The 71926-nt window shown below is 40.6% G+C and overlaps 5 protein-coding genes across 7 annotated transcripts in view; 2 read left to right on the top strand and 3 right to left on the bottom strand.

Annotated features, from left to right (window-relative positions):
• The window catches only part of LOC128745232 (protein CWC15 homolog), a 958-nt gene extending 601 nt beyond the window's left edge, over positions 1-357 (top strand). The window contains exon 2 of the mRNA XM_053842263.1: positions 1-357. This exon is cut by the window's left edge and continues 314 nt beyond it. Within this exon, the coding sequence (XP_053698238.1) occupies positions 1-248 (248 nt within the window). The 3' untranslated portion in view covers positions 249-357.
• Positions 358-427: 70 nt separating this feature from the next.
• LOC128732489 (cytochrome c oxidase copper chaperone) lies at positions 428-1161 on the bottom strand. Its single transcript, XM_053825747.1, has 3 exons — positions 1063-1161; positions 772-955; positions 428-704 (listed from the first exon to the last, which is right to left on the bottom strand). The coding sequence occupies exons 2-3, from the start codon at positions 921-923 to the stop codon at positions 620-622; spliced, it is 237 nt and encodes a 78-aa protein (XP_053681722.1). The 5' UTR covers positions 924-955; positions 1063-1161; the 3' UTR covers positions 428-619.
• A 3192-nt stretch (positions 1162-4353) lies between these two features.
• On the top strand, positions 4354-6523 carry LOC128741245 (brahma-associated protein of 60 kDa). Of its 2 annotated transcripts, none has more exons than XM_053836912.1 (4): positions 4354-4451; positions 4510-4666; positions 4733-4932; positions 4990-6523. In XM_053836912.1, the coding sequence occupies exons 2-4, from the start codon at positions 4526-4528 to the stop codon at positions 6185-6187; spliced, it is 1539 nt and encodes a 512-aa protein (XP_053692887.1). In that variant the 5' UTR covers positions 4354-4451; positions 4510-4525; the 3' UTR covers positions 6188-6523. The 2 variants fall into 2 exon arrangements, with proteins under 2 accessions (XP_053692887.1, XP_053692896.1); XM_053836921.1 differs by having other exon boundaries at positions 4356-4451; positions 4514-4666.
• A 14945-nt stretch (positions 6524-21468) lies between these two features.
• On the bottom strand, positions 21469-47185 carry LOC128733103 (interferon-related developmental regulator 2). Of its 2 annotated transcripts, XM_053826717.1 has the most exons (3): positions 23881-23990; positions 23564-23776; positions 21469-23383 (listed from the first exon to the last, which is right to left on the bottom strand). In XM_053826717.1, the coding sequence occupies exons 2-3, from the start codon at positions 23604-23606 to the stop codon at positions 22095-22097; spliced, it is 1332 nt and encodes a 443-aa protein (XP_053682692.1). In that variant the 5' UTR covers positions 23607-23776; positions 23881-23990; the 3' UTR covers positions 21469-22094. The 2 variants fall into 2 exon arrangements, with proteins under 2 accessions (XP_053682692.1, XP_053682693.1); XM_053826718.1 differs by lacking the exons at positions 23564-23776; positions 23881-23990 and adding an exon at positions 46305-47185.
• Positions 47186-60295: 13110 nt separating this feature from the next.
• Positions 60296-61508, bottom strand: LOC128744475 (adenylate cyclase, terminal-differentiation specific). The gene is made up of 2 exons (XM_053841524.1): positions 61072-61508; positions 60296-61000 (listed from the first exon to the last, which is right to left on the bottom strand). The coding sequence occupies exons 1-2, from the start codon at positions 61354-61356 to the stop codon at positions 60377-60379; spliced, it is 909 nt and encodes a 302-aa protein (XP_053697499.1). The 5' UTR covers positions 61357-61508; the 3' UTR covers positions 60296-60376.
• Positions 61509-71926: the final 10418 nt, after the last annotated feature.

Genomic DNA, 71926 nt, shown 5'->3' on the forward strand with positions numbered 1-71926 from the left:
CGAAAAAGGAGCTGGAAAAGCGACAGGAAGAGGAACGCATTCGGATGGAGAACATCCTGTCCGGTAATCCGTTGCTGAACTATGCTTCGACGGCGAAGGCCGAACTGAAGGTCAAACGACGCTGGGATGACGATGTGGTGTTTAAAAATTGCGCCCGCTCCGAGCCGGAAAAGAAGGGCAGTCAGTTCATTAACGATTCGTTGCGGTCCGAGTTCCACAAGAAGTTTATGGATAAGTATATTAAGTAGGGTAAAGTTTTATTATTATGTTCTGTAATGTACCTATATAATCTACTGTAACGTGCTTGTAATCGTGTTCATCTTAGAACCGAAAAGAAGTCCAATAAATTTAATGATTTCGGAGAGTAACAATGGCTGTGTAATTTTTATTCTGTAATCATTTTTATTTAATGAAGTACAGAAACCGTACTAATCAAAATATATCAAATAGATGAAATTAAATAATGCGTAAGTACTAGTTAGTTGCTATATTTACAATGCATGGGGTGGGCATTATGAAGCAGTAATCTAAGAATTTAGCACTCGGGGCGAGATTTGATGCCAAAACTAGGCTTAGCCAATCAGTCTTACCAATCGAATGGCCATAGTGCGCGCCAGTTTTAGATGTTGAATCCCATGTCCCGCATGCATTGTTTATGTTTTTCGATCAGCTCGCCACAGTTCTCCTCTCCCCTTTCCATAATGCTGAGTAATGGGAAGAAAGTAAACCATTATATAACCATTTTTTAGGCATTTGTATGCTGTAACTTACCAGGAATCACGAGCACGTTTTGTTTCGGGACAGGCACAGCAAGCTTTGCATTTGGGTTTTTCCGTTTTGCCCGACGGGTCTGCTAGCTTTGAATCGGTGGTGGCTGCTGCCGGTAAAGCTGCGACAGGACTTGCACTTACGTTGTTACCCATCGTGTCTTATTATTTGCAATACTGTGTGCGACCTTGAAAACGCAGAAGCTTTTTATTCGAGATTGTTCGCACAATTAGCACTTTAATGACTAGACACAGGTTAAGTAAGAAAATAATTACGAGTTATTTCACCACTTACAGTATTATGTATATAGTATTAAACCGAACCGACACAAAACTACCGAGTACCAGCAAGAAATTCTGCTGAAAAGATCCCGTGCGTGCGCTCTGCGCTTTTGTGTGCGATGAAGAATAAGAATGAAGAGACGAAGGATAAGGAAAGAAACTAAAGTATTGCGCTCTTCACACTCAATTGGACTGCACAGTTATAAAGTGCAACCTTCAAAACTGTGATGAAAAGTGTGCTACTGATAATATCGCTAGTAGTCTTATATCGATAATATCATCAAACTTTATCATCAGGGAAGAATATCGAAAATTGGAGGGTTTAAAGTGAAACCTTCTTCTTGGCTTGTTATTATTTTAACATTTTTGTTCTATTTCTTACGTATTTTTGATTATACTATCATCACAGAGAACAGACATCCAAGCGAAATGTCCCCACTTGGATAAAACTTATGTCAAATTAGTTGGGACACTATAGTGATGGTGTCGCTAAAGGCGCAAGAAATTCTACACTAAACTCACAACAGCTAGCTTCTGGCGCTAGCATAACGCATATAGTCCATATATACTAGCGCCAGAGGAGCCAAAGGTTGTCAGTGTGCAAATCAAATGAATCATTTAGTTGGGAAACTATAGTGGTGGTGTCGCTAGCATATTAGGTGATCTTAATTTGAAATTTTATCCAAGAATTCCCGAAAAATTTGTTCCTGAATGGATGTCTGTTCTCTGTGCTATCATATTATCGTTAGTAATTATTAACGATAAAAAACTTTATCAATAATCGTTATAGATTTTAATCGGCATTTCCCATCATTACAACTCTCCCATCTGAGCTGACATTTGATTTAGCAGTGGCGCCAATACCAGTTGTAGGAAAAGCAAATAGTATTTAATTTTCCATTTATTTTATATATGCTGCATATTTGTTCAAGTTATGAATTATGTGCGGAATTATGTATTTAGTAACTATTTTTATATTATTCTTAGCGTCGATAACAACTCTACGTAAGCATTAGAATTCAAATAGGAATCAACCAAGATTCATGGGGTTTTCAAACGAAATTTTGGCAACTTTTCTCACCTACAAAATGTGTGACTGAACAAGTGTGTTCAAAATCCAACTTTCAATGCAAAGGGCAATAAAAAGAGAATCGATTTTCGATTTGGTGAATGTCAGAACTTTCGGCAGGGTTGAAAATATCTCTACAGCTACAGTGATGCCAGATTAGCAATAGAGTCAAATTTACGGAGTTTACGCTGTTAATTTTAGAACGCGACCACGGCGACCACAGTTTTATTAGCATATTGAGCTTGCTGACGTTTATCGTACGCACACATCGACGCGCGATTTATTGCTGCTGTTGTTAGATTTTACATTGATTTTACACGTTTGTTTTTGTTTTCCCCCAGTTATACCCCAGTAAATTGAGTGAAAAACGATATGTTTTTGTAGCTTTTGCACGGGGCTTAGCAAGCTCTATATTCACCCTTATTCTGCGAGGTGAGTGACGTGACTATTTGGAGTCGCCGCGAAACAGGTGATAATTGTCACCTAGGTGACTCGCTTTGTCACCTAGGTGACACGGTTTGTCACTTAGGTGACAGGGGTTTCCCAGATAACACAAAATCGTAATAGAAAGTTCACATTAAATCTTTTTCATGTTAATTTCATATTGGAGTTGTATAATGATTAGAGTATGTCAAATCGAAGTGAACAATAAGTTGTTTTGCAGTCGTGCGTATCTTCATAGACAATTCATGACTGTGAATTATAAAGCAGGATAGACAATTGCAATATTTGATTATATCTATATCATATATTTAGGAGTATTTAGTTACGTGTTATAAAAACTGCGCAAAATAGAATTACAAATAGTTGTCAAAATTTTCGCACGGATATCGTCTCCACATTGGTACATATATGTTCTTATATGGAGTGAAATATAACTTTTTTGTTCAGATATGATTTCGTATACCTAAGTTGCAATCGAGATATACAAACCAAATGGTTTACTGGGTACGCTTTTGTCTACTAATGTATATTGGTTGGTTTTAGTATTTATATTCAAAATAATCCATATGCCTTTTCTATAAAAGGATTAGGTAGATTTCTCTACAGGGAGTTATGTGATTTTCAGTCATCATAATGGAAAAAAAAACTAGGGAAAAAACCTGGCAAAAAATTATAGGCTGTATCTAGGGCTGTATGAATATTTAAATGTGTTTGTTTTATATCTGACATAAGATTTACAGGAAAAGCAAAGCAAACCGTTTTATTCATATGGCATAATAATATCTAACTGACATATTAACATTAACATATACGCAAACTGCGTTGAATTCACGTAAATAAGGTTTATTTCAAGGTTTATTTCTAATTCCCGTCGTAGTAAGGAAAGCCATTTCAATTTTCATCTTTTCTTGGATGTATATAACGAATAATCCAAAAGTTCTTATGCTGATTGTATCCAAACACACTTACCTTCCGATCCGTGGACTTTGAATAGTCTGAGTCAACTGACTATATTTCTTAAATTTGTCGCACCGTTTTGAAATCCGTCCATCATAATTTTTCATCGTCCGAACTAAAAATCACAGCAATGTTTACGAAATTAGCGCGCATGTATTTGTGTAGGACGGCATGATAAATGTTATTCTGCAAAAAATTCTGCTGGTCGTGCAAGTTTTCCCAGCTGCAGAACAACGACAATGCGTTGCGTGAGCTATTTTCATTTTATGAATGACGGAAATTGAAACGATTGACAGAGTTGACATTTTCTTCTTCGTCGCACGAAAAAATTTAGGAAATTTGGCTGCTAGGAATTCTTTAATGAAAAAAAGCATTTAAATAGATCTCAGCTCACTTTGATTGATCGCGTATGATAGTCAACAAACTAAAATATTAGCGAATAACTAATTTTGCATTGTGTTGCATTTTGGATATCATAGATATTGTCAATTGCAAGGAAAATTGTACCATCCAAAGTGCGATATCGCTCATAAAAGTGCTATTTTGCATTAAATCATTTCGGTATCTTCGGCGCACTTATTGCTTGGAAGATAACGAAAAAGTGCGCCGAAGATACCGAAATGATTTAATACAAAATAGCACTTTTATGAGCGATATCGCACTTTGGATAGTACAATTTTCCTTGCAATTGACAATATTTAAATTTCACAAATTTCTGACCTACAGATATAGCGTTGGCAACACTTCACGGTAGGCATATATAAGCCTAAAACCGACCCTGCTCTTCTGGTCATTGGTGTTTGTGTGTGAAAACAAAATGCCGAAGACTGTCAAATTTTCTCGCTGAGTGTTGGAAGTTGCTGTGGCTTGGTTTTACTCTTTACTGTTTATTGAAAATTTCCAGTAAAATTCGTGAAAAAGTTATCAGTCAGGTACGATTATTTGTTTCATTTGTGGTAGACGAGCGTTTGAAGGTATAATACTCACTAGGTAGCTATCAGAAACGATGTCGCAGCGCTTTCCTCCGGCTGGTCCAGGCGGTGCTCCTGGCGCACCCGGACCACAGCGCTATCCCCCTTCGCCGGCAGGACAGCCAACCCAGCCTCCACCGGGAATGCGTCCGTACGGACCGGCCAATAACTTTCCGGTAAGTTTTGCTGTTTTACTTGTAAATCGCGGCACTCAAACACTTATCACTCTGGTTTTGATGTAGCCTCGCGGATATACTCCTCCACCCCAAATGCCTGGTGGGCCACCGCCACAAAATCCACCACCGATGCACCAACGTCCGATGCAACCAACATTCGGCCAGGGTAGCAACATGCGTGGTTCGCCGATGCCAAGCGGATCATCGAGCGGAAGCAAGCGTCCGGCTGACAATCGAAGCGCCATCAGTCAGCCGCCCGCGAAAACGTAAAATCATTTTCATTTTCTAGCGACTGTTTTGTAATCAAAATGAAATATTTTCAGTGAATATCCCGCCAAGAAGAAGAAGAAGCTAGCGGACAAGATTCTGCCTCAGAAGGTGCGCGATTTGGTTCCGGAATCGCAAGCGTATATGGACCTGTTGGCATTCGAGAGAAAGCTGGATGCCACCATCATGCGCAAACGTTTGGACATTCAGGAAGCTCTGAAGCGTCCGATGAAGCAAAAACGCAAGCTGCGTATTTTTATTTCCAACACATTCTACCCGAGCAAGGAGACCGAAGGCGCTGATCCGGGGTCGGAAAGTTCGGTAGCTTCCTGGGAGCTTCGGGTCGAGGGTCGCCTGCTGGAAGACAACAAATCCGACCCGAACAAGATTAAACGTAAATTTTCCAGCTTTTTTAAATCGCTGGTCATTGAGCTGGACAAGGAACTGTACGGACCGGATAATCATCTGGTCGAATGGCACCGTACCCATTCCACGCAGGAAACCGACGGTTTCCAGGTGAAGCGTCCCGGGGATCGCAATGTGCGCTGCACAATTCTTTTACTGTTGGACTATCAACCGTTGCAGTTTAAATTGGATCCACGTTTGGCCCGTTTGCTCGGTGTTCACACCCAAACCAGACCGGTCATAATATCCGCCCTTTGGCAATATATTAAAACGCACAAACTACAGGATGCCCATGAACGGGAATATATTACTTGTGACAAGTATCTCGAGCAGATTTTCGGCTGTCAGCGCATGAAGTTTGCTGAAATTCCGCAGCGTTTGAATCCTCTGCTGCACCCACCGGATCCAATTGTTATCAACCATGTGATTACCGTTGAAAGTGGCATGGAAAGCAAGCAAACTGCTTGCTATGATATTGATGTCGAGGTGGACGACACACTTAAGAATCAAATGAATAACTTCTTGCTGAGCACGGCTTCCCAGCAGGAGATTCAAACGTTGGACAGCAAAATCCATGACACCGTCGAAACTATCAATCAGTTGAAAACGAACCGGGAATTTTTCCTTAGCTTCGCTAAGGACCCGCAAACATTTATCCACAAGTGGATCGTCTCGCAGACGCGTGATCTCAAAACGATGACCGACATCGTCGGAAATCCGGAGGAAGAGCGTCGGGCCGAGTTTTACTACCAGCCGTGGACACAGGAGGCCGTCTCGCGCTACTTCTTCACCAAGGTCAACCAAAAGCGTGCCGAGCTGGAGCAGGCTCTCGGAATCAGAAACTCCTAGAATCGGCCGGACGGGACCCAGGAGGAACCGAGCGAACTGCAAGGTTAGGGCCCCGAACTGGGTCGGGTATGATATTTGTTCTTTTTTCCCGTCGTGCATCAGAGCAGTGCAGCGAGCGCAGTTTCTTTTAAGGTAAGGCATTTCACTGGTGTTTTGACAAGATTTGAGACGATGGCGCGAGCTGCGTTTTCACCTTTAGACGTTCATTTACGACGGTAACAACCTAGATTGTAGAATTCCGAATCTTTTCGATCGATGTGGTGAGAGGTAATTAAATATTGCATAACGTAAACTATACCTATACAATAAAGTTTGCTCTAGACGTTAGAATATCAACACTGCGGAACAAATTTATTGATATCCATAATGGCATAATGAACACGTGTTAACCCTTCTGTCTGCCGACAGATCGGCCCGGTCTGGTAGCTAATAAGCAACAGCGATTGAATGATGCGTCGTCTGACATAACTCATTACTCATTACTCATTAATACTGTCACAGCCACAATAAAGGATTCCTGGAAATAATTTAAATTATTTCTTAACATAGAAATATTTCAAACTATTTTCTTGTCAGTATTGACATTTGTAAAATATCCCAGATATATCACAAAAATCAAATCGGCCAGGCCAACTGTGAGGTATTGCCGCAAAGACGATTCTGTGAAATGAATCTTGTGTGAATAATTTATTCATACATAAATACATTTCTGAATCAACAGGGGACGAAGAAACGGGGACGTCTCGTACCAACCGTTTCTGTTCAATTGTTATTATTTAGTTTTAATGCTCGTTGGGAGTATTTAACTAGTAAAGATTAAATAATACTCCGGACCCTCGGGGATGAACCTATGGCATTTCGACCATAAGCCAGGCTGCAATAGGCCAAGGTTATAGCGCCTTATTTCGCTCTCTGAAAATAGATAGGACACTCCAGCTACCGTAGTGTTAGAATAGAACAAGATATAAAAATAGCAAAATTGTTCAATAAACCAGCGTAAACGAAAAAATGATGAGAGCGCATTCATACTAAAGCTTAATTAATAAATTATGCATATAACAGATTATTAATATGCCGATATAATAATTTAATAATTGTTCAAAATTGATACAAAACCAAATTAGCGAAAGAAAAAAATAAAATAAATTAATTTAACACCAATTTTCAATAAGTCAGATTAAAGAATTGTAAAATCCACTATTCTACGTTTAGCATAGAGAAAATCATAGCTAAGATAAATAGTTAAAATACGAAACGATCTCACCGGCATGCATTTGCCAAATGTTCTCTTGCCCGTTCCATCAGCACAGTGAGGTTTGTGAATTTGCTGCCATCCTCTTGTCAGGTTGGAAGGAACATGAGTTATATAGTAGGGAAGAATCTTCGACTCCGTGGTTGTCGGCGTTCGTCGCCGCCAGGAGCTCCTGGTTCGGCAGAGTTTGATTTTCCTTAAGTCGTAATTTTCGCTTTAATCCGTCAATTAGTACTAACAATTCGGTTAATTGAACAATTTTTTCGGAAAACCGCACGAAAAAATTGCAAGCGAAAACTTATCACACGCGCTGCTTTCAGAACGTGACGATTTCCGCAACATTGTAAACTCTTTAGCAACTTCTTCAAGATCCAAACAAAGTTCCGCGTCCGAACCTCACGTCCAAAAGGCAAGCCGATCACTTACTCACTCAAAACTTATCCATTTAACACTAATCACATTGCGGTGCATGGTTAAATAAGTATTTATTTAAACAATTCCGGAGTGAAAAATTCTTGACGCGAAAAATTATATTTCGACCATTCGCGGTCACAGTTTGCTGCGATCCCTTGTACTTGACTAATCGAATGATGCGTCGTCTGACATAAGCAGCAAAAATGAGTTCTCGGTAAACAATCTGGGCGGGGCCATTCGTTTCAAAAACGTCCTTGGATGTTACATAACATTACTTTTAGAACTTTGCTGCATACAACGGATCAGCGACTGTCAGTACCGTGCTTCTGTATCATATTGTCGACAAACGAACATGTCCAAGTTCAAGAGTTTGCAAATTTAAAACGAAACTTCACAAGATCATGACACTGTCAAATGAGTGGAACTTCAGTATCAAATTTTATTTCGTGGAAGGGAGCATAATTTACCTATTTGATTACAACATCAAGGACCATCCTGTGGGATACGCGCCATTAGAAATATTTATACCAAAGAAGCTCAATCGAAGAAGCCCGATGATAACTATAGTAACAGTGTTTGTTGATCAAAAGTCAACATGCATATATAGCAAGTAGGATAGCAGGTTCGACATATTTCCTCCACCGACATTCAGAGAAGCAAGTCGCGTAACGTGAAGCTTCAGAGTCAGTCAGACCCACATATCCGATAGTTTATGTTATCATAATATACTAGGACGTCAATGTCCGCTGCCTGAACGACGTCAGGTTTTTCCACTACTAATGGTCACTTGTCATTAGTTTTACCGAAAAAGGTTTGTATCAACAGTCCAAATAGCGTTGTATAGAGTACACCACCATGATTCTGGGATTGCCTCTTCTGGACAGTTCTCCCGATGTCCTGCTCTTTTGCAGATGTTCGCTCATCTCCTCAAGATATGCCTGATTAACGTCCATCTACGCTCCCGAAACTGTTTTATTTAGCACTGGTGGCGTTGTCTGGAGCTGTTGGAGATATATTTATATACTTAGCATATTTGTATACTTGTTACAGTTCTTCCATCTACATCCATGATTCTTGTTCGTGAAGGTCTATCGGAAAAATTAGTGTTCTGGAGAGCGCCTGTTTTGAGTGAATTGCCAAACTACAAGACTTCAAATAGCTACGTAATCCATAGAAAGCCCGATTCGTAGCTGAAGAAATTCATCGTTTTATCTTATAGAGGACTATATCATTGTCTCACGAGCATACCAAGGTACATGGATTCCTCCATCACTTCGTATTGTTTCCCATCCATACCAACTCAATTTGGACTCTCATGTTCCCTGCCAGCAAGCATGTATTTTGTTTTCGTAGTGTTAATGGTGAGTTCCATTCTCGTTAGTTTCAATTTAGCAGACCTGTGGTTGCTTCCGATGACCTCGTAATCGTAGTTCTAGGTTCGTTTCCACGTATTGTAGAATAGAGAGTGCACCCATTTGTCTCAATGGTCTCAATCCAATCAGCGTCTCGAAATCGGCTTTCGATTTTAACTCATCCGGCCAGGTTCTTTCCAGTACAACACTTGCTCACTAATTACCTCTTCAACCTCCTCCTGTGTTGGTTACTGCACAGCTTGAACATTGCTCATGATTTTGACCCTATGAAATTGTTCCTTCCAGCTGGCCACAACCAACAAGTGACTGTGACCTGTAAGTAGGTTGCCAACATTGTACATCACAGGCATGAAAAATTGCTGCTTCTAAGCTAGCGAATTGCTCCTCTACGCCAACCAGCACGTTACACGTTTTCTTCTTTTGAAATTGCGATTAGAAAAGTACGCTAGATCCTTCTGTCTCGTAAATAGTCTGTAAATGCATTTAGGGTATTCAATTTAAACTTTTTTTCAACAGAGGAAAAACAAACGACAAAATCAAAATTATGCTACAGGTGCTGTGTGTATACTTTCTGCTACTGACACACTCTCAAGCATACACTCTCGTAGCATAGTTCTGCACAGCCCGCTCACGAAACCATCAGCGCGTGAGCTGTCGACAGCCTGCGAGCGTGCGTAGAATTTATGAGTGCAGATTTTGCTTTACTTCATCTTAAGGCCTCGCTTTACACGTGAGTAAGAGTGCGGAATCCTCGCAGGGCATGAAAATATAAGAAAGCGAGTCCAAGAGAGATGGCCTTGCCAGTGTTTTGACGTAGGACTACGTCTTTGTTTACTATACTGGGACTGGGTAGCACTTTGTAAAAACGAAAAATAGAAGTGTAACGTTTGAATGAAATATTTCAAACGCTAATAGCTACTATACTACTGAACGAAACATAACAGTTAATATGTCGTTGGATAGATAAAATGTCCAGCAATTTTATAGTAACATACCGCCATCCGGGGTGAGATTGTGCCACGGGGGTAAGATTGTGCCAAAAACCAAAAATGTTTATTTGTGAAAATTTATTATATCTAGAAACTTGTGACCCAAATTCAAAATTATGATGAACATAACATATTTATTCATAGCTTATAATGAAACCCAGATAATATTAGCAAACTATTTAGCCTAAACAGGGTTTCAAAGTTCGCGATCAAAAATACTCGGAAATAACGCTTGCAAAAAATGTCCCGCATAAACCGACCCAAACAAGAAATCGCATCAACTTGATATTTTGAAGGTATATAAACTAATCATTTACAATGTATTGAAAGGTTATTATTCGTTGGATAAGTTTTGATTACGAAAATAATATTTTTCGAAACTTTGTACTTTTCGAGCTTCACGGGGGTGAGATGTGCCAAGCCATAATGATCGATTCAATTTGTGGATTTCACATACACAACAAAAATACGTCAGTATACACCAGTATACTCACATTCTTTACTCTTGTGCACAATATTTTGACAGATTAGATTGCATCATCCATTTTGGACCAAACAGCATCATAGGTCTGCTAAATAATTTAAACTAATTTTACTTTTTCTCTGGAAATCTCAGATACTTTGAATAAACACTCTAAAATAAGACGAATATATTATACCGTGTATAAACTGCCAGTTTTAAGGAGGGGGGAGGGGCGTGGGATAGGCCACATGTTCTGCGGCCGCGGGTTCTCGAACGAAGTAATGATTACTTTTGTTAAATGATCAAATAAGTGTGCCCCCTTAGGATACACCCCTTCATATATCTCCCCCTTGTTAACCCTAGAAACGCTACTGGCTATATAAAGGCTGTCCATTGACTACGAACTCATTTTTAGTTATTTCAGACCTCCCCGGGTTATTTTCGTTCAAACTTTTTGTATGATGTGTCGTTTTTGGCCGACCCACTGCCCGTAATAGTCCACTTAGTTCATGGACGGCCCCATATGAACTACTTTATACTGATATTTATGTGTATTGATTATAAACATGCTAATGTTCACTGTTTAGGTTTTTTGCCTAAGTTTATGTTTTTGGCACAATGTCACCCCCTAGAAGGGGTGAGATTGTGCCAAAGTTCATGCACTTCTAGTAAAACTAGGTTTCATTGTAACTAAACCATCTCTACGGTAGTTGTTAATTGAACAATTTAGTATATATTGACAGGTTTAAAATCAACTTAGTTCCTAAATTGTGTGTATACTGAGCTAAAGAGCAAAAACATATGCTTTTTTGGCACAATCTTGCCCCGGATGACGGTATTAATAATAATTTTTTATACGCTAAATAGTGAAAATGTGTGTAAAGTTTTAAGGCCGAATTTTCCCATACATTTCCCTTGTGATCGCCTAGCTTCACAGGCACGGACTGTTGAAATACAGACCCAACATTAGTTTTGTAAACTTAGCAACCTTTGATTTATACGTTTACTATAAATACGACTAGCTCTGGTGTGAGTCTAACTCTTTGTTAATAAACCGTCACTGCGTTAACAACTCGTGTTTCTCTACAGGTTATGGGCTCCCACGCAACGGGTAACCATAGTAATCGCGAATCGTGTTAGAAAATTTTCACTCATCGAATTTACTAGAAGTCACAAGTAATTTTTTCGTTGGAAGAACCGAAGAATTCAAGAATCGTGAAAATGGAAGAGGACCGTACTCAACGCGTGTACCTGTTTGACGGAAGGAATTTTTCAAATTGGAGTTTCCGGATGGAGGCATACCTGGAAGAGGTTGGTTTGCTCCATTGCATCCAGACGTCGTTGGAAGAGGAAGATTTTTACCGGGAAAACGGGGCTGATGCTGAGGAAGTGGTGGCAGAGAAGGAGCGAAAGCAGATACGGCGGAAGCAAGAGGACGCCAAGTGCAAGTCAATCCTGATCCACAAAATTGCAGACTCCCAGCTAGAATATATTCGCGGTAAACGATCTCCCTAGGACATTTGGAACACGCTTAAACACACATTTGAACGGAAGGGTGTGTCAGGAATTTTCTTTCTACTGAAACAGCTGACCGGAATGAAGTATAACGACACGTCGCCGATGGAGGAACATATCCTTATTTTCGAAAAGGTAGTACGTGAACTAAAATCCGCCGAGATGAAGTTTGCTGAGGCCGTAGTAGTATTCTTTCTGCTGCAAACGATGCCTGAGTCGTACAATCAGTTGATAACAGTTTTGGAAACGTTACCAGTAGAGCAATGTTCGATGGAATTTGTCAGGACGAGATTGCTGAATGAAGACGTGAAGCGACAACACAGCACCGAAAAGCTGGAACCTGGAATAGCATTTGCTGGTAAGGGCAGGAAATTTACGTTCAAGTGCCACGCTTGCGGAAAAATAGGCCACAAGCGGGCAAACTGTCCAGACATCAGACAGGAAAGACCATCGGAAAATCTAGGAAAGCAGAGGAAACAACGAGCCAATTTATCGGAAACGAACGATGATGTAGCTTTTATCACTTCGGAAGGGGAACCGAAAGACGATTTTCGCTGGATTTTGGATAGCGGAGCATCGGAACACATGGTAGGTGACAAAGAATACTTAGGGAACGTTCGGAAATTGGAAACGCCGATATTGATAAACGTCGCGAAGTCTGGAGTTTCGTTAACAAGTAATTTTGCTGGTGAAGTGAAGATGGTGTCGACGGTTGGAAACAGGAAATTAAACTGCACTGTTTACAATGTTCTGTACGTGCCTGGTTTGTTTAGCAACTTATTTTCCGTAAAGCGAGCTACGGAACGAGGAATGGAAGTCGTCTTCAGTGAAAATGATGCGCGTATTTTGAGAGGACAGGAAGTGGTCTGCCGAGCTAAGCGACAGGGTAGACTCTACGAGCTGGATGTGACCGTCAACCGAACCAATTTAGCCATGGTTTCGGAAGCGGAGAATGAAATGTCTCTGTGGCATCGTCGGTACGGGCACATCGGGAATACTGGCCTGCTGAAACTTATTCGTCACAACATGGTCGAGGGAATCGACATTGGAGGAAATGCTGCACCGGATTCAAAGGTATGTGAATCATGTATGATGGGGAAGCAAACACGTTTGCCGTTCGAGGAGAGTAATCGACCTCGTTCTGCTCGTCCTCTTGAACTAATCCATACGGATGTATGCGGTCCGTTCAACCCCGCCTCCTGGAATGGAAGAAAAATATTTGTCAGTTTCATTGACGATTTCACACATTTTACCGCTATCTATACGCTGAAGGCAAAAAGTGACGTACTGGAAGCATTTCAAAAATATGCTGCAATGGCCACCGCTCATTTTGGAACAAAAATTGCAAGGTTAAGGAGTGACAACAGTGGAGAGTATATTAATGCGGAATTCATCGCATATTGTGAGAATGCAGGTATTAGAATGGAACCAACTGTGCCTTATACGCCACAGCAGAATGGCGTTGCTGAAAGGATGAATAGGACTATAATGGAACGGTCGAGAGCTATGCTAGATGATGCGGGATTCAAACGGTCGATGTGGTGTGAAGCAGTAGTGGCAGCTGTTTATACAATCAATCGTAGTCCAACATCTGCACTCCCGGAAATGAAAACACCTTACGAAATGTGGTCACAAACCAAATGTGTCGAAATTGCGAATTTTCGGAAGCAAGGCGTTCAGTCACGTTCCAAAGGAAAAACGATCTAAGCTTGAAGCCAAAAGCCAAGTCTGCTATTTGGTTGGTTATGGTGTTAACGGATATCGACTGTGGAATCCAACTCAGCGAAAAATCGTAATTGCTCGAGACGTAATTGTTGAGGAAACCAAACCAAAGATTACACAATGTAAGGAAATCTACACGGATGATCATTTAGTAGCAGATCAACTGCTGATGAATGGTGATGAGGTGAATCAAATTACCGGAAATGCGCAGCAACGGTTGGAGGAAGCTGGTACTGATACTGCTGAAGAGGTGGATAGTGATACGGATCGAAGTGCCGTGGAAGAAACTGTTCCTGTTCGACGTAGTCAGCGAGTCCGTGGGCCTCCCTCTCGTCTGGCTGATTATGACATGTGTGTTGCTTTTGCCCTAAATGCGGAAAACTTCGTGGAAGCGTTACCGAAAAGCATTGAAGAGTTGCAGGAACGCGATGACTGGCTGATGTGGAAAGCTGCAATAGACGAAGAAATGTGTGCATTGGAGAAAAACAAAACATGGAATCTTGTAGATCTTCCGGAAAAAAAAGTAGTGCCGTGTAAGTGGGTTTTCAAAATCAAAGCAGGAGATCCACTTCCTAGATACAAAGCACGACTGGTAGCAAAAGGGTGTTCCCAGCGTTATGGTTTCGACTATCAAGAAACTTACGCTCCCGTTGTGCGTGTAACTACTGTTCGAACGTTGCTGTCAGTAGCGTTACAGCAAGGTCTTCATCTACATCAAATGGATGTCTGTACTGCGTTTCTCAACGGAGAGCTTACGGAAACGGTGTATATGCAGCAGCCTCCAGGATTTGAGAGGGGTAATAAAGTGTGCAAGTTAAACAAATCACTGTATGGCCTTAAACAAGCACCTCGCAGTTGGAACGAACGGTTCAACAGTTTCCTATTAAGTCTTGGGTTCGAGCGGTCGCAGTATGATACTTGCCTGTACGTGAAACAGTCGAAATGTGTACGTATTTATTTAGTGCTCTATGTTGACGATATTGTTCTGGCGTCAAATTCACTAGAGGAAATTTAGCGCGTCAAACTTCAATTACAACTGGAATTCGAAATGAAGGATATGCAAAAGCTCCAGTATTTTCTTGGTTTAAAAATTGAACTGGATAGAAGCAAAGGTACGTTGTCGTTGAATCAAACCAAATATATATCCGATCTGCTCAAACGTTTTGGGATGGAGAATTGCAAGTCAGCAGCTACCCCGATGGAAGTAAATTTGAAATTGAAGAAGCTTGAGGAAAACGAATCGCCAACATATCATCCTTATCGTGAACTTGTTGGGTGTCTGACGTACTTGATGCTGTCAACTCGGCCGGACATCAGTAGTGCGGTGAATATTCTCAGTCGTTTTCAAGGTGGTGCGTCGGATCTTCATTGGACTCATCTCAAACGTGTGTTACGCTATCTGCAAGGAACCAGAAACTACTCTCTGACTTATCAGCAAAGGGATGCCGTTTCACCACTTGCTGGATTTGCTGATGCTGACTGGGGAAGCGACGTGAACGATCGACGGTCGACATCCGGTTGTTTGTTCCAGGTCTTCGGAAATACGGTTTCGTGGACGACAAGGAAGCAGACCAGTGTATCGTTGAGTTCTACAGAGGCTGAATACATATCCATTAGTCAAGCAGCATGCGAGGCAATCTGGTTGAGGAATTTGCTATCCGAATTTAATGTCGTTTTAGAATCTCCCACGGTTATCTTCGAAGACAATCAATCGTGTATTTATATTGCAACCGAACCACGAGATCAAAAACGAATGAAGCATTTGGATATACGTTACAACTATATTCGCGAGTGTATCCAGAATGGTTCTATATCGATAGAGTTTGTTCCTACTCAGAAACAGCTTGCTGATGTGTTTACAAAAGCGCTTCCCGCAAATATCTTTAACAAACACCGTGTAGCGCTAGGTCTGAGAGGGGGTGTTGAAATACAGACCCAACATTAGTTTTGTAAACTTAGCAACCTTTGATTTATACGTTTACTATAAATACGACTAGCTCTGGTGTGAGTCTAACTCTTTGTTAATAAACCGTCACTGCGTTAACAACTCGTGTTTCTCTACACGGACGACAATTAGATACACCAAAGGATTTGGATCCAAATGATAACCTTTGAGACCACTTTGTAAGCCACACCCCGTTTCCAATCCAATTGGCAACATCGATGGCTATTGACGGCAACACCGACCCCGAAGACAAGCGAAATCAGCGGGCAATGGCCAACGTGAATCCCACACGATGCACTTTACGTTACATTTTGCATTATCCCCATCGCAGACATGCGAAATTGTTCGAGAGCTTGCTCAATCAGTGTCGGACAATCATTTAAGCAGCAGCAGCCGATATGGTTTCCTCCACCACCTACACTAGCTTACAAGTAGCAGCGGCAGTGCCAGTGATTATAAAATGGTACACTTGGTTGGCCGCCTGCTCATTTATCGCACGATCGCACTGACGGACGGTCAGTATTTTATTTATCATCGACGGCTATCGGACACTGAAGGCAAATGGAAACGGATCGACTGACGGGCAGCAAGCAAATTCAGCAGCAGGCCGTTGTGGTCTTAAACAGTTCTTATAAGAACTATAGTAATTGAAGAATGGAAAGATTTTTCTACATTTTCTAAAATGGTTAACGTTCCATTTTGCGTTATACCATGGTAACATGGGAAATGCTTGCTCAATCAGCGTCGGATAATCATTCGAGCAGCAGCAGCAGCAGCAGTTGATCTGGTTTCCCCCACCACCTACACTAGCTTACAAGCAGCAGCGGCAGTGCCAGTGATTATAATAAAATGGTACTCTTGGTTCGCCGTCTGCTCATTCATCGCACAATCGCACTGACGGACGGTCAGTATTTTGATAAAACTAATCCATTTCTACTTTACAGTGATTTGGTATTTCCTATCACTCCTGTATTAGCGGGCAACCATCATCCTAGAGTCTAAAGGACCGAATAGCGACATCCATCTATATATTGGCAACAGTAATTATAGTACTGATTTTTAAGAAGTGCTATCAGCTCAAACATAGTTCTTTTCAGGGCCACCAAACAATTTCAAACGGTTTTTTTTCAAAACCACCATTGATTCAATGAAGAATGAACTCAGAATATTTCGCTCTTCTTTTACAAATAAACACTCAAACAATGATACTCACAGATACTCAAATATGCATATGCCAGAAATGCAGTTTATATTAGTCTTTGATTTAATGATCAGACATAAAGTTATACTTCATCGATCAAAACATGTTATCAATATAATGAGTATTATATGACACAGTCCTACGTCAACCTTTCGTACAACCCTTAGGGCTGTATACCTTGTAGTTTTCGTCAGAAAAGCACACCTTATAACACATAACTATGAAAATAATACTCTGCCGACCATTCGTGATGAATGCAATTTGCCTGGACCAAGTTTCTCTGAGCACGAATGAAAAATCCACGAGTCATATGCGATGACCAATACCAAATGCGGCGTAGCCTGGGCAATGTGGTCAATCTGACAATAGCGAAGTGAGGAGGTGCGACGAGAATACTGGCGCGTTAAGCATAGTATGGCGGTAGAGGAAATGTTTCGACAAACACGAGCGTCTGTTCACCAAGGGGGTGCGGCTCAAACAGCGTCTGTTCTCCATGTTAGGGGAGGCTGATTATCATACTCGTCCTCGTGCCAGTGGGGACTCTAAACAGTGCAATGCACGATGGTCCTCCAGCGAGACAGGGGGTTAGGGGCATGCCCAACAAGCCGCCCTGGAAAATGAAAAGTTATCAATAACGAAGAAGAAAATAGGGGTCGGAACAATCGGCGTCGACCTACGCGACGAAATAAGGACTACGATTGAAAACTCGGTACATGGAATTGCAAATCGCCCGGCTTCCCGGGTTGCGATAGGATAATCTATGATGAACTACATCCCCGAAACTTTTAAGTCGTAGCACTGCAGGAACCTTGCTGGACAGGAAAGAAGGTATGGAAAAGCGGGCATCGAGCGGCTACTTTCTACCAGAGCTGTGGCACCACCAACGAGCTGGGAACTGGCTTTATAGTACTGGGAGAGATGCGCCAGCGTGTGATTGGTTGGCAAACGATCAACGCAAGGATGTGCAAGTTGAGGATTAAGGGCCGTTTCTTCAATTAAAGTATCATCAATGTGCACTGCCCTCACGAAAGGAGACCCGATGACGAGAGGGAGGCGTTCTATGTGCAGCTGGAGCAGGTGTATGATGGCTGTCCGCGACAGGACGTGAAAATCGTCAGCGGTGACATGAACGGGCAGGTAGGACGGGAAGCTATATACAGACCGATAATCGGGCCAAACAGCCTGCATGTTGCAACGAACGACAACGGCCAACGATGCGTAAATTTTGCAGCTTCCCGCGGTATGGTAGTCCGAAGTACCTTCCCCCGCAAAGATATCCACAAGGTCACCTGGAGATCACCAGACCAACGAATAGAAAACCAAATTGACCATATTCTAATCGACGGTAAATTCTTCTCTGATGTTATAAACGTTCGCACCTACCGCAGTGCGAATAGAGATTCGGACAATTTCCTAGTTGCAGTCTGCATGCGCTCAAAATTGTCGACGGTGTATAACACGCGTCGAAGTCGTACGTCGCGACCCAACATCGACCAGCTTCGAGACACCGGAGTTGCCCAGCAATACGCGCGGTAGCTGGAAGTAGCGCTACTAACTGAAGAGCAACTTGGCGCAGCAATTCTTGAAAATGGTTGAAAAGGCATTAAGACCGCCATCGGTAGTACTGCTCTAGCGGCACTAGGTACAATGAATCCGAACCGAAAAAACGATTGGTTCGACGGCGAATGCGAGCAATTAGAGCAGGAGAAGAATGCAGCACGTGCGAGAATGCTGCAACACCGTACGAGAGCGAATATGGAGCGATATAAACAAGCACGGAACAGGCAAAACTCGGTCTTCCGGAGGAAAAAGCGCCAACAGGAAGAACGAGATCGCGAGGCGTTGGAAGAACTGTACCGTGCTAACGATAAACGGAAGTTCTACGAGAAGTTAAACCGTTCGCGCAAAGGCTATGTGCCGCAAGCCGATATGTGTCGGGACTCAGACGGTAATCTTCTCACGAACAAACGTGAGATGATCGAGAGGTGGAAGCAGTATTATGGCGAGCACCTTAACAGCGATGTAGCTGAACATGAAGGTGGCAATAGATGATATGGCAATAGATCTTGGAGTACGTGCAGAAGACGGCAGAATACCGACCTCCAGGAGGTAGCAGAAGAGATTGGTCGGCTGAAGAACAATAAAGCGCCTGGAGCTGATCAGCTACCTGGCGAGCTGCTGAAATTTGGTGGTGACGCATTGGCTAGAGCACTGCACTGGGAAGAGCGGGGATAGACACGAGTGGCACGATATTCACGAAGCTTCTTGGTTTCGCTGATGACGTTGGCATCATTACACCTACCTTTGAGAGGATGGCGGAGACCTACATCGGACTGAAAGCTGAAGCCAAACGGATTGGACTTGTTATTAATGTATCGAAAACAAAATACATGAAAAGAAGAGGTTCTAGAGAAGTGAGTGCTGACCTTCCTCCCCGGATTCATTTAGATGGTGATGAAAACGAGGTGGTAGAAGAGTTCGTGTATCTGAGCTCACTGGTTACCGCAGACAACGACACCAGCAGAGAAATACAAAGACGCATCATGGCAGGAAATCGTGCCTCCGTAGGACGCTGCGATCGAACAAAATTCGCCACCGCACGAAGTTAACAATCTACAAGGCGCTGATTAGACCGGTAGTCCTTTACGGCCCTTAGTGTTTTCGAACGGAAGGTGTTGCGCACCATCTACGGCGGAGTGCAGATGGAGGAGGCGAACGAACCATGAATTGCATCAGCTGCTTAGGGAACCACCCATCGCTCACACCGCAAAAATCGGTCGCTTGCGATGGGCTGGCCACGTCGTAAGGATGTCGGACGATAGCTCGGTTAAAAAAATGCTCTATAACGGTATAACGGACTGGAACAAGACGGCGGGGCGCGCAGCGAATAAGATGGATCGATCAAGTGGAAGGCGACCTGTGGACCCTACGCAGACTACGTGGCCGGCGAATTGCGGCCATGGACCGAGTGGAATGGAGACGACTTCTTCGTACAGCAGAGGAAACCACGGCCTGGAGCTGATTAAGTAAGTAAGACGATAAAGCGAAATGTTACCGTTCTGTGGTGCTGACTTGCAAAAACCCCTGCAATCCCACAGTCGGTGGACCAACGTAGCTCGAAAGAGCCCTTCTGTCCTGTTAGTATACGATCTTGGTTGCTACTAGGGTTGGTTTCCCGATCACCACCGATGTTGCTCGTATCTCGGCTGGTACCACGAGGCGGTAGGAAGAGGAGTTCCTGGATAAGAGGCTATGGACCACTGTAGGATATATTTTATGCCCAGTGTGCGAGGCACCGATGGCATGCATTACCCACCCGTTTACCAACCATAATTATCAATGCGTTGGAAAACTTCTGATCGATTGTTACAAACCTATATCTAAAATTCACTTAACCTTGAACTTTTCGTTCCATGTTCATTTCTCGTTCTTCTAAATTGCACCCCAATATAGCAAACAAGAACGTAGTTCTACGTTAATTTAAACAGGAACAGCAAAAGCCAGAAGCGAGACGCAAACAAAATTATAGGGGACAAAATACGCTGACTATGTCAAACCAATCCAACGACATTTGTTACCTTCGTAATAATTAAACACTGACGAGGAAAGTAAAATAGTGTCCACGACCTTCGCGTGGGTGGGCCGGCAGGAGATAGTTGAGAAACTTCTCGTGGACTGGAACGCTTAGGCTGCGCAGCATGAGCCGTACCTTAGCTGGATCATCCAAACTACGACCGTCCTTCCTGAAGAGATCTTCATACTTTGAAAAGCAGCGATCGAATGTAATGCCGTTTTCTGGGTCATAGTGAAACTCCTTGATGGTAGATGAAAGGAACTCAATAATTTGTTCTGGAGCGCTTCATTGCGGTGCTTGTGGCTGTCCTCCTGTGACTTTTTCCAGAAGGGTCAGTAGACGGTTGTTCTGTAGAGACATCTGCCGGATAACCTTACCTTGCCAGCAAAGACTCTTGAATATTATCGCCTCCACCATCGGAATTTCGTTGAACGCTGCTATCGGAATTTCCATCACGGCTCATCTTGACGAAAATTCTTCAAGTGAAATACTCGTCGCCAAATTGTTACTTTCGTAATAATTAAACACTGACGAGGAAAGTAAAATAGTGTCTTGATTCGAAGGAAGCTAAATTGATAATGAAAAACTTCTAACTTTGCTATGGTGACTATAATGCAAGGCATACTCGATATATTCTATGGCAGCCACATTCAACTTGAGCTTAACCAGAGCAAGTTGAGTTCTTTTGAACCAAGGTTCGGCGTTATATTGACCAACTTTGGTTAATTTGGCCGGTTTATTTTGCTTCGGCCAAAGACTCTCATAAAAATTTCTCAAAGACTTACTAGCGTCCGGGGTGTTTCTTTTCTATCAAAACTCTAGTCATACATCATTCGGATTGCGATACACGGATTACTTTATTTGAATTGTTTATTACTCACACTAATTGGGTTGAGCTATAATAGGTAGTAGTAGGTAATAGTAGGTATTACATAGAAATTCTCCCCTACATGCAATTGGATATTTGCTAGATCGGTTACGGGTGTTTCTAATAAACTTGGCAAACTTGGCCATCGAGTGACATCTACATGTTCTCCTCCTTCCTAGTTACCTTGCCCACACAGTTGTGGCGTTTCACACAATTTATTCATTATCTAAAATCTGCCGCCCGTTGAAGACCAAACGGGCCCCAAGCAGCTTTTTATCCAGCGTTAAAACTAACCGTTTCGACATAAGTTTTGTTTTACCATAAATTTCGATTCTTAAAAAGTGACCAATTTTGCGAATTGTTTTTTGTTTTGTTACTCAACAGTTCCGGAAATCTGCGGGTTCTGATTCGTGAAGCAAACTACAACAAACACCACTAACGAATTTAAGTAAGCACCAAATATACAAATACGTAAAATTTGGATAACCTAAACTAACAAGTGAAGAAATTAACGAAGTTTAAAAAAAAATAAATCACACCTATTTACAGCCACAGGGCAGCCTTCCTCGGATCCCCCGTCTCGGATACACCCTAGTTGATAACGGCGGACCGTTTGTCGCGGTTCTTACCGCGCGTAATCGACCGTGCCTTGAAGGCGGCCGCATTGATGAACTTCTTCTCGGCCTTAGCCATCTTGCAGTTGCGTTCCTGTTCGTCCATCTTGGCCCCGAGCTGGAGCACGTCGCGTAGGAAAGCGTTCTCCGACAGGTGAACGTTCATGCCGAAACCGAGCGCGTTTCGCAAGCAGATGTACTGATGGTGCAGCGACCAGGTGTCCAGCAGGAGCGTTTCCTTGCCGAATTTGATGGAGATTTCCGGCAGGATGTCCTCCTCCAGGTAGCGGTGAACGTCGCGGAAGGTAGCCCGCTGGACCTTGCGGTCCCGCTTGGCGCGATACTTGTGAGCGTCGGTAGCTAGCTTTTGGGTGGCTTCGATCAGATCGTTCAGCTCTTCGGTCAGGAAATCTTCATCGTGAGAACGGCCGCTTTCCAGGATGAGGGCCAACGTTTCTCCGGCTGCCATGCGGACCTCCAAATGGGGACTTTGAAGCATTCCGGTTAGTTTTTTGATTGAAGGGATCAGCGCGTTTCCGCTGTTGACCATGGATACGAGATCACCGGAAGGAATTTGCGTAAGTAGCAGGGCCCAAGCGCTGAGTGCGGAACTGTGCAGCGTGGCAGCGTCGATTCCGGCCGTGCTTGGACTGCTGTCGCCTTTCAGATAACTTCCGGAGAAGATGGTTTCGAAGTTTTTCATCAGTGGCAGTAGATCTCCCGGATCGTCGGAAGCGAGAAAGTTCATCAATCCGAGTGCCATGCAGCACTTGGCCCGGGCATCGTAGGAAGCGGCCGTGTCCAGCGCGGTCGCCACCAGCACCGGTTTCAGCACTTTGATCAGTTCGTTTATATCGTCAGCGCCGTCCAGTTGAATCACCAGCAGCGGAATAATCCGAGCCGCCCAGGACTGCTCGGAGCCTTTGCCCTTCTTGATCGACTTTTCGATCGCATCCATCAGCGTCATCTTGCGATCGTCGATGAACTCCGGTATGTAATGGTGGACGAGCGTTTCGTTGATCAGCTGGAACGCGCTGATGCGCGTCTGGAGCGATTTGTCCGATACGTTCTCGATCGCTTGCAGCAACTTTTCCTCGTACTTCAACCGCTCCTCGTACTGATCCTGCTGCTGGCCGCCGCCATCGCCGCCATCGTTGTTGTTATTGTAGGCATCATTTGCGTTCTCCGACTGGTACGAGTACACGCTGCCGGCATCGTTGGACAGTTCGTCGTCGGATTCGGCGTTGTGGTGTGAGTTGCCATTGGCTGTAAAAAATAAGATAAAACAGAAATAAGTTAAAAACAAGCAACAAAAAAATGGTGCAATGGAATTTACGATCGTCGTTTGGATTTGATCCAAAGAAGCGGTTGTTTGACAACAACCGAATCAGATCAAAGTCGGTTGCACTCACTGGCAGTGCTCAGTAAATATGTATTAATTAATACCTAGAGTTAGAGCGTAAATGCGATTCAGCATTGTCATCGTCATCCACGTCGTTATTATTGCAACGTGTTTCGAAAGAGCCACAAAGCTGACTGCTGTTGTTGTTGCTGCTGCAGCTGCCAGCGCAGCATGTAATTCCACCGACCGGACCGGGCAACGAGTAGCGGTATGTATCGGTCGCGGTACAACTTAGGTAAGATCTAATTTACACGCAGCTACGAAATGCGGAAGAAAACAAAGAGAAATATAAATCCGAACCACTATCCCTATCTGTTATTTATGAGGATCGCCACACGTTGCAAATTGGATCAAAACTCACTCGGACAAGCTCGGCCTGTAAAAGGAGCTAGATGACAGGCAGCAGGGAGGAGGAACACAACAACGGTTAGTTTATATGTAGTGCAATATACTACTAGCTAGCCAAAAAGCCGACACCGTCAGCCACTAGTAGTAATGGGGTTTTGAGGCCAACAAAGTGAATGAGTAATTAGTACGTATGTACTCGTGTAGGGGAATTCGGAGCAAATAGTTTCAAGCGCAGAAGTTAAAATAGTTTGTGGAAGAAAGGATCAAATAACAAAGAGGGTAATTTTGTTCAACCTTTAGATGGGGATAAAGACTATCAATTTCGAAACTATTCGCACTAACTAATCTGAGAGATTGATTATTGTATTGAGTGACTATTAGTTCAAAATGGACCATAGTGCCATGGTTTCGAAATACGTTGTTTAATTGACTTTACCCCCGCGTGCCATATTCCTCCAAAGTGGGGACACGAATCCCTTTAACACTGTTAACAGACTTCTTCAGCAAGACAATTGCAACTAAGTGTTAAACACCACAAACGCTCTATAGCATCATCACCCTTTTTTACTTTCAGATAAATAGCCAGAGGTCAATTTCCGATTGTATGACATTTGCCCGAAAACCACTTGCCAGAAAATTATTTGCCAGAAATTTTTTGCCAGAATGAACCAGTTCCCAGAAAACCATTCCCCAGAATGAACCATTTCCCAGAAAATCATTCCCCAGAATAAACCATTTCCCAGAAAACCATTCCCCAGAATGGACCATTTCCCAGAAAATTATACTTTGTCTCCTAGGAAACTTCACCAGAATGGACCATACCCCAAAATACATGTATTTGCATGAGCTTACCATAAATTTGAAGCAATGAAGCGTTTTATTGGTTCTTGACTTTTTTTTTGCATGTCAGAAGGACATTGGGTTAAAAGGCCACTGCGACAGTCTTAATGATCGTCTTTTATGGCAGGCCCCGACTGCTGTACACAGTTTACGTACCGCTCATACCCATTGATGGAGTTGAGCGGGATAGTTGTAATCCTGTGCCCCAATTTGGTACTACATGGTTTATAAAGCCAATGACCGTTTTGGGATTCAGGTTCCATACGTGATATGGAGTAAGAAGGAAACTTCCGAAAAAGAGAACATTGTTTTCGCAAGTTCCTTTAGTTTTACCGTGAACATGCGGAAACAAGACGTGTGATGTGTGTCATGGATCAAGTGTATGATAAATACTTGAAACAAAAATGTTTCTTGCTGTCTAGTTTTCGAATAATTTCCTATTAACAGTTTCCCTAAAATCAGCTTGTAGTAATTTGGGTTTAACTAATACTGTTCGGAAACTGCGACAGCATGTTCGGCCTACTTATTGAGTATATGCTGTCCTTACTCGCTATCGCTCGTTCGGACTCAACTAAGGGATAGCCCCTACTAGTCAGTAAACCTAGGAAAATGCTTGCACCTAAATTGAGGTGATCTCTGCGGGGGGGCTGCCCCCCCGCAGTGGCCGGCGCTTCCGACGGCGGGTCGCCGGCGAACACTCGCGGCCTACGGCCGTCTCGCCCTGAATCATCTAGGAAACACTTGCTACTAAGACGGTAAATAAGTCACACCTTGTAATTAGCATAACTTATTTGCATTAAAGGGAAAGAAAAAAGGATTTGTAGTGCAAGTAATATATTTTCTTTTGTGTATGGCCACGTAAAATCCAATGTCCCGCTAACCAATGCAAATAAATACCATAATAAACCATATACCAAAAGCAGCAGATCTTGAGAAATGCTTTTTTGTTTCCTTCGTTATCCCATATCCTGCTTAAACGCAAAAGATTAACTTTTAATTGTTTTTATGACGGTCAATGTTAACCTTGAAAATATATTCTTATTAATGTATGATATTATTCGAGAAAAGTTTATAGGAAAAATATAATTTCGGGAAAGAAAATATTTGGAAAGCGGGGCAAAGAGATGAAAGAGTCTATTCGGGAGAGTTGTACTACGCGTAACGCTGCTATATAGACAGTAGGATCTTTACACTGACTTCGTAATTATCCTGTACCCCAATTACCGATTGCGAAATCTGTCGATAAAGAACGGTCAAGTCTTATGAAGTTTATCCAAGGCTTTGCTTTGTACTACGCGTGAAGGTTTTTTAGGAAAATAGTGCATTCTGGAAAATGGAAAATCGTTTTCGGGGAAAAATCTCTTCTGCAGATTGATATATTCCGCAAGATGGTTTTCACCAAAATGCGAAAAATGGTTCCATTTATTGAATTTTTTGGAGAATAATCTATTCTGGGGAATGGTTTTCTGGCGAATGGTACATTCTGGGAAAAATATTTCTGGGGAATGGTACATTCTGGGAAATTTTTTTCTGGGAAATGGTACTTTCTGGGGAATGGTTTTCGGGCAAATTGCATTCTGGCAAAAAAATTCTGGGGGATGGGTTTCGGGCAAATGTCATACAACCCAATTTCCACCTTAGAGAAAATTGGTACCAGATATTCCGGAAGATTTTCCATGACCTTTCTACCTGGTGTAGGATTTTGCATGGTACAAACCTTAGCGATAATATTCTTTACAAGATGTTTCAGTCGTACAGGCCATAATCACTCAAGCACGATGGTCAACAATCCGTTAGAGCCTACATAATGGTTCTCTTAACGCAGCTTGCATACTAGAATTTCCTCCCTTTTTCCTCCGCCTTCCCGATCAGGAGGGCATAACAAAATTGTAACTCATCCTGTTATTTTTCGACGGATTTTTTGCTAACAACGTTTGTTACAAATTAGCCACTGCAAGTGGTTAAAATAACTCAAATAATAACAAAATTTCTTCAAACCAATAACTCATTCGTAACAACATCTGTAATTGTTTAATCAAAATTGTAACACAATAAGTTAGAAAGTATGCTAGTGGTTTAAAACAACATTTGTTATAATCCTGTTATGAATTCATAACAACCCGAAATATAATTTTGTAATATCTAGTGTAACATATATTGTTACTTTTATGATACAAAAAGTGGTTACGAAGGTCTTTTCGAAAACATGTATAACAAAACTCAGCCGTAATTTTTTAAATTATTCAGTTTTATTTGTACTCTGCAGGTTTCGTATAATGGAATAACACTCATTTCCTTTCATTTTCTCTATTAACATCTTTAATGTCACGTTTCTCTATTAGCAGATCATTTCTTCTTACGCTTCCTCTACTAACATCTTTCCTCTCACGTTTCCTCTACTAAGGGATGATTTGATTACTTTAACTCAATTTCGATTCATTTGACAGTGTCGTCTCAGCCTAGCAAAATTTGACAAAGTTGTATATGGGACATTTGTAGAGCTAGTTATTATCTACAATTTTGCTGAATAAAGTTTTGCTGTATCTTTTGTATTTACGGTGCTACAATGCTAGTACCTCATCAGCAACTAAGTAAACGTTCATTTAGACACTAATGAGGTACTATCATTGTAGCATCGTAAATACAAAAGATACATCAAAACTTTATTTGGCGAAATTTTAGGTAATAACTAGTTCTTCAAATGTCCCATATACAACTTTGTGAAATTTTGCACGATTGAGACGGTACTGTCAAATGAATCAAAATTTAGTCAGTTATCGAACCATCGCTGCCTCGACTAATATTTCACTTCCTCTCACGTTTCTTCTAACATTTTTCATTTCACCTTTCCTCTATTGACATTTTTCCTCTACTAACATCTCATTTACTCTCACGTTTCATCTACTAACAACTTTCCTTTTACGTTTTCTTTACTATTATCTTTCCTCTCATGTTTCTTCTATAACATTTTTCTCTTCGCGTGTTCTACTACTACATCTACATCTACTAACGTTTCCTCTATTGACAACCTTGAAGGTTTCATATTTTATCAACTAAAAAGACAAAGTTCTTCAAATGCAATTTCAAAAATTTGTTTTTCGGCCGTAATAGGCGACAACCCGTGTCATTAGTCGGGTGCATTGATCCGCGTGTGCTTTGGCGACTGTTGGTGGGTCTCCCATATTCAACCGATGCTCCAATAGTCGATCTAAAATGTAAATTGCAGTTAGTAAAATAAAAAGAACAGTAAAACGAAAACTTACTCTCTACATACACACGCTTTTCTTCCTCAAGCGGCTCGCGCTGAGGTACAACGCTGGATGTATGTGGTCCTTTGCCCTTCCTTCCCGATGGATTATTTGACGATCTGCCAGTGACCGACCTGTTAAATAACCCATCGGGCCATACTTCTCGCATTAACAATCTTACGAATATGTAGTCGCTCTCTTGAGCAGTGTTTGAAATCGCCTTCAGCCGCTTTCTATCGGGATAACCCGGTATTACTGTAAATACTGTCGCTTGTGGACGACCAAGCACCTTGGCATTAAGCGAGTCGGTTAAAGCATGATTTCGTTGTGTAGCGTCAGAGAGCATCTTTTTTAATTTCCGCACCTTAGTCTTCAACTTTTTGTTTACCACTTTTAATTCACAAAGGTCGCGTTCATGACCACAAGCGCATCCTGTATACATAAACATAAACAAAAAACATTGGTTTAACTGTTTAAAAACAAAATAAACACAACTAAGAACTGAGAGTAGTTTATACCTTCATTCTTGTTTTCGGTTGTATCCTGCATTCGTACGAATAGTTGAAGAAAGCATTAAGAATAGGGCGAATGTCGCAAGCGTAAACAAAGCGGATGACAGTTGATTTTCCTATGCTGGTACAGCAAAAGATAAATCTCATTCGTTTTGTTTACATTTACGACATTCGCCCTTTTGTTAGTTCTATCTTCAACTATTCCTACGAATGCAGGATACGGTTGAAAGCAAGAATAAGGGAATGAACTACTCACACAGTTCTCAGCTGTGGAACATAGGAGGAACATATTTCGATAATGTTGCTCGAGGCAAAGGTCCCATGTGCAAATAAGAGATTCTCTTAGTGTCTCCTCTTATGCTTATCCCGCCGATGCAAATTCCCTTGAATGCATCTGTTCAACATGAAATGGTTGCAGGTGTTATTGGCTAGCTTATTTTTAACAAAAATTGGATTGAAATGCGTTTATACAACCGTGACAAGCATAAGAAAGAAGATGCAGAGATAATCTCTCATTCACACATTGGACCTTTTGACATGTTACTCGTGAATATTTCACTCACCTTCAACAGTATCCGGCTCCAGCTCAACGGGTTCAGCCTGGTTGCTATCGTTATCAGCATTTTGGGTTACAATGGCAGCTTCCGGCAGCGGTTTTGTATCGGGTGTTTGCAGAGCAATATTTTCCTGAAAAAATAAGATTACAATCGTGTTTCATATTAGGTATTGTGTCGCCAGCACAACACTGGACTTCCGAAAAAATAGCAAACGATTTTTCTTTCGTACCGTAGCGCTATACAGCACACTACTTCTGACACTAGGTTTAATGTACGGTACGGAACAAAAATCGTTTTCCGTTTTTTCGGAAGTCCAATTTGTGCTGGAGACATAATATTATATAACGTATTACCTGATTACTATTGTCCGAAATTTCCAAAAATCCTAGATTCTTAGTGTTGGCTGCTTGTTTTATTCGTTTCGAAGCTGCTACCACTCTTTTCTTATTTTTGGCCATCACGAAACGTTTTGAAACGATGAAACGCGTGCGTAAGCAATCGTAAGTGGAACAAAAATAACGGTCGGTTTACGGTTGGTTAAGGGAGGGATGGGAAAATTGTCGATATTATCAATAAAAGTATCTAACGATAATATCGTTGAGGTTCGACGCTAACGATAGTTTTTGTTTCTTGGAGTATAGAGATTGCTGACAGTTAAGGCCCGCGCAGAATTGGTACTTTACGGTTGCGTTTGCGTTAATCTGACAGTTCTCCCATACAATTTGACAGATTATCTGTCAAAAGTACGCAAACGCTATGCACAATGCGCCGCGTGTTCGCGTTGACGGCACTAAACGATCTCTTGCACACTTATAGAAATGCCTATATGTGAGTGCGGGTGAAAATCTGTAAAAATGTTTCGATCTCTTGCGCTCTTCTACACTATCAAATCAAATTCCTACACTTATCAAATTTTAAACCTAACAATTATTGGACATGAGCACATACTTTTTATATTACTTAAAACATTATTTTTATATGTTTAAATATAAATATCAAAAGAAATTTCTTATTTATTATGAGACAGCCCATAAAAGGTATTTGACTTAGAAATTATATTTATGTGTGAAATGCCATAAAAATTATGTTTCATACCCTATAATCGAAAATTATGTGCTCTTGTACATACTTTTAATAGGGCCTTAAATGTTATTCATGGCGATACAAATGATTTTTATGTGCCTCGCCTATATATGTTATTTGGCAGATCAAATTGCAAAAAAATATGTAGTTTCACACATAAAGAGTATACGGAAATTTGCCTCAGTGTGTTCTGGATTCTGCTTCATCCCTATCCAACTTTTTACCAGCCATAATATTTGGCATTTTCTTAATACATCGCACGTATTGTTGCTGCACGTTCACGGTAAAACCACAGACAAACAGACATAACACTTGGAAGATAAATCAAAAAAATGATCTTACCACACATTGTGCCTGAACACTAGTGCCATCTATGATCGACATTCCCAAATAGCAACATGAGTATCCCTCAAACTAGCAAGTATTTTAATGGGGGCATTTCCCTTCTTTCGTTACAAGGGCCACTTTGACCAACACGGAGACATTCCCAACTAAAGCGGGGTACGCTGCTGAAATGTAATGGGTAAAGGACAAGAAATGGCTCATAAGAAATATTATTTCACGTCCAGATGGCGCAGGTTTACACGCAAGTGAGTCAAAACGTCACTTTTCCGAACGTAATAATATCCGGCACAATTATTACCACAAGAAAAAATTACTGGTGGTTGCTTGCATTGGAGTTGTCAAAATTTCGTCGGTAAATTGCAAGAATATTTCTTGAGCTGTTTTCTTTTCAGCAGCGTACCCCGCTGAGCCCAAATTTGAAATGTCGGTTTAGTCGGTACGAAGAATGGAAAACGAGTGTTGTCTGTTTGTCTGTGATAAAACCAAAGGAACGAACGGAAAGAAAACGTGCGATGTATTGCTTAAATGTCAAATATTGGCTCGTAAAAAGCTGGATAATAAACTTTTGGAGGTGGCAGCCAGAGCTGCGACAAATACAGTTATTTGTGCATGCATAAATTTGGGACCCATCAATTATTTTAGTTGCTGTGATTTCTGGCTCTACTAATGTTCCTGAATTTTAAAGTTCTTCATAAACGATTTATGTTATTTAAAAGATTAGACCGAGAAAATAAAGTACTCCGGAGAAAACGACAGGGTCCCAAATTTATGCATGCACAAATGTCTATTTATTGCAGCTCTGTTGGCGTCGACGTTTGTCAACGCGAATACGTACAAGCGATTTGTTCCTGCTGCTGTTGGTTTTTCCATGACGCTGTTGTTGAAGTGTACGAGAGATGAATGTTAGAAATCTCTATCGAAACTTCGTTACTATGGTATCGAACATTGATAAATAATCGCCAATTTCCTGTAAGTGCGAGCAGTCTACGAAATCTCTTTCACTGCTGGCATCGCTAATACTTGGTATCGATACTAGTATCGCCCATCCCAACCCAATGAGGTTAAAAAAGGTGTGGCAGATGAAGACATTTGATGGTATAGAGCTTTCCAGTAATGTGTGTATTGGTGCTTGAAAATGAGGCAAACAACAACAGTAAGCAAAAGAAATGCATTCCTTTGTCACCAAGGTACAGAAGGAATTTCGTCTTCCGCTGGCTTAAATACCAGCAAATTTTCAAAATATGTGCTTGAATTTGGAACAGAATGGAAAATTTGACTGAAATATGTACTCTGCAGTGTGGCAAACGCAGAAGCACAACTAGTAATCGCTATTTTTCAGTTTGTTCCTCCAGCATAAGTTGTTCCCCAAAATGAGGTAAACATCATGTATATACACGCGTATTTCGTGTTCGCTAGTGTGGGTGCTTGAGCTGTCAGATAGCTCTATTAGTAGCGAAAAATCAGAAAAAGACGCCAAACTACAAAAACAAACCGCGTCGGACAATGGGGTTTGTTTTTGGAGTTTGACGTCACACTTCATCGTGATTGGTCGATTTACGATCCCACCCACACCATGCTGAAATTTCTTCATTGCACTAACACCACTTAACCAACATTGCCACACCTGTATATATCACATTGATCCCAACCCCATAATGTGTATTCTCGAGAAACTTAGAGAGTCGCTAGAGAGCCTTTAGAGAGTCGCCATCTTAAACCGAAAATAGACCACTTTATATGACAAGCTAACGTGCTGATATTGATATTGCGCTTTCCCGTGCTGGTACTTTGACAATCGACAGATGACCCCACGGGTCAATTATCTGTCAGTGTCATTCCAATCGATCAGATGACCTATCCAACGCGTATGCAGAAAAGAGAAAGAAAATTCGCATTGCATACATTCGGGATGACATGTCGCCACTCTGTATTTGTCGACCAACATTTGAAAGGGGCGGATAAGCCAACTGTCAAACAGAACGAGTGAGAGTTATTTTTTGCTGGAGCAGCATAGGAAAATAAAGTCTCGCTCGTTCTGTTTGGCAGTTGGCTTTTCCGCCCCTTTCAAATGTTAGTCGACATATAGTCACTCTAAAAATATGTTCTTGGTTTAAGATGGCGACTCTCCAGGTCTCTCTAGACGACGACTCTCTAAGTCTCCCTAATTCCGTGCAATTAATGATTGATAAAGAAATGAAAATAAAAATAACCACCGGAAATCGGAAAATTGTATTACGCTCTTCGCACTCAATTGGACTGCACAGTTATAAAGTGCAACCTTCAAAACTGTGATGAAAAGTGTGCTACTGTTATTATCGCTAGTAATCTTATATCGATAATACCATCAAACTTTATCGTTACGGAAGAATATCGAAAATTGGGAGGTTTAAAGTGAAATCTTCTTCTTGGCTTGTTATTATTTTAACATTTTTGTTCTATTTCTTACGTATTTTTTCTTATACTGTCATATTATCGTTATTAATTATTAACGATAAGAAAACTTTATCAATAATCGTTATAGATTTTGATCAGCATTTCCCATCATTACAACTCTCCCATCTGAGCTGACATTTGATTTAGCAGTGGCGCCAGTACCAGTTGTAGGAAAAGCAAATAGCATTTAATTTTTCATTTATTTCATATATGCTGCATATTTGTTCAAGTTATGAATTATGCGTGGAATTATGTATTTAGAAACTATTTTTATGTTATTCTTAGCGTCGATAACAACTCTACGTAAGCATTAGAATTTAAATAGGAATCAACCAAGATTCATGGGGTTTTCCCACGAAATTTTGGCAACTTTTCTCACCTACAAAATGTGTGACTGACAAGTGTGTTCAAAATCCAACTTTCAATGCAAAGAGCAATTTGAAAACTTGGATTCAAGTTTGCATGACGAAAAAGTTTAAAAAACAGAAATGAACGCTAAAAGGAAACCGCGCTATCATTCCGTGATGGATCCTTGGTATAATAAAAAATACATGATACGTGTAAGTAACAGAGATTTGTTCAATATTATCGAATCTAATTTAAATAATTATACTATTACAGCGGAAGGTCAACTATAGGAAAAAAAGCACACATTTGAATATGAACCAAGTTTTGCTGACATCGGAAAGTTCAAATTCAGATATAGGTTGAGTATGAAATAGGTCGTTTTGAGCAAAATATAACTTCATCAGCTTGTAGGTGATTGCAACGTGAGTGATCCCAATGCACTCCCATCTGTAGAAGATATTAGTAGCACTTTATTTGCTGGCACAGCGACGATCGATGAAGGTCAAGAGTGTGCTCAAAACCCTCCATTAGAAGAAATGTGTTTTCAGGAATTTGATGCATCTACGGCTGAAAAAACGGTGAATTCAATAATCATTTGAGTGATTTCCAGTAATATTTTGAACCCATTTTCAGGAGGATAGCAGTAACAAAGAAAAGCGAATAAAATTTGTTGAAAATCTTTTTGAAAATGACGTCATGTTTATGGTACTTAATTTTTATATGAAACATAATCTGACGCAGGCTGCTTTGGAAGATCTATTGCAAATGATGAATATATTTGCCGTAGGCAATACTTTTCCGGAGACGTTTAAAACCTTTAGTAAATTATTTCCCGATCCATATAATAGCAAAAGAGTTTACTTTTGCACCAATTGCCAATACGGGTAAGTTCACTCTGTTCACATTTTTTATGCAATAAAAACTTTTGTTTTGTCACATTGTCACAGATATGATGACCTTCCAGCGGTCGATGTTATTTGTCCTGTTGAGGGCTGTTTTTCTGCTTCCAGAGATTTTTTTATTGTGCTTCCTATTGAAAATCAGATCCGGGAGACAGTTCTGAAATACTCTAAGGAAATCGCAGAATATGAACGTTCTGTTTGCAATAACCAAATATCGGACATAAGCAGAGGTCTGTTGGCTAAAAAAATTATGGCACATGATAATCAGAAGCTAATTACCCTATCTGCAAACGAAGATAGTGCAGTTGCTGTAAAATGCACAAACAAGAAACCGCTTCATCCACTGTTTTTGACCATAAATAATTTACCCCCAAATATAAGGTTTAGTAGACACAATTTAATCCTAGCTGCTCTATGGTTCAACCGTGGAAAACCAAATATGCCTCTTTTTCATCGACATTTTGTAATGGAAATGCAAAAGTTGAGATCGGGAATCGAGATAGGATCGGAAACATATAAAGTAGTATTATTACAACACTGTCTGGATTCAGTAGGGCGATGCGAAGTATTCTGCTCAAGGCAGTTTAATGGCCATTTTGGATGTACTATTTGCTTACATCCAGGAGTAACAGTAAATCGCCAAATTAGGTATCCTTTCCAAAAAGCGCCAATGAGGCTTGACGATCGAACACGTGCAGTTATGATAGAAGTGGAAACAACAAAATCAGAGCCAAAGCAAGGTATAAAAGGTGTTAGTGTGCTAGTTGGTATACCTGATTTCAACATTATACATGGACTGCCTCCTGATTATATGCACATGTGTTTGTTGGGTGTCACAAAGTTAATTTGGGAAATGCTTATAGACAAGAGAAAAAGTCGAATACCCTCGCTGATTAATAGTGAAAACCAACTTCTTATTGACTACAGATTGTCTCAAATTCGACTGCCTTCCAGTTTTCCGCGGCGAATACGGAATATGGAAGAATATTCAAAATTTAAGGCTAGTGAGTGGGAAACTTTCCTTTTCCATTGCTTATACCCTTGTTTACATGACATTTTACCAAAAAAATATCTTGATCATATAATGGTGTTTTCGTCTAGTGTGTTCTTGTTACTAGAAATGAATATTTCACCAAAAACATTGAGAATCTGTGACAAAAGGTTAATAATATTTGTTAAACAATTTGAAGAGTACTATGGAAGAGATAATATGATGTACAATGTGCATTTGGTCAGTCATTTGGCACAGTCAGTGAAATATCTCGGAGCTTTATGGAATTTTTCTCTCTACCCTTATGAAAATGGCAACGGTATGCTAATCGGATTTCACTCATCGAATAATCACCCTGTATTGCAAGTAACATCAAAATTTATTTTAAACCGCATTTGCCACCATAACACCTTGACAGTTAATCATAAGATTCAAAATTATATCGACAAAATTTGGTGTACAACTCATACCAACACTGTATATGATGAACGTTTACGTACCGGTTTACCTGAGAATATTATTATTGATGCTAATATAGAGGAGGTCGATTTCAATTTCATTGCAAGATGTTTCATCAATGGAATTAGAATCTGCGCAAGATCCGCATGTTCGGATATGTCGTACGACGATTCATTTATTTACATAAATGGGCTATTTATTTCTATTAAACACATACTTATATCCGGTCTAGGAAAATTTTATATAATAGGGCAAAGACTACCTGTCACGAAGATCTATGATAATATGTTTTTGTATACCAGGTCTTGTGAAGAGATGTTAATTTTACTAAACGATACAGTAAGACAATGTGTAAGCGTTGAAATCAGATCGAAAAATAATACGCAAGTGTCTGAGTATTTTATTTCCATATGTAAGTCAAGAACGCAGGTAGATTAACTTTAAAAAAGTATTGTATCATGAAATAAATTGCAGCTTTAATCAACAAAAAAAAAATTTTTCAATCTTTATCAAAGTGTAGTAATTATAAACTGAACATATAACAGCACATAGATTGGGCTTGCAATTGTACTAAAAGATGGATACGACATTTTACTTAAAATTGGAATTGAAATTGCAGATAAAAGTGGTCACGAAATTGGACTTTACATTGGACCAAAATTTAAAGTTGAAATTTTACTTCAAATTGGACATTAAATTGGTCCTAAATTAATAATTCAAATTGGACTTGAACTTAAACATGAAAAAATCAGACTTGCAACAAAACTTACAATTGAACTTGAAATTTTCCTAGAAACTAGGCTGGTATTAGACGTAAAATTTGACGTGAAATCACGTTTAAAATTACACGTAACATTTGCATAAAATTTTATAGAAAGATAGGGCACATGCCACAGTGTGTATCCTGGGCACGCCAGTAATGATAAGTAACATTTTTAGTAGTGTAAACTATATTGCTCATATATATCTCGGTCAGTTACAACTAACAGAATCTGTTACAAACTTGAAACTGTTGTTTTTACTTCCTGGTCAGTTTATTTCCAATTTGTAACATAATGTGTTACAATTATCAAAATGTGTTATAAATTTGATATTATTTTGTTATGCCCTCCTGATCGGGTTTCCATCACTACTGAGGATTCCTTTACCAAGTTATAGGTATCCTGGGTACTCCAACTGTTGGATTATCATGCAGCATGAATTTGGGCTCTATAAGCAAAGCATTCGGTACGAATCTTTTGCGGAATTCCTCCACGCGATTCCGATGCGAAGAGATTCCTATTCGAGACGTTCAGCGTACTGACGATAAACAGCCTTAAACCGAGAATGATAAAGACAAATTATTGATATAGCACGAGGCACATTGGTTGTGCTGTTTGAGGAGAACGAGGAGGCCTGAGCGCACTCTGTCTCCGTCAGTTCCGCCACCCGAAAGCTTATAATTTGTTTAAGATGTACTTATTTACCTGCAAAAACAAAAGGCCAGGGTAGCTGTAATTACAACAATCTAGTCGATCGCCCATTTTATAGAACAGACAAACCACCCACTCTTCCGGTAGTTTCTCCCCTTACGAGATCCTTTTGCTTTAGCAAAACGGCCAACGCTTTCAAGTCCCAGTCGAGCATTGTACACGTTTCGTACCCGTAGAAGTCTACCGGTCTTATTAACGTTTTGTACATTGTACATTTAAACCTTAAAGTCTTGTGGAATCCGTAGCAAGCACAACTTCTCTGCTACAGTTGATATCCGACGTCATCAACGACCCGAGGTATACAATTCGTCCATCGTCCCGAACTCTTCTCCGTCGACTACCACACTATTGCCTATGCGAGCTCGATCACACTCGGCTTCTCCTGCTGGATTTATATTTAAAATAGCTGGAGAATTTCGTGATCCTATGTGCCTTCGATCACTTTGCTATTCCCTGGTGCGTTCCGTCCTTGAGACCAACTCGGTTGTTCGGTGCCCATTCAATGCTAACTGTATAGCAAGAATTGAAGCCGTTCAACGAAAATTCGTGCGTTATGCTCTACGATTCCTTCCATGGCGGAATCATCACCAGCTACCACTGTATGATGAGCGCTGCCGGTTTCTTGAAATGCAGACTTTGGAGCGCAGACGGTTTGAAGCTTTGTGGGAAAAGTCCTGTTTGGCGAGATCGATGCTTCGAATATCTTACAGCAGCCTAATATGTATGCATCGGAAAGAACCCTGAGGCCCAGCAATCTGCTGTTATTACCTCAGCGAAATGTGACGTATGGGCAACATGACCCCATCCGCTTCATGTAGGCAAGCTTCAATGCCGTAGCCGATATATTTGATTTTAACCTAATCGTAACAACGTTCAAACAACGGGTTCGTAGATAACTATGCTCTTTGTATGTTTGCATATTGCTTGCATTGTTAGTTGTCTTTTATAGTACTCGTACTATTTTTCATTAAGACTACTATTAAGTCAGATGATGTATCTTATAACAAAATAACACCTTCAAGCGCGATGTTGAATAGGAGACAGCAAATACCATCACCTTGTCGAAGTCCCCCTGCGTGTTTCAACTGGGGGGCATGATAACGCGAACGAAATCCTCACACAGCACCTCACACCATCCATCGTGGATCCATTAAGGAATCAGTGTTGTCAGCTTTCCGGGAAGGCCGTTTTCATCCATAATTTTCCATAGCTCTTCACGGTCGATAGCATCGTGAGGCGGCTTTTGAAGAATCTGCTGGAGTACAACAATTTGTTCCGTTGTCGATCGCCCGTCCATAAAACCGGCTCGATAACTTCCCACGAATCTACTTGCTAGCGGTGATAGACGGCGAAAGCATCACTTCATAGGCGGTGTTGAGAATGGTGATCGCTCGATAGTTCCAACTTGTCACCCTGTTTCTCAGATCCTGACTACCAGTCGGTGGACGAGTAGCCAACCAATCCCAAGGCCCATCTCGATAAGCTCCGTTGCGATACCATCTTGTTTGTTCTTGAGCTGCTTGATGGCTTCGATCACCACCTTTTGTGGGGTTGGACACATCATCATCCGCCGTACTGATGTAGTCATTTTCCCTGCTGTCAGAACTTGCGCGAGTCATTAGTGAATAAGTAAGTTTATTTATTTAATTATTCACATTATCAACTGGTTAATGTTATGGCTTGATAATATTTAAGTTACGTTTTTTTTACTCAACAAATTCAATACACCCTTCGGCAACTCCGTTGAATAATCGTATAACTATACTACCGTAGAGCTCGTAATTCGTTTGTCTGGCTGGAATTTGCAGAAATTCACGGCTTCGTAAAATTCTTCGTTGTACCTGTAGTTGGATACTGTTGAGTAAAGCAGGACATTCCATTCTAGCAGTAAGCACGAAAATAGCACGGGCAACGCTGCGGTGGACAGCTAGAGTGACTTACGTAAAAGGGCAGCCGGCCCGGAACGGGTCTCTCCATGCAGGACGTCGAAGAGTAAAGCGCACAAATCTCCGCTCTACATCAACTCCATTATGGTAGTAAGGATTCCACACTTGACAGCAATATTCGAGGATTGAACACACCAGTATAAGGACTTCGGACAGCAGCAGCTGCTGAGTTCTTTAGCGATTCGGAACATGAATCGGAGATTTCTAGAGGCCTTGCCGAATACGAGCTATATGCTGGTGAAATGATAATTTACTCTCCAGCAATACGCCTAAATCTTTGGTACAGTTTGTTCTGAAGTTCTAAAGAAACCTGAAATTAAATAAAAAGAAAACTTTTCCATGTTCGAAAACAAACACTGATGAAGCCTGCAAGTCGTAGGCGAAATACGTGCGAATAAATATAAATAGCAGAATTTAATTTGGAAAAGTTTTCTTTTTATTTAATTACAGTTTGTTCTTCCAATAAATGTTCCCAAAAACTTCTGTTTCTGTTTCTGTTTGCAGCACAAGGTGGGGCAGTTAGAGCCAAGTCTGTCCAGGGCTGAGATAAGGTGGTTGTGATAATGTTAAAAGAATCCGTGCGGATTACGCTAGCTCCATAATGTATTGGTGATTATGGATTAATGGGCGGAAGAAGAGTGACAGAACTTGGCTTGATATAATTGTGTGCTTGGTCAATATAGCATAAGATGGCTTGTACTTATCTTGTTTTCTCCTTCCTTTTTTGTTTCCTCGTCTTGTTCGTAGTCAATCTTAATTGAACCTAAAGCAGGCTCCACGCCGGCCGTCCTCTCCATCGTTGTCACCAGTGTGGTCATCTGTGGCTGATCTCTTGCCTCCCCTCACGGCAACATTATTGTTGCCGTGAGAAGAAGCGATAGAGATCAGGCAGAAAAGAAAGAAAAGAAAAGAAAAGAAAAGAGGAAATTTTTAGTCAACATGTTGATTGCAATTTTCAAGTTAGTAATATCACGAGAATTCTATGTCTGACCATCACCTATGTTACTACCGACTAACTACTCGCTAGGCTGGACGCTACTCATCTCCCAAATACCCATGTCATCACGATTGACCCAGCGCTGTTCAACAACCTATGCTCATTAAAAGCCACAGCCGCCTCTTTATCTACCATCTTTGCAGTATTGTAGCTGATGGCGTAAATTTTCGAATATTTTGTGCGGAATATTATTCAAGAGCAATATTATCGCTCAGAACTATCGAAAAACTACTTGAACTTCCGAAAAATAGAGCAGATGCGATATAATGGGGGCTGGTACTCGCTCGTATTATTCCCGGTGGCATTAATTGCATATTTGTAGCGGTAGTCAACCGATTTGTCGGTATGCTCTTCAGACCGTGGTCAATTGAAATGATTCTGTAACTAAGAAGGGATGAGGTGGATCAAAAAGAACTTCACTTGGAGATATGTATATATGCCGTGTTAGATCTTAAGTGCAAGCTGTCACTAAAGCAAGACTTAATAAGATGTTAACGACGTTGATAATTCTGTGAGGATGGTATTGAATCGAAAAAAAAAACAAAAAAAAATCCTCATACCACGGCCATATATTATGTACTATGACCCCATTTTAGGAAGTGGAAATGATTGAGGACAGCCCTTCGCTATCGCTTGAATCAGCCAGAAAATCGAATAGGGTATGTTGCTACATCGTCGTAATTGCCTATTCCCGTCCTATCCAACACAAATTATTAAAAATATCAGCATTTTTATGACACGCAATGCAAAACTAGTTATTCCCTAATATTTTAGTTAGTTGTCTATCATACGCGATCAATCAAAGTGAGCTGAGATCTATTTAAATGCTTTTTATCATTAAAGAAGTCCTACCAGCCAAATTTCCTACGTTTTTTCGTGCGACGAAGAAGACAATGTCGACTAATCGTTTTAATTTCCGTCATTCATAAATGAAAATAATTCACGCAAGGCATTGTCGTTATTCTACAGCCAGAAAAACTTGCCTGACCTGCAGAAATTTTGTAGAATAACATTTGTCATGCCGTCCTACACAAATACATGTGCGTTAGCTTCGTAAACATTGTTGTGATTTTTAGTTCGGACGATGAAAAATTTTGTTGGACGGATTTTGAAACGGTACGACGAATTTTAGCAATAAAGTCAGTTGCGTAATTTCAATAATATGCTTTAATAGTCACTTTTCAGTGATTTCAAAGTTCACGGATCGGAAGGTAAGTGTGTTTTAGTCAAATCAGTACAAGAACTTTTGGAGTATTCACTAAATCCATCCAGCAAATGATGAAAATTAGAATGGCTTTCCTTATTACGACGGGAATTAGAAAAAGACCCTACCTGTTTTTGTTTGAAGAAGTTTTAACTCTAAAAAGATTTAGTTAGAAATGGAATTTCAGTTGACGTCTGCCAGCATTGGGCAATGGACAGAACAAAATATATATCGAGGCTATAAGGCTTTTCGAGAGATCCACTAAGTCCGACCGCGACGACAGCCGCAAGAATGGAGAGGAACAGGCCGCCGGTGAGTTGCCACCGTTCGACTTGATGGACTCTCCGACAGAAGCTCATCAGCATTAGGAAGGCCCTTGGGAGACAAACAGCGTCATTCATGATCATTTTATGTTGTTAGTTGAATACCGTTAACGCGGTTAGTCACAAGACATGCAAATCATTCTAATAAAGGAGGGGAAAAAAAATAATTATAATTACATCCAAAACAATACAATAGAGGTGACAGTAACAGCAACGATAGCAATATTAGTAATAATAGTAATAGCATAGGAAACTGACACAGGAACACAGCTACTGACTATAACTTCCTGCCCATTAATAATTGTAATTTGGCAGCATAGGTATAAGAAGAATTTCCGACTCATCATAGAACACTCAAACATATATTCATTCGTACCTATACACCCATGCACACTCATACATGCATACACATGTATACATGTACGTGTGTGTATATTTTTCAGTGCTGTGCTGTCCATAATCGCATAACAGCCACAAATTCTATGGCAATCTCATAGAAAATGTCTCGATTACGCAAATAAAGACATCACATCATTTTTGAACACTCGTTCGTTCTAACTAGCGATACATTTTAATTTTCATGAGTAAGTCAAAATCTCATGAATGGTGGGTAGGATTTGGTTTCAGTTTTCTAGAGAAATTTCTGTGCATACCAGCAATTCATCTAGGGAACCGATTAAGCCCTCCCGGTGCTTCGGCCCAAACGGATTGAATTTAAAATCAAATCCGTTCGATTTCGCTCCATTCCGCTTTACGAGACACATGCTACACATAAAGCTAAATTATGCAATACTACATACTACACATATATCCAACTTAAACTATAAACATTCTACATGCGGAACTAAGAATTTTTAGGTCGTTTGGCCGAAGTACGCGTCAAACCACCTACCCATGGGAGGGCCAATAAATGTTCCCAAAAACTTGTATTCGAATGTGATAGATTCTTTCTTACTTGAAAAGTGATGATGGCACACTTGCTTGGATTAATCTTCATGCGGTTTATGCTGCACCAATTTCCAATCCAATTGCTGTTGAAGCATACGGGCATCAGCCGTAGAACTAATCTGGCTGAAGATTGTCATATCATGAGCGGAAAACAAACGCGGAACTTTCAGTTTGAGATTTACATCGTTGAAGTATAGAAGGAAAATCAATGGTCCGAGGTGGCTACCTTGAGAGATTCCAGATGGAGCTGCAAATACCCCGGAGCAATTATTACCGCCTTTTACTGTTGGCTGGCGACCAACGAGGTACGAACGTAACCAGCTGATAGCTCTGGCGCAAATGCCCAATTTTCCCAATTTGGCTAGGGCGATTTCGAGGCTGATGTTATCGAAGGATGCTGTCAAGTCAAAATAAATTGCATCAGTTTGCTTAGCATGATTACAACCATCTGTTATGTGGGAAGTGTACGACAATCCAAAAACATGATCCAATACAACGAGCTCAAATGACTTTGTAATCGAGCTCAGGGAGGAAGTTCCATCACGTTAATTATCAATGTGCATATTATTCCCTCTTTATGGACAGAAAAAAATACAAGGATTTTCAGGTTGGAAACGTGACATATGTCAAAGATATACGCAGTGGATAAGCCCGCAATAATTATACTAATTCTTCATGATTCCTGTATTTCCGTTAGCGCTCTATTCTCCTCAGGATCGTGATCAACTCATAGCATGTCACTCGATACTTGGCCATATTCTCCCTCGTGGCAATGCTTAGATAGTTTTTTCAAGCACTTTTTTTCCCTCGTAAGCCGGGAATTTCACCTAGCATCGCGGTTTTGGGCCCATCGACGGCCCAGCGTATCCTGATCCTTCCGTCTTTGAGGGTCGCAGCACCTAGCTGCACAGTGGAACGTAGAGACGGTACACGGACGGAACAACGGAACAACGGTAACTAACGGTTGTCTAATTGCCAGACGTTTAACCGAGGAGGACGGTTTTGTCCCGAGATATAAATATACCATAAGTAGGGAGCCTATGTTGGTGATGTTCGAGAAAAACCGGCCATCAATGTAAATGTGGTCGATTTGATTCAATGTTCGTTGGCCAGGTGATCTCCAGGTGGCCTTGAATTTTCGGGGAAAGGAAGTGTTTCGGATCATCATTAGGCTTCCAGAAGCTGCAATGTTGATGCATCGCTGGTCACTATTTTTCGTGTCGGTATGCAGGTTATGAGACCCAATCACCTGTATACATCGCTTCCCTGCCGACCTGGGCTTTCATATCCCCGAGGATAGTGAAGTCCCGTGGTGAACAGCTATCGTACGTTGCCTCCAACTGCGCATTGAACGTTTCCTTCTCATCTCTGGGTCTACCTTCGAGTGGGCAGTGCACGTTTATGATAGTCAACTATAGTTGAAGAAACGGCCGTTTATCCTCAACATAGACATCCATCAAGTCGTTACTCGTTTTTCAGTGCATCATGCGATCCTGCATTCCGCCCATTACCACAAAGCCCGTTCCCAGCTCGTTGGTCAGTTTACTGCTCTGGTAAAATTGGGCCTTGCGATCTACAGTTCCAGGTACCAAGCATCCATTCCTCGTGCTTATTTCGTCGTCTTTTTCCATACCGAATATTACGAGTTGAATTTTCTTGATTATTCGTAGTAAGGCCGGTTTAGGTAGCTTGTCTTACTAGGGTCACGCTATCGAGTGATGAGGCTACCATCTTAAACGCTGTCGTGAGTCGCTCCTAACCTAAACAGGAGTACAACAGCATTACGTTAGTAATGGTGGTTTTAACGGTGCTCCGTTCCGTAGTGGTCCGAACAGGTTTTGACGTCGATCAAGTGCCAACCATTTATCGTAGGGAAATCGATTTGCAATTCCGTATAATTTGTTAATCGCCAGGTATACTGATGACGACGATTGAGGTGGAAAAAGGTATTACCCATGGTCAGGTTCTTGAAGGCGACGAAATCCATAGGTCATAAAGTCACTTTCGTGCAGTTGCTCCAACAAGTCGCTTTTCAATTACGCGGTTCCGAAATTCGCGTAAAAATAGTCGCAAAAAAACAAACAGCCTAAAAAGCGACTCTAGTGTACTATCTCAATGTTATTTTTAACCTCTTAAAACCCAGAAGAAAAGCCGGCTGAGTAGCTTAGGTCATTCGTGACTTCTGCGGGGTTGGGATTTGAACCCCGGTCCTCGGTGTGAATGCGAACCGTTACGCCGGGATTAACCCCACTGAGTAGTTAATTTTGTTGAGAAAAACTATCGGAATGGTTGTAACGCTGTTGTGCCAATTACTAACGTCTCAGCAGTTTTTTCTTACGTATGGAAGTAAGGTGGAAGATTTTCATGATTTGCATGTCGTCAGAGGTCCCAGGATCCAGGCGAATTAGTTGAGCGCACTGGATTAAAGAACCTAGAAGCATTGTAGGGGTGTTCTCAATGGACGTGACCCATGCAGTGAGTTCTCAATGTTGAGAATCGACAAAACCGAAAACGCTTTGTCGCGGTACTCGCTACTAGACGCGTAACAGAGAGCTTTCAAATCTAAATGCCAGGAAAGTATTTGCCGATGAGAGTAACAAACCTCACGTAAAATCAGACTGAATTCCCAGAATAGTGTTCTATCAGTTCTAACAAGCGGGTTTAAAAGAAAATGGTTGCTTTGCTGTTTCGTAGCCATTCATAGTGTTGGCACACATAGAAAAGCGAAACAATTATTGTTTCAACAGACGGATTGGGTGAAGAGAGAAATATGAAATGAATGAGTCAGCGTGTGTCAAATCTCGGGACCCCTACAGCGCAGGCGTAGGCAAGGTAAATGTAAATAGAATCAGCTGGTGGACCTTTTGTCACATTAGAACCTTTTTTTTCGAAAAACTTAAATTAGATTAATGAAAAGGTGCAAGGAGCAGGTATATTTTTTTAAGGAATTCAATGGATTGTTTATATGTATATTTTTCCCTACATTTTCCATACATATGTGAGTGGTAGAAGAGGTTAGTTTCATCAGTTTTACTGTATGGCATCTTTGTAAATTTCATAGAAACCTTTGAACCCAGAAATTTCCAAACGTATTTCCATTTACAGTTTGCGTTTGGTTTCTAATAAAAAACACTGGAAAGTCTAGTTTTACTCAAGATTAGTTTTACCTTAGTTTTATTCTCAAGGTAAAACAAAAAATTGGGTTATGATTTATCATGGGTTCCTTTGTTTTCTACCAATATGACAAGAAGTTTTTTTTCCAAATGCTTAAAGAAAATAGACATGTATTCGTTCCTTATTCATTCACAAGATTAAATTCGCAAAAAACATAGCTTTGCAGTTCGAGCCGAGTCCATGCCACCCAAAACTCCCCTACCGATTAAAAGATTGAACGGAATCAGCTGGCGACGGCGTGTTCGCGTGACAAGTGTTGAACTGTCGTTCGGAGCAGGGATGTACGGCAACGCAAGCTAAGCTACGTATACGTATATGAATCACCATTAGGAAAATCTCATTTTTATCCGCTTTGTTTTACTGGCGACAGCGACCTACACTGGATCAGAATTTTGGTCACGTCAATCGACCGCCACAAACCCTGACCGTTTTATGTAACACTGGCAGCGCTGTTGGTTCACTCTCGTTGATTCCTCGTCAAGGACGACGACGACGACGGCAACGACAGCCACAGCAGTAGTCCACGCAGCAACGAAAAATCCCACAAAGCGTGAAGCGTGTAACCTTGAGCCATTTAAGCCTGCTCGGTACACGGTTGGTACGGCGTACTGCCCATGATATATTATAGCACCCCACATACACACACCCGACTTACCTAGATGTTTCTTTCGGTTCCGCGGCATCTTGCTGCTGTACTTTCCTCTGCCACTCGACGGGAACGACTTCAGGCTGCAACTGATCAACTGCAACTCAACAGAAAACCTTACCGTTTTCTTATTTGCTTCTCTAAATTTAAAACCAGCTTCTATGAGCACCTTTCACTACTAGCGTGTAGGTATTTTTTTTTCTTCGTCTATTTTGACTTAACAAGTTTTAAGACGTAAGCCGTTTCGAAATTGTTCTCCCACACTTTTAATTTATAATCAGCAGCAAAGTCAAAAATTGCAATCACTGTCTGGCCCGCTGTTTCACACTTGCGCTCACGTAGACGCCGACAAGAATCAGGATCTTCTCCCCTGAGGCTGTTGTACGACGGGCAAACCTGTTACGAGACAGATCGCTTCATACGGAATAAAAGTATCTGTGCCTATAGCAGTAGTTTTGTACAAACAATTTTCGTTTTTATCCACTTGAGCATCAATTTCGCTAGCAGCAATGTTGTGAAATAAAGCACCGTGCATGATGTGCTTGTCCAGCTGCTGCTGCTTACTCACTCCTGCTGCTACGGCTGGGAAGTCACTTATCAACCGATCGATAGTCTGTGCTTCTTGTGCTGATGATTCTTCAGCAAAAGATTTCACTACCAAACGCAAGCACTGGTAATATTAAGCAATTTTCAATCTTTACGTCACTAATCACTCGCGGCTGGATGAGTAATCAAACTGATTACTGCTGCGGATTGTGAAGAAAAATCGATTTTCCCTTCCTTTCACGACAGACTTTTGCAACTTGGCTAACACGACGGAATGCACTTGGCTGAAAAATTATTCACGCGTGTGCGAAGAAAATTTTTCCATTCGTACGTAAGCGCGAGCGAACCGTTTGGCTTTTGGCCTCTGACAGCTGCTGTCACACCACGCGGTGCGCGCGCAACGCGTCGCTTCGAAACCTTCGAAACGCTAAATTTTATGCTTCATGGGTTTGAAACTTCAGGAACGCTTCGACCAAGGTGAGTATTGATGGTATATTGATTGAAAACCTCGGGTAGAGAGTTTTTGAATCACCAAATTTATTTTTTAAGCACCACTTAACTATGTTTAATTACCAACTACAAATGTATAAGGCTACGTTAGAATTGAAAAGTAATAAGTTCATTAAAGGTCAGTTAATCTCACCGCGCATTCTTTACCGGCAAACTGACAAATGACACAAACAGAAGAAGATGCACCCAAGGAAAAATTTAGTTGTATAACAATTTATCAAGCGCGTATTCCGTCGGTATTAGCTATACGGTGGCTGAATAAACTACTCTTAAACAAAATCGTTTGTTGGACAGCGAAACCAAACCTTCCGGAGAAAAAGTGGTACCTGGAAGCTGGAAGCGCTGGACTATGCGGAATTGGAGCAACTGCACTATATTCTTATAGGAAACGCGAAAGTTCTACCAGATTCGCGTTGACGGCATTAAACGATCTCTTGCACTCTCATAAAAATGCCCGTATGTAGGTGTGGGTGAAAATCTGCCAAAATGTTTCGATCTCTTGCGCTCTTTAAGAAATTCCTATTTCGCTTCACCCCTACAGTAAACTTTTGGAACACGCACCACTATCAGAAGTGATCGTCATTGTTTGACTAATAGCATTTGTCCAGCCCGGTGATGAACTTTGGATGAAGTACACTACTGCGCTGGGAGTTGTTCTCCAAATACCAGAGGGTTTTAACAGCCCTCTTTCGAAGAACCTTAATCTTTTATTGAGAATCGCCAGACGTCGGCCCAACACGTGTTCCGAGTCTTCTTTTTCTATGCCACAGAAGCGACATATATCATCTTGAAGTTTTCCCATTAGCTTCAGATGATGTCAGCTCGAACAATGTCCTGTTATAAGAGCAGTATAAATGCTTAGATCTTTCTTTGAAAGCTTCAGGATTTTGCGAGTCATTCCCAACAAACATTTTTGTTTAAGAATAGATTATTCAGCGATTGTACTGCTAATTCCCATGGAACAAGTGCTTGATAAGCTATTATACAACAAAAATGTTACTTGGATTGAAACGTTTGGAGAGATAAACCGTTTCGACTGACTAGCATTGAAAGTGTTTGTTGTCGCGAGCAACATTTAGTTTGGCTAGAGATGGTCTTAGCCGGTGGTTTTGCCTGCTTGCCCAAAGTCTTTTTCCGACTAGGTCGTACTCCGAAATTGGATGTGATATTCACTCGTGCTGATCGTGCTGATTCACTTCACTACTGGTATGTGGGAAACTGTTCCCAGGAAAACTTAACTTTATTGAAAAAAATTACAATTGTCGTCTTAAAGCTACGCGTTGAATAATCGATGGATACTTATGTAAAGCATCCCAGAAAAATTTACTTATATACTATGTCCCTTTAGATACCAGACTTTTCTTCAAATATCTATAATTTTCATTTATTTTCCTTCTGGAGTCTAACGGGTGCTTATTCTAAAACACTATAATTGTTTGAACACTGCTCATTGCGCCCTAACGATAAAAAGAGAAAGAAATTCTAAATGCGACAAATGGGAGTGGTTTAATCTTTCATGCCCTAAGCAGGTAGTCTAATCAGTACATAATCCCTGCACGAGATGGTTTTTCAGATTCCTTTTCATATTCTGATTTTCCTACTCCTGATCAGATGGATCGTTTTGCTGGCTTGTTTATTTTTTACATCGTTGGCGCGTCTAGCTAAGCAGCTTGTTTGCTCTACCTCTGGAAGCGATAATGCCTCCAGCTAAGTTATTTATTTTTATCATTCCGCTCTAGCAGCGACATTCCGGGGCCCGTAAATCATCCTAGATTTACTAATTAATTTGTTGTATTTTTGGATATAAATATGCTTCGGGTGCAGCCGGCAGATCGGCCTCCCTTGGTGCACTTTCAATATGTAGACTTATTTCATTTGTTTCATTCTTTTGGGCCATCCTTCTCATTGAATCTCGGTGGGACAAGAAGCTCGTTAGTGAATCCCAAAATGATGCTATAAGTTGCCAACCGAGACCGTATATATCATATAATATACGTCCGTGCATAAAAGTATCAATTACAAATTTAATTATCCTACCAATCATGTATATTCCAATAAATGTAGAAGTTATATTCCCCAGCCAAGTTGACCAGGACATCAACTTGCTCCAATATTTTTCGATGACGTTTTCAACTATCCTACTTGAAACAAGCGCATCGAAACGAAATCCTTGAACATCGGGTCGCTGACCAACTAGGATTTTGTGTAATACGTTAGACGCTATACGTCTGTCTCCCTGTTCATATATCATATTCCTCATTTTTTCAACACTGTCCGCATCATATACTCCACTTTGCATAAGATTTGGTAGCGGCGTGTAGGACCATGTAGTAAGAATATCCGTTGCAAGCTGTAACGGAGCGGTAGTCTCTCGTATACGACTATCTGTGGTATACCATCTACCACCGATTCGAAATTTGGCAGGGAGTAAAGGTGTGCAATCAATTTGCGTCCCTCTAATTTGCAGAATTCTGGTCACAGGTGATATAAACATTGATTTGTTATTATAATTTACTGGTATCTCTTGATAGCAGTTTTCTTCCGACCTGGGCATTACGTAAACTGGTTTACACTCCAAAATGTGTAAAACTTCACCTGCTACAACGGCCGTATATCCGGACCGCTTAATTATACTAGAAACAAATTCCGTAGGAGTTAATCGTGCTAATGTTAATCTTGTTTCCATTAGCGTTTTATCGACTTTACATATTTCAGTCATAACTGTATTGTAAAGTTCAGTCATGCTCTGACCAATATAATGTTCGACGATTGTTATTTTTGAGTTGAAGTATGTAAACAAGTCAAAATTTCTACCTGATGTAGATCGTCTAATAAAGGGAGAGTTGAAGCCAACTACTTCTACTATTAATATTCGCGGGTGATCAGTTGTAAAACCAACATTACCACAAATTTTCGTTTGCTCCCTAGCACGAATAGAAAACAAATTCGACTTGGAGATTGTGCTGTAGATAACATTCGTCGCTTTACGACCTTCGTATTTATTTTCGTTTTTAGTTTTGTTTACTGTACCCTCGTAAATAACTTCGAACTCAGTTTCTTCGCATTTTTTATTAAAGTTTACGTCCCAGGTGATGTATCCGTCTTCTGAATCTAAACATCGTCCTTGGGAATAAAAGCAATTTATACCGTTTCTCAAATATACAGTATCGCTTTCGAAGTCAACTGTTGCTACATAATCTTGTAACGTTATCTCATACTCGTAAAAAACCAATGCATTCTCCCACGTATATTCGGGTGTCCAATGCCTCCCGCCTACACAACTACTTCCAGAAACGGAACCCACAATGAGTTTCTCACCTCTAACTGTAGAGTTTCGTTTTAGTTCGCGAATCGTATGAGTGTCTGTAAGTGTCACTCTATTAAGTTGATGTGAAAGTCTACATTCTTCTGCAGTAAACTCTTTCACCATGTAAGCATAACCCCTCTCGAATTCAGATGTATGCGAATGCATACCACAATGCTTAATTCGGCGCTTCATTATCACCTTGCATTGGAATACATGTATTTCGCTTTTAACATTACGTTGCAAGACCTGTATTTGCACTTCTTCCGTCGTTAAATTGTTGGAAGGTGGAATACAAGATGCTACATCTAATAATGAATAACTCGTTAAGTTAACTTCAGGATTGCCGCAGTCATAAGCGATTAGCCCGGAACCTTCATAGGAAAACACGGATCCGAATGCCGCACATATAATGTAAATAAGCATAAGTAAATTACCCCACGTCCAGGGTCTAATTATAGCTTTTCTCTTACGCTTTGGTTCGGGTTTTGAAATTTGAGCTGCAATTCGTTTCACTACGTCAAGGTCAGTGCACCTTCTTTTCCCGTATTCGTATGGTTTAAATATTTCGGTTGGCGTTCTTCTTACTACACCAACAAAGTTATGTTTATTGCCTGCACTTGACTTTACAGCATGCGGCTTCCTAGAACTTTGCTCTTCAAAATTTTGCTTTATTGTTTGTTTGAGTTCAACGCTCAAATCTTCTTCTTTTGCGGTACCTCCCTCTTCACTCGGAGGGTTTACATCTAGTACGGCTAACTTAACAACGGGTCTTTTTAATATTCCTGTCGTCGTTCTGATTGTGGCCGAGCGAACCTTTCGGTCTTTGCCCGGATGTACTTCTATTACCATCCCTTTTTGCCACTTTGCTTTATGATGATCATCGGCTATCATTACGATGTCACCAACACGTATATTGCGAATCTCTTCTGTCCATTTGGATCTCCTTGCGATTGAAGGAAGATACTCATGTAACCAACGATCCCAATAATTTTTTGCTAGTAGTTGAACGCGCTTCCACTGTTGTCTTGACGCTTCCGCTTTGGAGGTGTCATTCAGGGAAGGTTCTGATTCCCCGGCGCATCCAAATAAAAAGTGGTTTGGAGTGAGTGGTTCATCATCAGTGGCGTCAAGTGAAATGGCTGTTAGTGGCCTACAATTTATTATAAATTCAATTTCTGCCAAAAGGTGTCTAAAGACGTGCTCAGGCATTGTTTCACTGGGCATTAAAGTCTTTATTTCGTACACCTGCCTCTCCCAGCATCCACCGTGGTGTGGAGAGGCTGGAGTATTAAAATGCCATTCAATTCCTTCAGTAGACAACCGACGTTGAAGGTTTTTCAGCTCATTATCTGCTCCAACAAAATTAGTTCCGTTATCGCTATAAAGGTGCTTAATTCTACCTCGTCTAGCTTGGACTGTAGTGAGGCACAATAAAAATGCGTCTGCACTTAAGTTCTGTGCTACTTCTATATAAACAGCTCTAGTTGTCATACATGTAAATAGAGCTCCCCATCTTTTCTCCGACCGTCTATTAACCGATACGTTATATGGACCAAAATAATCCACTCCCGTATGTGTAAACGGCTTTACGAATGGCTGTAATCTACACTCGGGCAATGGTGCCATTTTAGGCGCCTTTGCTCTCGCAGATTCATTCTTACAACGCTGGCAACGATTTTTAATTTTTCTCATACCGGCGTCAATGTGAATGATATGATATTTCTGTTGGACTGCTGCTATAGCAGCCTTCATTTTCTTATGCTTGAAACGCTCATGTTGGTGTTTCAGTATTAACTCAGATACATGATGTTTATCTGGTAAAATGTAGGGATATCGAGCCGCATATGGAACAAATTTCGTATTTTTGTAACGTGTTTCTGATCTCATTATACCGTTGTCTGCCACAAACGGCGTGAGAGTTCGAATCCTACTACTTTTATCAACCATTCCAGTAGTTTGCAATTCCACCATCTCATCAGGAAACGCATTCCATTGAGCGGTTCGAATCAAAAACTCTTCAGCTTGCTGCATATCAGAAGCGGTTATTATGCTATTAAAGGGTAAGTTTCGCCTTTTACTTTTAATAAATTGCGCGAACTTTTTAATTATGCAGAGTGCTCTTTTCAACCGATTCCAATCAGAGCACCAAGTAATACATAAAATATCGAACTGTGGCTTATCGATTTCCTTTAGCGTATACATGGGTCGTAATTCTTCATGACACGACTCTTTAATTGATATATCATTGAATTTCGTTGGCCATTCGGATTCCTTTAGTTTTAAAAAGGATGGGCCTTCTATAAATTTAGACTCTGATGAAATTACCTTTATTCCTTCATCAGCAGGGTTTGATGCGGAATCTATATATCTCCATTGAGATTCCATTGTACTATCGAGAATCTCACTTACTCGATATTGCACAAACTGCTTATATTTTCTAACATCTGATTTTATCCAGCTCAAGACTGTTTTCGAATCAGTCCAAAAGATTGTTTTGTGGATAGTTAATCTTAACTCGCTTTGTACTGTGTTTAATAAACGAGTTCCCAAAACTGCTGCCTGCAGCTCTAGTCGCGGCACCGATATAATTTTCGTAGGCGCGACTCTAGCTTTGGCGGCGACTATAGTGACATCAGTTTGCAAATGTGACATAGTTCTCATATATATTACAGTTGCGTATGCCTTTAATGATGCGTCGCAAAATATATGAAGTTCTCTTCTAGATTCCTTTTGTTGAAAAGAGTAACATCTTGGAATACTCAAGTTCTCAAGTACCGATAGCTTTTTTATCCAGTTTTGCCAAGTTTTATTCAAATTGTCGGGAATTTTATCATCCCATTCAATACCAGTGCGCCACAAATCTTGCATTATTAATTTTGACTCTATCGTTATGTGAGATATGAGTCCTAATGGGTCATACACACTCATAATGAAAGACAAAACTTCTCTTTTCGTTGGTTCTAATGTGACTGCTTCAGGTATTTTTAATTTGTATTTAAATGTATCGGATTGTGTATTCCAATACATGCCCAATATTTTCTCGAAGTTTTGCTCTTCATCAAGAGAGACTTCTTTTATTGGCGATATTCTATCAGCCGGCAATTTGCTGAGTAGTTCTTTAGAATTTGAAACAAAGCCTCTTATTTTAAAGCTTGCCCCATCATGTATGCGAATTACATCTGAAACTATTCTTGTCGCATTAGTTATGTCATGGAAGCTATCTAGATAATCATCTACATAATGATTTCTGATAATTGCTTCTACTGCATCAGGACTTTCGCTTAAGAAGTTTTTCGCGTTTGTGTTCTTTACGAATTGCGCGCAAGCTGGCGAGCATGTCGCCCCAAATGTCATTACTTGCATCTCGTAAACGTCCAAACGAACCTTGGAACTTTCCCTAAAGAGGATTCGTTGGGCTTGCCGATCTTCTTTTATTATTCCAACTCGATGGAACATCTCTTGAATGTCGCCTGAAATCGCGAATGGTGCTTCTCTAAAGCGCATCTTGATTCCTAAGGCTGATTCAGTCATATCTGGTCCTGATAGCAATTGAGAATTGAGGGAAACGCCCTCCATTTTTGCAGCTGCGTCGAATACTAGTCTTGGTTTCGGCGGCTGCTTATTTTTGTTTATAGTCACGAAGTGAGGGAGATAAAATGTTTTTGGAGTACTTTTCATATACTCTTCAACTGTTAATTTACGCATATATCCCTTTTCGACATATTCTTTTATCTTGGCATTATACCAATCTCTTAGCGTTGGATCCTTATCCATCTTTCTTTCTTGTATTAGAAGACGTCCCAACGCAGTTTTAAAGCTGTTTGGAAATTTCACGTCTTCATTTTTCCATAACAGGCCAATCTCATAGCCCTGGTTAGTTTTTGTTAAGGTGTTTTCCATTATTTTAATGGCTTGCTCATCCGCTTTCGGAATCAGGTTGCTTTGTGGGACTTTTACCCCAAAGGCTTCTGTTGAGAAGTAATTCGACATCATTTCTCTAATTGACTTCTCTTCTTCAATAACTTCATCTATGGAGAACAAGTTTTTGGTGTTAGTATTACCTTCGCTACCACCAAAAATAGTCCATCCCAATTTTGTTTGTTTGGCAATGGGCTCATTATTTCCCCTCGAGCGTTCTGCTATTGCCTTAAATAAATAAGCATGAGGTAGCCCCAATAGTATGGTGGGTACCGCTTGCTCATATGATCGCATATTTACATCACGAAGGTAAGGATATCGTGATTTTAATTGTTTCATATTTATTGATTGAACAGGTAAATTCAGTTCATCAACTGTTCTCACGTTTTTAATGGTAAAGATTTGTCCATTATCGGCTTGGACCTTAATTTGTATTACCTGACTATTCCGTTCTTCCTGGACTTCTCCATTGGTCCAGGCAAGCGTTAGCGGAACACATGAACCTGTTGCTTTAACATCATTTGCAACTTGTTCTTTGATCAAACTTACAGACGAACCTGTATCAAAGAAAGCGAATGTTTTATATTCGCAGTCTTCGCCGATTATTGTAATCGGCACTACTTGATAGTAGATAGTCTTGTTATTTTGCACAAGACAATTTACATTTTCAGGTTGTCTTCTTGACGTGTCTGAATTGTTGTTTCTTGTATTAAAGGGCGCGTGCAGCAATGGATGGTGCTTCAATGTGCAACCGTCAACACCACATGTTTTACCAATCTTGCAATCCTGCATTCTATGGTTGCTGTAATTACAACAAGAGAAACAGATTTTCCTTTCCCTTGTGAATTGCCTTCTTTTGTCAAGTGGCATCCTTTTAAAATCTAAGCAATCAGATAAACGATGATCGCCCTTGCAAGCAAAGCATCTGGACTGTTTATTACCGAGGAAATTCACCCGGTCTGGTCTTGTTCTTTCATAGTTAACGCCTCTTTCCGCGATTAACATGTTCGCAAGAGTTTCTTGTGGTTTCAACCACTTATAAAAATTTTCTAATGTTGGAGCCGTATAGGGGTTTTTAGGAGTTGACATGAGTCTCTCCTCATTAAGGTGCATCAACCATTTTTGATGCAATGTTGTTGGTAATTTAAAAGCCAAGTCTTTAATCAGACGTTGGTCATTTAAATATTCCTCTCTATTTAAACTTTTCATAGTTATTACCAGGTTTCCAATCCCTGATATAAAGTCGACTACCGTTTTAGGCATTTCTAATCGAGGAGCCTTTAACGAAAGTACCTCTCTTAATAAGCCATTATAGACCATTTCGGAACTGCCGAAATGCTCTTCTAATTTATTCAAAATTATTCCGACGTTGGCGGAATCCAACAGGAGTGCACTGACTAATTTCAATGCATTTCCTTTGAGACTTTTTTGCAGTCTATACAAATTTTCCAAATCGGAAAAATTACCTTTATTCGTGGTTTCGATAAAGGTTTGTCTAATCGAGAAATCTTCTTGTCCCTACTCGAGATCTCGTCGTAGAGTCTCTTGCATTTAAAACAAATCCACGGCTCCTTTTCGCCGGGAGTATGATCTAATCCCGCGCATGACACGTGGAACCAGCGATCACATTCGTCGCAGGCTACCAACGTGCCGATGCTATCGGGTTTTTCACAAAGACGGCAATTGCCGTTTTTATTATTTACTAAAATTTTGTGCATTTTCACTCACCAGATGTTTTTCTTTGCCTTTGCCTGCGCCTGCTGTGTTTGTTGATTCTAGGGTTCACCGACCGTTCGTCGATGCGGTTGCCACCAGCTGATTGCCGATGCTGCTACGCTGCTGCTTCGGTTCACCGACCTTTTGCCACCGACTGGGTGCCGATGTGTTGGAATCACCGACCGCCTGTCGGTTGGAGTGTCACCGGCCTATTTGAGCGCCGATGTTTCGGATTACACTAGTCGCCTACTAGTGACTCAAGCTAGCCCACTAGACTTGAGCTTTTGGATAGCACCGACCTTCCGTCGGTTGGGTTGCACCGGCCTCCTTGTGTGCCGATGTTTTTTCGGATTGCACTAGCGCCTGCCAGTGACTCAAGCAGCTCACTGGACTTGAGATTTTGGATAGCACCGACGCCTGTCGGTAAATATCACCGGTCTCCTTGCTGACCGACGATTACAATGGCACTAGCGCCTGCTAGTGACTCAAGCAGCTCACTGAACTTGAGATTTTAGATAGCACCGACGCCTTCTGTCGGTTGGGTTGCACCGGCCTCCTTGTGTGCCGGTGTTTTTTTCGGATTGCACTAGCGCCTGCCAGTGACTCAAGCAGCTCACTGAACTTGAGATTTTGGTTAACACCGACGCCTTTTGTCGGTAGATATCACCGGTCTCCTTGCTGACCGACGATTACAATGGCACTAGCGCCTGCTAGTGACTCAAGCAGCTCACTGAACTTGAGATTTTGGATAACACCGACGCCTGTTGTCGGTAAATATCACCGGCCTCCTTGAGCGCCAATGATAGCGGGTGCTGCCCCAATCTGGTAGAAGTCGTCCCGTCTTTTGCCTGCTTGCTTGCAGCAGGTCTTTTGATTGCCCTTGCGCGGGCCAACAATTGCCACTTCTACCCTTGTGGTAGAAGTCGACTCAAAACAGTCAGCTTTCTGACTGAAATTGCGAGTATTATTTTCCTCGACTTAGTGCCTGTACGCTTGCGACAGGTCTTTTTTTACTTTCTTACCCTAGCGCGGGTCAAGAATTGTCACTTCCACCGCCAGTGGCAGAAGTCGACACAAAAAATCAACCAAACAGTCTGGTTGGAAGCTTCCTGGTTTTATTCCGTGAGTTCGCCTTCCTTACTATCCTCTCTGGATAGCCACCATTAAATGTTGTCGCGAGCAACATTTAGTTTGGCTAGAGATGGTCTTAGCCGGTGGTTTTGCCTGCTTGCCCAAAGTCTTTTTCCGACTAGGTCGTACTCCGAAATTGGATGTGATATTCACTCGTGCTGATCGTGCTGATTCACTTCACTACTGGTATGTGGGAAACTGTTCCCAGGAAAACTTAACTTTATTGAAAAAAGTTACAATTGTCGTCTTAAAGCTACGCGTTGAATAATCGATGGATACTTATGTAAAGCATCCCAGAAAAATTTACTTATATACTATGTCCCTTTAGATACCAGACTTTTCTTCAAATATCTATAATTTTCATTTATTTTCCTTCTGGAGTCTAACGGGTGCTTATTCTAAAACACTATAATTGTTTGAACACTGCTCATTGCGCCCTAACGATAAAAAGAGAAAGAAATTCTAAATGCGACAAATGGGAGTGGTTTAATCTTTCATGCCCTAAGCAGGTAGTCTAATCAGTACATAATCCCTGCACGAGATGGTTTTTCAGATTCCTTTTCATATTCTGATTTTCCTACTCCTGATCAGATGGATCGTTTTGCTGGCTTGTTTATTTTTTACATCGTTGGCGCGTCTAGCTAAGCAGCTTGTTTGCTCTACCTCTGGAAGCGATAATGCCTCCAGCTAAGTTATTTATTTTTATCATTCCGCTCTAGCAGCGACAGTGTTATTCCAACTTGATTCCACTTTTGAACATTTCCACGCTTTTAGCTCCATTTTTAAAGCAGAAGCAGATAAGCCATAGGAGGGCTCAAATACTACAAATTGATGAGATGATCCGAGTCCGAGCTCATCAGGTTTTTCATTTCCATCGATTCCACAATCCACAGTGACCTGGGACCCAGTACAGGTTGACTTGGTTACGACAAGACAATTTTTGGAGTGATTGAGTACATCCCCAGACAAATTTTGATGTGCATGTCGTCGACTTTAGAGCATTTAGAGCTGCTTGGCTGTCGGACATGATGCATATATTTGAATTTGGGATTCAAAACAGCTACCGGAGGAGTGGAAATATGAGGTTATTTGCCCGAACTATAAAAAGGGTGGCAAGTTGGATTGTGAGAACTATCGAGCGATCACCGTTCTCAATACTGCCTATACAAAGTGCTGTCCCAAATCATTTTCCGCCGACTATCATCAATTGCGAACAGATTTGTGGGAACTTATCAAGCCGGCTTAGTGGAAGGTCGGTCTACAAGGGATCAAATATTTACACTGCGGCAAATCCTTCAAAAGGGCCGTGAATACAGAGTTCCCACGCATCATTTATTTGTTGACTTCAAAGCCGCATATGATACCATCGACCGGAAAGAGCTATGGAAAATCATGGACGAGAACAGCTTCCCCAGGAAGTTCATCAAACTGATTAAATCTACGATGGATGGTACACAGTGCTGTGTTCGGATTTCAAGTAGCACACGGGGCACGATCTTCAACAAATTTAGTCAATTCATCTGCTTTGCCGATGACATGAATATTGTCGGCAGAACATCTGTGGCGGTGGCTGAACAGTACACCAGACTAAAACGCGAAACAGATAAGATTGAGTTAAAGGTAAATACGTCTAAAACAAAGTACATGCTGGTCGGCAGAACCAAGGCCAACCTACGTCGCTTGGGCAGTAATGTAACGATCGACGGCGATGAGTTTCAGGTTGTTTGACGAATTTGTCTAGCTTGGCTTACTTATAACAGTAGCTAAAACCATCCGTGAGATTCAGAGGCGTAATCTCAGTGGAAGTCGTGCTTACTGTGGGCTTTACAAGCCGAAGGTAAACAGATTAAGCCCCCGTTCAAAGTGTATGCTGTACAAGACGCTCACACAGACCCGTTTGTTCTCTACGGGCATGAAACGTGAACAATGCTCGAGGAGGACCTGCGAGTGCTAAGAACGATCTTCGGCGGCGTACTACAGGATAACGTAGTATGGAGGTGGAGGATAAACCATGAACTCGCACAGCTCTATGGAGAAACCAGTATTCAAATAATGGTTAAGGCTTGACGGATACGATGGGAAGGGCATGTGGAAAGATGGTGTGTTTGCTTCAAATTCGGTAGAAACAAGACGACCAAGAGCGCGCAAGCAAGATGGTTAGACCAGGTGGAGCGAAATCTGGTGGAGAGTACCGTAGACCCCCTTTCGTTTGACCGTTTTTAATCTGAACACTTTTTAATTTGAATCGCGTTGGTTTGCACGACGTGCAAATTAAAAATGGTTCAAATGTCATTCTCAATATGAGATCATTTGCTTATGCAGACAATGCATATAAACACGATTTGTTTATACTGATCTAGCGTGTTTAATCTGTTTCAAAATGCGTTTTCCCAACGACTATGGTAGAAATCTGATCGGAGAATGAAATATTCGGTGCTTGCAACTGCCAACTGAATCAAGCCACCAAAACAATAACAAAGAACAGGGTAGCCAGCTCACACAAGCTCCAGCATATTTAGGGTTACCAGTTGTTCAAATTAAAAGCTAACCCCGTTAGTTTGCATGGGGAATCGTTTAAACGAACGGGGGTCCACTGTACACTGTGTCCAAGGAATTAGAGAGTGGTAGCCCACAACGGATGAATTACGGAACGAAATTTCGTTCATCAAGCTTTGTTTTAGGACTGCTGCCAATGTGACAGTTGCGACAACGGTCTGAAGTTGGATACACTTCGAGTGCCGGACCCTGTAGTAATCGTACAGCATTTGCTTAATCAAATTTGCCTCTATCAAAGGCCGTATTTATTATACGAGTATTACAATACCTGAGTGGATGCAAAAAATAAAACTGCATAGCGTTAGCTTTAGAGCTGAAAAAGTTTAAAATTTATTTTCCCAATTACTTAGTATACTTCTAAACCACGATAGTGGGGCGTGCTCTCTATTTTCGGCAATCATTCCTGCTGCATCAGGTCACCGGAAAGGCACTCTTCGCCTATGTTGCTCGGTGAGGTATCCACCATGTGATCGTTAGATTCGCTCGACGGTGCCTGACTAAACATTTCGTTCGGTAGTTCTCCTTCCGGTACGACTTCCAGCATCGACTGCGCTGCCCTGGACTGCAGATGCCGTTCGATTTCCTCCGTCGTCAAATGGCCTTCCTGTTGTTGTAGCTGTTGCTGCTGCAACTGGTGATGGTTGGTAAGCATGGATTGTACCGAGGAAACGGTTGGATTCATATGCGGCTGCGCCGTCGACGGATGCGAGACCATACTGTTGCTGTTCGCCTGCCTCGCTTGGGCTTGAGCTTGCTTTTTAGGGCCCGGTTTTCTTCGTTTCGGCGCGCCCTTGCCTTGTGAGTTAGCGTTAGTGTTATCGGTCTTTCGTTTACGACCTACCGTTGGCGCCGGTTCCACCTTAGAGGAATCGTCTGACGATTCCGTTTCTTCACTTTCCGATGAGGTGAGATCAGTTTTTTCGTACTGCAGCAGACGTTCCAACAAAAAAGATCTATCCTGTGTGACTTTCAGCAGTCGACGCTGACTGGTACGGAGATTTTCCTGGAAGAATTCATTCTCCTGCAAAGCAAAAGAGACATTTAGTTTTTTTTTTCAATGTAAAGCAAAGGCCATTGAATTCACCCACTCACATAGAGCAAATATTTTAACTTCTTCTTTAGCTCGCTGTACTGCTGTTTATAGTTTACTTGCCGTCTCCGCGGTAGCATCTCCTCGTCGCTGTCGTCATCCTGTCCGGAACTGTAGTTACCATCACGGTCTTCCTGGCCTACGTCGTCCGTATCCAGCGAGTTGTTCCGATTCTGTTGCTGAGAATGGTGCGCTTGAGGCTGCCGTTGTTGTTGTTGCTGCTGCTGCTGCTGTTGTTGTTGAAGCGCTTGCTCGTTCATTGAACGACAGTACCAACCGTCCAGCATTGTATTCCGGAACCGCCAAAAAGTCTAACTGGCGCACCTAACGATACTGTTGCCCGAACAAAATTATTCAATGCAAAAAATTGGAAAAATTAGAAACACGAGTCATTCACACGATTCACACAGAAGGAAACATTCAGGATTCCTTGCGAACTTCCCATCTACCAAAGCTGACTGTCCTGTCAATTTTATGCATTTGTATGCACCCTTCAGGAACGCTGCCGTAAGCACAACACCAACAGGCAAAGCGCAAACAGTGATGCCACCTCTCCTTAAAAATCGTGGTTTTGTCATCCTATAATTTTGAACTTTTTTTTTCATGTTAGGTATTTTTATCACTGCGACCATTTGTTTGATCTATTCAGCTTTTTACGAGTTACGTGTACAGCGTTGTACATGTACAACGGAAGGGTGACAGACATACTGCTGTACGTTGTACGTGGTTGTGCTCATCACCGATAATCTCTAATTGCATGGTCTAAGCGTTGGTTTTTGTTCCTATTCACGAAATGTTAACACAAATTTCAAGATGCCGAGCGTTTAGCGTTAAATCTTTGCCAAAATCTTGCAAAATAATAATTAATTTTAAATTCTGCCTAGTTTTTGTTATCACAACTACCAGTCATTGGCGCTGCGCGCAGTAAAAATCGAGCAGTTGTAGCTTCGTACAACGGTGAAAGAGGTAGGTACAGAAACCACCGTTGTACCACCTTGCTTGCGTGATTCTATCGTTGTACACGGTGACAGACATACCACAGACTAACAGACGTAACACCTCGAACAAATTTTTCAGAAAAACGTCGTACTAATGGTAATGCTACATTTTGCAAATAACACTAGCACCATCTGGTGCAGCTATCGCGCCGCGCAAAGCGATTGAGAAATTCATTGTCTATCTCATCTATCCCTTAAGTACGCATTAAAAGAAATTTCGAAACCTCCTTGCACTCACACGACATTCCATGCTAAACTGTAAAATTGTTTGTGAGAATAATAGCAAAAGTTATCCTTTCTCTTTTCTCCTCACACGAAAACCGTAATTCTCGACACGCTCGACCCTCACGTCGATTTCAGCAGGGATAGCAGAAGCTTGCATTTGTCAGCCAATTGAAGATTTTAGCAGTTCGTGACATCGTGCGCATAGATTCCAATGAAAAGCAATGGAAACTTTTGGGAAAATTCATTTTTATGGATTCGTGATAGCATTCTACAAAATATGTGGGTTTTTTCAGATCACGTCACGATAGAAGCAAAAATGTTTACGCTTGTCGCTTCAATTTTCAAAAAGCGCTTATTACTTCAAAATTTCTGGCAACACGAATTTTCAATTTGTAATGTATATAAACAAAAGTTTGACATGCTGGATGCTGGTGAATTTATTTCGATTTGCTTGCATTTTAGTTAAATTTATTAAAAGTGATAGTTGCTCGTAATACAAGTAATAGTACAGTCGAATAATCTTTTCTTGAAGTTTTCGCCAACTAAGTAAACCAAGGAATTGCCTTCCTTTAATCGCGAAAATATAAACAGCTTTTCGATCTGGAAAAAAACAGGTGCGATGGAACGAAAAGTAATTTTCGACTATTTATAGTCATTCAACTTTCCCACTCGTACGACAACCCTTACCTTTTGGTCCTGGAAAAACACGTTTTTTGCCGGCAGGTAAGGAGCGATACCGGCATTTGCGTGTTTTGCTAAATATTATGACCGATGAAACGCCGTGTTGGACCGCCGCTCGGCGTCTTGATGGCCTTGATAGCATCAGTGTATCCGGAATTGTCAAGGCGAGTAAGTTGTTGCAATACAAATTTCAAACCGTTCGCTGTATAAATTTGTGCTATATTTTTTCAGAAACTTCGTCAATTGGTTTCACTTGTTAAGTTGTTTAAAACGGCTTGGCTGCACGAGACTTCTATAAAACTGAACTGGAAGTTTTCAGCATTTTTTTTCGGTACCAATTCAATAGCTTTTTCACCCACGGCTGTGAAATACGACATCGGCCCATAATACATTATGGGTCTTCCAGTCATTCCAGGATGTATACAGCTACACTTGCGCTTTATCAAATCGAGATTGGAATACCTCGATTTCTAACATCCGTAACAGTGTCTTCAGCATGATGAAACATTAGACAGAAGTTTAAGCACCTCAACCGGACGTTAACGATAATGGTGCTAAAAATATAACAACAAGCTCAAGCGTAACGTTTACGAAATTACATTGAAAACAATCGAACTAAAATAAATCGTTCACCTACAAGTTTGAATGATTGTTAAAATAAAGTTTGAAAGAGATACGACTAATACTTTAATAGTTTTCTTACAGATGGCTAGTTTTTGTTCATTAGCAATATTGCATTTAGTTCTAACCAGTGTGTTTAGGAGTGAATTAGGGATGAATGACAAAGTTTTTTCACATTTGATTTATTAGGACTGCATAAACTTTACATCGGGAGATTCATCCGCAGTGCTTTTCGATTGCGTTTACCTTCATTAAATTTGCGCGTAGAAGCGATTTGCAGTTTTTGTTTGATTTTCACGTCGCGCAAAAAGCACTGTATCAATGTATTAAATATCTTGTCTATAAGTAATTCGAAACATTGGCGGCAAACAGACATTTCAAAGGAATCATATTTTATATATTCTTTTAAACGAGTTTTAACGTTTCTTCTATTTTGGTATAAGAATCGGGAAAATTTTTGCTTGAAAGCTGAAAAGGCTGTTAATCCAATTTCAAAAAGCGCATTACTTGGATATACGCTGACTTTTTTTAGTTTACAGAAGATGTAATTTCCATCGTCGATGTCTTCCACTTGGGCTTTAAGTTTTTTCAGGCATTTTCGGTGCTTCAATTTAGCAGCGGCTGCTCCAGTAATGTACACAAGGCCATTTAAATCCCGAGTTGTGTAAGACCCTGGACTAATACTTTTCAAATCAACAAACTTGTAAGTGAAATTAGTTGGAACGTCGGTGAACTGTGTGGGATCTTCAACGTGTAAGTCGTCATGATTTAGCAGTGGCATAGCATCATCTACTTCGCAGTTGGACCCGAGACACAACTTCTCGTTCGCAGATAATGCTGCCTGCCGGAAAGCTGATGCAAAATGATATGCGTTAGGCGCATCATTGCGACCACATCGACGTCGAATTTCAGAAAATAGGTTTTCGACGCAGTCCTGACATAAAAAATTCGTACATAAATGAGTGCAACCAAACTCAGTTTTTAACTTGTTGTATAACCAAGTTAAAGCAGAGATGTTGCCGATCAATCCATCTACGTAGTTTGGCCTTCTTTGCTTTGAAGTTAGCTTTTTTGAATCACCACGAGCCTAGATAAATGAAGTGTTTATAATATATTTAAATCTTTTATGTATGTTATGTTTAAATTATTTGCCTTTTTAATATTGAAGCAAGTGTTTTTTGTGAAGTACATGGATTCTAAGGTTTCTGTAGCCGCTGCTAAAAAATGCCAATGGCAGGAGTCTTCTACTAATGCTTCACGATATGGCTGGGAATCGCAAGATAATTCAAATTATTTTATTAAATACTAATTAATATACAAATACCTTAGCTTTACTGCCAAATGGCTTAGCATTAAAAATATCAAACAGCTGGTCATGAAATTCTGCATATTCTGCAGTATTTAGCGCAGATTTTGGCATATCGGATTCCTTTACGTAAAATTGTATGCCTTTCGCAACTGAGAGGCTTAGAGTACGAGTTGCTTGTGCCACGTTCATCGCTCTGAAGGGAGCATTGTAGATGCATTTATCAGACAGCTTCGGAACGAGCCGTGGCACTGCATCTCGATCTAGGGTAAGGAACGAGTTAAGCAGTGTTACCTATTTTAATCAGTTGAACATAAATGATCCGAAAATGCACTTTTTTATTCATATTTTCAAAATATTTTGATAGGATCATCTTCACAAATCACTTAACCATACATTTGGTTCACACAAACACAATTTATTGGGTTTCCGACAAGAAATATGATGAATTAAAAATTGTTGTCCAAAAACGTACATTTTTCAGCTGCTCTTCAGCAATCGCCACCTTGCTACTGACGAATTCATCAAATTTTCGGCACTGATTACAACCACTCTGAAAGTCAAGCACTCAATTGTCACATACCATATTATTCAGTCTCTTTTTTTCTATTATCTAAGGCTTTGTCACTAGCCGAAAGTTTTATTATTTTCTAACAAAACTGAAAACAAATTCTGAATTGATGGAACCTGTTCACCAGTAGCAGCAGCTGCAGCACAACTGATGAACTATCGTGTTGCCAAGATACTGTTTCGGTTCTGGAAATAAGAATTTTAAGTTTGAAATTAACTGAAACCTCCTATGGTGAAAACGTGGTTCAATACTTTTAAGAGAAATGTATGTTCATAATTAATTTTTCTTTATTAAAAACAACACAAAAGACAGCTTTTTCAATAATTTTCGAAGATTTTCTCAGTGATTTAATGAAGCAACGATGTGTTTCAATGTTATTTGCTTTGACAACACTGTTCTAAAGTTAGATCGTGTGCACTTCTATGTTTGCCTCTTTTGTTCTCCCACCATCCTTATGAACAGCGAGTGAGACGTCAAACTCGCAGTTTCCCATAAGAACACCAGAGAATAAAAGAGACGACGAATACCGTTTGCCGAACGGTGCGGTGAGTGTATGCCCCGATAAACAATTTAGACAGATGGCATTTTACGCATATGCCGATACGCTATGCCGATTACGCATCAGATGCCGATTAGTAGGTCGCGGATAGGAACGCAAACTTACTGAATAGGGGGAAAAGTTCGAGGGATTTTTTAACGGGACGTAAAAAAATTCAGATTTCAGAATTGCTGAAAACAGCACCCTGCGGGTGAAAATGGGTTCGGTGTGTTCAAAATTAGTTCCACCGCTCCAACTTTTAAAGCGAAAAATCAAAAGTTTAGCTCAACAATAGTGTCTTCCAATGGTAACAGCTTGAAGAACTAAAGATAGCAAGAAGATTGGTATGCTGATATTCCCCACTTAGTCAACCCATCGCTTGTAATAAGGTAAAACAATCAGTGACCCGCTTAGACTGCTTAAAACTAGTTCTTTACCCTACGTTGAATAATTTCACAATATCATTAAATGAGCAAATTTTTTTTTTAAAAACCGCGTTGTGCTTCATTAGCATACTCTTTGCATTTTTTATTAAATGCGGTGTATCATACATTATCACGAGTTCAGCTCCATCGATGTTGACTACAGGGTTCGATCGTGTGGCGCCTGCTTCTTTAAACATTTTAACGTTTGTGGTACATTGGTCCATTGTCAGAACTAATGGATACATAGTACGAAGCCTAAGTTCATGGACAGTATCCTTTATCAATTGAAGCTGAATTTTACTTCCTAATGTATGATGAGCAAGAAAGTATCCTACAGCCTGAAATTTTTTATTTTGTTTGTTTATTAAATTAAATGTATTAATAAACAATATTTATTTTACCTGCTTGAATCGTTTACCATTTTTACCTAATGTTGTGGATGCTTCCCAGTGACTATCTGCCAACGTACTGATTCCAGCTATCATTATTACTACTGCCTCAGTCGCCAGTACCATAGGATCGTTTTTTTCAATTTTCTTCTTTTTGCCATGGCTTGGAAAACCAATGAACAAATCAGTCTTAGCGTTGTACATAAGCTCTGGTTTAATAGACATTCCATCAATTGAAATTGTAACAGCTTTTTCTTTTTTGGAAAACTTTTTTATCTTCATTGCCAATTGGTTTAGAATAGTTATATTAAGACCAGGTTCTAACGAAACATCTGAATTCCATCTTCCGATGCTCATCTTTGTGGGCAGACTCAATACATTTGATCGACGCAAATAACGGAAAGCAGATGGTCCATATAAATAGACTCTTCGTGCGAACTTTTTGGTTGCCTCGTTGTAACGACGTGCTTTGGGCTTTTTTGTGGAATTTAGTATACTGTTGAATAATACAGGATTTTTTTTCAGCGCTTGACCAAGTTGTACATCATGATTTTTTTCTTTCTTTAGTAGTTTGACCGTATGTTTCAAAGTAGCTATTTTAGTGTTCTTGTGCATTATAGATTTCATTCTCCAGTTATTTTTACGCACAGAATGTCGCAAAGAACGCTTTACGTTACATAGTTCATCCCGTAGCTCAAAATTACGTTGAAGTTGTGCATGGTACATAGCCTTGTAATCCACCATCGAATTGTTTTCATCTTCTAATCTATTAATATTGTTATTTTCATCGGCGCATTTTGTAATGTATTCGCTACTATTGTAGTTATTTGTATTATATGGAGGATCACTCTCGATTTGTGCTATTTCCTCTTTGATTTTCCGATTTGTATGCAACATGCAAACTGAGGTAGATTTTTTTTCAAGGTCGCAGTGAGGTGCAGTTCTTTCATCATAGTTAATTGAATATGAATTATCGTGCTCAAACTTTGGTATTTGGTCACCGACATTTACTACATCATTTAAGTCATCTCCTATATCAAGTACTTTCGGTTCCGGTAAATATGTTGCGTGTCCATTGAAGTCCCAAGTATTGTCTACTACTTCTAGCTTAAGCCAATTCGAATTAAATATCCTCGCCTGTGACTGCCCAATCGTTTCATCGAGCCTAAAATACAAAGGTATTGCTTAATGTGGTTTGTGAATTGATTGTCGATATTACCACTCTGTGTTATATTCAGAATCACTTTGGACGTGTTGGACCTCTAGGGCGATAGTTTGGTATTTATCCCAAATTTGTTCCTTAATGTTGTGGGGATCAGATTCTACATGGCCATCTGGCCTGAGCACTGATGCATCTTCTCCAGCTTCAGATACCTCCGAAAAATTCCCCTCGGTCGGCGTGTCCCACACATCGTCTATAGCTTCAAGTTTCAGCCAGTTGTCATACTCTCCGGACAACTTTTTTGAGTCTATAGAAGATAATAAAATGGTTAATTTTGTTTTCAAATTCGCTTTAATCAGTTCTTGTTACTGTTTTTTCAGGAGCGAAGGGTTTTCGTAGCACGTTGAAGCAAAGTGATCAGAGCAAACTTTTAATTTCCGAACAGATTCTATTCCTTCTTTTGCGAAAATTTCGGATAACTGTTCCGAATTGCAAAACTGTACCCAAATTGCACAACTATAAAATAATATTGTTTATTTTCCGTAGCTTATTTAGAAAGAGCATTTTACCTATTTTCATCGCGAGGGAAACCGTGAAAAACTTTATTTAGTTGTTTTGAATCGTTATTTTTACAGCAATAATATTCACATTTTCTTCCCATGATGAGCTTTCTATATACGATTTATAAACAAATTGAACAGGCGGAAAAAATCGTGATTCGCGTGTACGAAGCAAGAAGAAATTTTGCTGGCTGCTCGCACTTAGAAGAAAACTCGTTCAGAACTGTCAACGATGGCGTGATGGCAAAACCAAAAATATTTCCCTCTCTTTTTTTCACACATAAATCTATAAACAAATATCAGCAACTTCGTATTCGCGAATAAACGTCAAATATTTTATACTAGCAGCGCCACTAACGACGTTTTCGCGCGGCGATGGTTTTATGAATGCAGGTTTGAAATGAACGTTTTTCTTGGCGATGGAACGAACCTTCAGTGTTACGTCTGTTAGTCTGTGGACATACAATTGTACAGGTACAACGCTGGTACAATTGTATGTCTGTCTAGGGTATTATAATGGCGGATGTGTTCGTAATATTTGAACAGCATTTTTGACATTTCCCTAATACATCGCACGTCTTCTTTCGGCACGTTCACGATAAAACTAAAGGAATGTACGGTTTCTTTCGCTTCAAAAGACTTTTCTAGTTTTTTACAACAGTTTGTACTGCTGTTATTGAAGATTTGCCTTCTTGATATGCGAATTGATATTTGCTCAAAGGAAATTTGGCTAAATATGATAACTTTATATGCTCATCAATTATTTTTTCTATTGTTTTTAACACAACGGACGATAAGCTTATCGGCCTGAAGGATTTTGGTGAAGTCTTATCCTTCTTATTAGCCTTCGGAATGAACGTGACCCGTACTTGTCGCCATACTGCTGGTATATGACCTAGTATCAGGCTTGATTGAAAAAGGTTTGTTAGAATAGGTGTTAAAAACGCCTTGCCCTTCTGTAGTAGTACAGGAGAAATTCCATCCCTACCCGGTGATTTGAAGGATTCAAAAGTGTCAATCGCCCATTCAGCCTTGCTTCTTGTAAAAATTTTTTTGGCCAAAGTACAAGCATCATTCCTGTTTCTATCTAACCCAGTCATTTCAGTCGCTATTTCGTGAATGTCTGTCCTGGTTTCAAGATTCACAGTTCTCAATGCCGGTGCACTTTGGTCTCTGCATGTATTAATGATTGAACAGAGAAAATGTGTTCTCATCATCATTAGCTCTAATGTTTCCTTAGTTGAGTTAGTAAAAGAGCCATCCTCTTTTTTCAAAGAACCTAACCCATTAGAATGATCTTTAGCGGGGATTTTCTGCAATCTAGCAGTTGCTGGGGTATTTTCAATGTTTTCACATGTGTGCCTTCAGGATCTCCAGTGAATCCTCTTTGAGCTTCGTATTTCCCTATTATAGGCAGTGAGAGTTTGTTTATACTCCTCCCATTGTTGTGTTCTTTTTGCTCGGTTAAATAATTTCCGAGTTTTCTTTCTAAATTTCTCCAAAATTTTGTTCCACCAAGGTACATCGGTACATCTCTATTCGTAGAGCGTTCCTTTGCAGGGCAGCTTTCGTGATAGGCTTGTTGGATCAGGTTTGAAAGTTGTTTTGAGTGGTCCTCAAGTTCTTATTTACATGTCCTTGAGCAGCCTTTCAAGTTCTTGACTCCAACCTTCAGTTTAAAATTATACTGATCCCAGTTTGTTTTCCTGGGATCTCTTATAATTTCCTTAAGTTGCTGATTGGCTTCGTAATCAAATATGATTTGCTTGTAATTGAACAAGGATTCTTCATTCGATACGTGCCAATTTTTTATTTTATCAGTCATTGTTGGACTGCATAGTGTTAAGTCAAGTACTTGTTGCCTTATTGTGTTTACAAAAGTTGGCTCTTCCCCTTTATTGCATATATCTATATCATTTGATGATATAAAGTCTAAAAGGAGTTCACCTCGGTTATTGGTATCTGTGCTGGTCCAAACAGTGTGATCTGTGATGGGCGTTTGCATCACATCAGTATAATCAATATATAGAATGCCAGTGTCGCTGCAGTGCTCGTGGTAAACATCACACATTTGAAAATTATGTATTTACATTGTCTGCGCATATGTGTGAGTGCTCGATTCGAAACTAGAATCTCATCACAGAACAGAAGTGGAAGTTCGAACAATCGTTCGAGCAAAACCTGGCATCTACGCTCTGGTCTAAAACTCTACCAATAAGTAAGAACTTTGACGACTTCTTGTTTTGAGTGCACTTGTCATTCAAAATCTCGTCTAAACGAAATTCCTCGACTCGTCTAAATATTTCAGCTTTACTTCGCACATAGGAGTATTTGATGCAAAATGTTGGCCATAAGTCCAAAATGGAAAATGCATGATTTTATCTAAATATCGTTTCTATTATCACAATAGAGCACAAGTCACGTGAGTTGTGCTCTTGCCGGATTGATTGATTTTTTTTTCACAGAGTATGCTGTTATTTTGGATAGCAGTTTTCAAGAAGCATCCTATCGCTGGGTATATAAACCTGAAAATCTGAATGAAATATTATTTGTTTAACATAAGTGTGCATTTTCTGCGTAAAGAAGAATATTTTTCAATAATTTTATCCAGCTTTTTACGATCCGTAATGGCGAACCGTATAATCTGTGTTAGTGTGTTCGTAATATTTGGACAGAATTTTTGACATTTCGTAATTACATCGCACGTTTTCTTTCCGCACGTTCACACTAAAACTAAAGGAACGTGCGGAAAGAAAACGTGCGATGTATTTAGGAAATGTCAAAAATGCTATCCAAATATTATGAACTATTATGATATGCATTTATGTATCCAGCTTCTTCGAGCCATAATGGCGACTGTCATTCGACTCAGTTCGACAAGAACAAAATATATTTGTCATTATGTTTACGTATATATGTATACACGCATGTACATATGCATATACAAGCATAGGCGTCACACACACAAACCAATTTTATGTCACATACACAAACCAGTTAGCATCGCCTAGTTAGCTTCGAGGTACGATGCTGGTCTAACAAGCCATCTCGTCTTGGCGGGGCTTGCTAGTTAGAGTCAGTAGGATCGTTGCACTGGCCCCGTAATATTCCTGTATTCTAACAGCCGGCTGCGAAGTCTGTCGATAAAGAAGGGTAATGTCTAGAGACGGTATAAATCCATGGTTTTGGCTTTTTACACAAACCAATTTAGATTCAATGGATTCGACCGCAATAAATTTTATGAAAAGCTCTGAGGTAACAAGTTTATATATTTTTGGATAGAACTAAGTGTAAATTCGATTATCTGAACAACCTTAAGCGAAACTGAAATAAACTTTTTCTCACCGAAAAAGTCAACAAGAAGAACATCCCAGAACAGAA

Source organism: Sabethes cyaneus, chromosome 1 (genome assembly GCF_943734655.1).
Source record: "Sabethes cyaneus chromosome 1, idSabCyanKW18_F2, whole genome shotgun sequence".
NCBI lineage: Eukaryota > Metazoa > Arthropoda > Insecta > Diptera > Culicidae > Sabethes > Sabethes cyaneus.

Excerpts from the sequence above, each read along its gene's own strand:
- LOC128732489 (XM_053825747.1), bottom strand. The coding sequence starts at position 923 with ATGGGTAACAACGTAAGTGCAAGTCCTGTCGCAGCTTTACCGGCAGCA. Across the intron at positions 705-771 it reads AAACGTGCTCGTGATTCCTG|CATTATGGAAAGGGGAGAGG; the intron begins GTAAGTTACAGC and ends CCCATTACTCAG.
- LOC128741245 (XM_053836912.1), top strand. The coding sequence starts at position 4,526 with ATGTCGCAGCGCTTTCCTCCGGCTGGTCCAGGCGGTGCTCCTGGCGCA. Across the intron at positions 4,667-4,732 it reads GACCGGCCAATAACTTTCCG|CCTCGCGGATATACTCCTCC; the intron begins GTAAGTTTTGCT and ends GTTTTGATGTAG. Across the intron at positions 4,933-4,989 it reads AGTCAGCCGCCCGCGAAAAC|TGAATATCCCGCCAAGAAGA; the intron begins GTAAAATCATTT and ends AAATATTTTCAG.
- LOC128733103 (XM_053826717.1), bottom strand. The coding sequence starts at position 23,606 with ATGACGATGACAATGCTGAATCGCATTTACGCTCTAACTCTAG. Across the intron at positions 23,384-23,563 it reads CATTTACGCTCTAACTCTAG|CCAATGGCAACTCACACCAC; the intron begins GTATTAATTAAT and ends TATTTTTTACAG.
- LOC128744475 (XM_053841524.1), bottom strand. The coding sequence starts at position 61,356 with ATGCTGGACGGTTGGTACTGTCGTTCAATGAACGAGCAAGCGCTTCAA. Across the intron at positions 61,001-61,071 it reads AGTTAAAATATTTGCTCTAT|GAGAATGAATTCTTCCAGGA; the intron begins GTGAGTGGGTGA and ends TTTGCTTTGCAG.